Here is a 72089-nt window from a genome sequence, read left to right as displayed (position 1 = left end):
ACTGCCATTATTCTTGCTATTTTTAAAATCTTCAATTTCCTCTTCAATAGATGAGGAATAGCTTTATTGTAGGAATCAAGTAATTGTTGTCTAATGAATTCAGAATGTGGTTCCTTTGCTTCACAAAGAGTTGAAGCAATCTGTTACCAATTTTTTTTTATTTCTACATGGCTACCTAAGAACAAAGAAAGAATCATTTCTCAGCCTTCATATAATACTAACAATCACTCAGGTGCACCATTGAAGATTTTACTTTCATCATCATTTGACTCATCTAACTAATGGGTAAAACCCTTGTGCTTTGACAGTTTCTAAGCTATGTTTTCTCTTTCCTTCATATGTGGCTGATGGCTGTTGACTATTACAACGTACAATATGCATTTTTCTTTTTTGTCTTCTATTCTTTAATAAAGTATTATTTCAGTATCTTTTTTTAGGCAACAGATAGAGCAGTCTGGAATCAAGTTGCCTGGGTTCGAAACCTGGTTCTTAATTACAAGCTCTTGAGCAGGTAACAATCTCTCTGTGCATTAATTTCCTCAATTAATAAAATAAGGAATAAGTGCAATCTATCTTATCAGATATCATGAGTAAATATATGTAAAGTAGTTAGAATAATACCTCACACACCATAAATTATTAGCTATTCATTCATTCAACAAATAACTCATTGGCATCCCAATGTGGGTAAGGTATTGTCCTGGGGGACTTCCCAGGTGGCTCAGTGGTAAAGAATCCGCCTGCCAAGGTAGGAGATGCAGGTGTGATCCCTGGGTCAGGAAGATCCTTGGAGAAGCCAATGGAAACCTACTTCAATATTCTTGCCTGAGAAATCCCACAGGTGAAGGAGGCTGGCGGGCTACACTTTCCATGGGGTCGCAAAAGAGTCAGACATGACTCAGTAACTCAACAACAATTGTCCTGGGACTTGTGAAAATGCAGGATCTTTCATGCCTTCAAGTAGTTAACCATCTAGTATTGGAGATAAGACACAAATGAGAAAAGCAACAATGTAGATAGTATTTTAAAAATACTTAATTATATTACCATGGATGTGAGTCTGAGTGAACTCCAGGAGTTGGTGATGGACAGGGAGGCCTGGCGTGCTGCGATTCACGGGGTCACAAAGAGTCGACACGACTGAGCAACTGAACTGAACTGAAGAACAGGAGAGAAGACAATGCTAGTATTGTTTTTCCCTTGTATTCATGTAATTTTTGTAGTGTTCTGATTTAGCATTTTTCCATTGCTATGTAGATTCTTTGGTCAAAGCTTGCTTGTTTCTTATTGCCTGTTTTCCTATTTATCTACATTGCAAAAGTGGCACAGGGTATTATAGTAGCAAGCAAGGATGCTAAAGAAAATATTAAAACATGTAAAACATATTATGGCCTTCTCCCTGATCACTAATTGAGTAAAACTCCTCTCCTTTGTGACTTATTGTACCTTAGAAATACTAAATCTGAAAGATCATATTCTGTTGCGTTTTGAATCTTCAGGATCTAATAAAACGTCCCTGATTTAAGAGACCAGTCAATTAGAACATTACTTTATCCTGGTCACGGTGATTGGTTCAGAAAAAGGGAAAATTACCCAAATAAGATTCAGAACTTTTCTGCCGGAACAATTGTTGAAAGATTCATTCTGTCTACTCATTTTGCCAAGCTGTTAGACTATGAGATCGACTTGCCGACGACCATCTTGCTGCCACCTGGAGAAACTCAGAAGGAAGCAGAGCAGAGGCAAGAGAGCTGGAGACATACAGAGAGACTGAGAACACTGAAATGCAAAACTTGGCTGCACTTGGCCCACCGGGCCTTCCCAAGTAGAAAGTAAATACACTCTCTCTTTGTTTAAAACCACTTTGGAGAAAGATGCTGTTTGTGCCTGCATAAGACCCAGAGTGTGTGTTGTTCTTATTATTCACATGATTTTTTTTGTAAGTAAATATTTCTAAAACATAGTCTTAGTCTTTGAATAGTTATGGAAATGAAACAATCATCAACATTTCCATCACCCCATCCAAACCACCATTCTCAACATTGTTATTTGCACAGGGCTTTACAGTTTACAAAGAATTTCTTCTGTCACATTGGAACCTAATTGCAATCCAATCATCAAGTAGGAAAGCATTAATACTTTATGTGCAAGAAAACTAAGGCTTAGATCAAGTTAAGTAATTTTCTTAGCTTAGTTCATTTTAGTAGATGAATATCTCTTTTCAAAAGCTTAATTTTCCATCATAAAAATATATATTGACTTAGTCTTGTATACAAGATGAAGCAACAGACCTAGATTTACCCTCTTGTGTTAAACAACTAGAAAACCAGGGTATTGGGAGGACTATACACAGTTGACGCTTGAACAGCCTAAGAGTTACTGGTCTCAACTCCATGCCCAGTCAAAAATCCACATATAAATTTACAGCCTTCCATATCCATAGAGTCGGACACAACTCAGTGACTAAACCACCACCACCACTCCGTATACATGATTGTATCTGCAGATTCAACGGTCCGTGCTTCTGTAGTACTTATTGAAAAAAAAATTCATGTGTAAGGGGCTTCCCAGTTGGCACAGTGGCAAAGAATCTGCCTGACAGTGCAGGAGAAGCAAGAAATGAAGGTTTGATCCCTGGGTCAGGAAGATCCCCTGGAGTAGGAAATGGAAACCCACACCAGTGTTCTTGCCTGGAAAATCCGATGGACAGAGGAGCCTGGTAGGATACATTCCATGGAGTCACAGAGTTGGACATAACTGAGCCACTGAGCACACACACATGTAAGTAGACCCTTGCAGTTCAAACCCATGTTGTTCAAGAGTCAACTACACATATATAAAGTTTCAACAATTTTCAGACAGCACAACACAACCACAGGACTATAATCTCTGGGAGAAGAGAAACAAGGTGAAGCATACAGTCATATCAGCCAAATGTCCAGGGGCAGAGTTTTTAGGCTGCAAATCAGGGAACAAAATTCAAAAATGACTTACAGTCTCTCTATTTCAGAAAACAATTCAGGGAGACCACTGAAACTAAAGTGAAAGTGTTAGTCACTCAGTCATGTCTGACTCTTTGTGACCCCGTGACTGTAGCCTGCCAGGCTCCTCTGTCCATGGAATTTTCCAGGCAAGAACACTGGAGTGGGTAGCCATTCCCTTCTCCAGGGGATCTTTCCAACCTAGGGATCAAACCTGCAGCTCCTGCATCTCTTGCATGATAGATTCTTTATGATCTGAGCCACTGGAAAAGCCACAATTTAAAAGTAGAGTATGCAAAGAAATAGAGGAAAACAACAGAATGGGAAAGACTAGGGATCTCTTCAAGAAAATCACAGATACCAAAGGAACATTTCATGCAAAGATGGGCTTGATAAAGGACAGAAATGGTATGAACCTAACAGAAGCAGAAGATATTAAGAAGAGATGGCAAGAATACACAGAAGAACTGTACAAAAAAGATCTTCACGACCAAGATAATCACAATGGTGTGATCATTTACCTAGAGCCAGACATCCTGGAATGTGAAGTCAAGTGGGCCTTAGAAAACATCACTATGAACAAAGCTAGTGGAGGTGATGGAATTCCAGTTGAGCTATTTCAAATCCTGAAAGATGATGCTGTGAAAGTGCTGCACTCAATATGCCAGCAAATTTGGAAAACTCAGCAGTGGCCACAGGACTGGAAAAGGTCAGTTTTCATTCCAATCCCAAAGAAAGACAATGCCAAAGAATGCTCAAACTACCACACAATTGCACTCATCTCACACATTAGTAAAGTAATACTCAAAATTCTCCAAGCCAGGCTTCAGCAATACGTGAACCGTGAACTTCCTGATGTTCAAGCTGGTTTTAGAAAAGGCAGAGGAACCAGAGATCAAATTGCCAACATCCGCTGGATCATGGAAAAAGCAAGAGAGTTCCAGAAAAGCATTTCTGCTTTATTGACTATGCCAAAGCCTTTGACTGTGTGGATCACAATAAACTGTGGAAATTTTGAAAGAGATGGGAATACCAGACCACCTGATCTGCCTCTTGAGAAATTTGTATGCAGGTCAGGAAGTGACAGTTAGAACTGGACATGGAACAACAGACTGGTTCCAAATAGGAAAAGGAGTTCGTCAAGGCTGTATATTGTCACCCTGTTTATTTAACTTATATGCAGAGTACATCATGAGAAACGCTGGACTGGAAGAAACACAAGCTGGAATCAAGATTGCCGGGAGAAATATCAATCACCTCAGATATGCAGATGACACCACCCTTATGGCAGAAAGTGAAGAGGAACTCAAAAGCCTCTTGATGAAAGTGAAAGTGGAGAGTGAAAAAGTTGGCTTAAAGCTCAACATTCAGAAAACGAAGACCATGGCATCCGGTCCCATCACTTCATGGGAAATAGATGGGGAAACAGTGGAATCAGCATCAGACTTTATTTTTGGGGGCTCCAAATACAGATGGTGACTGCAGCCATGAAATTAAAAGACACTTACTCCTTGGAAGGAAAGTTATGACCAACCTAGATAGCATATTCAAAAGCAGAGACATTACTTTGCCAACAAAGGTTCGTCTAATCAAGGCTATGGTTTTTCCAGTGGTCATGTATGGATGTGAGAGTTGGATTGTGAAGAAGGCTGAGCACTGAAGAATTGATGCTTTTGAAGTGTGGTGTTGGAGAAGACTCTTGAGAGTCCCTTGGACTGCAAGGAGATCCAACCAGTCCATTCTGAAGGAGATCAGCCCTGGGATTTCTTTGAAAGGAATGATGCTAAGGCTGAAACTCCAGTACTTTGGCCACCTCATGCGAAGAGTTGACTCATTGGAAAAGACTCTGATGCTGGGAGGGATTGGGCGCAAGAGGAGAAGGGGACAGCAGAGGATGAGATGGCTGGATGGCATCACTGACTCGATGGACGTGAGTCTCAGTGAACTCCGGGAGATGGTGATGGACAGGGAGGCCTGGCATGCTGCAATTCATGGGGTCGCGAAGAGTGGACACGACTGAGCGACTGATCTGATCTGATCTGATGAGAAAGGAGGGCATTTCAGGGAAAGACTCCTTCCTGCACAGAGAAAAAGTCCAAAGATCTGCAGAGGAAAGCTTCCATTTTTGGCTGAGTACTAACTGGTGCCAGCTGAAAGAAAACAGTCCAAGTTCAGAGAAACAGCCACCAGAAAGAAGCAGGTAGAACAATTCCTGATGCTTACATCAGTCTGAGAGTAGTTTTGAGTTCCTATCAGCCAGAGTAGAAAAAAATTAGATTACAGTAATAGGTTAGAATCCTTGGTAGGGTCATGCACTGGTGGTGGACTGAATCAGCCCTATACCAAAGGACCCTCTAGTTCCCGGACCAGAGATGGAACCCAGGCCCCCTGCCTAGGGTCTTAGCCACTAGACCACCAGCGAAGTCCTGGCTTCCATTCTAGAAAAGTTTAAAAGCAAGTCTCAACATGAGCTAATAAATTTTAAGTAACCTAACTGTACACCAAAACAAAATTTAACTCTATTTAAAGGAATACAATATGGCCCAACTGCCAACAGGGGAGAATTTACAACATCCAGCATACATTAAAAAAAAAAAATTACCAGACATGCAAGTAAGCAGGAAAATACAATTTGTCACCAGAAGAAAATCAATCAGCAAAAACAGTCCTAGAAATGAAAGAGATAGGGAATTACCAGAAAAGCAAACTGAAATAGTGCTTTCACTATTCAACACAGAAAAAAACATCAGTGACCTATGAGACAATATCAAGCAGTCTAGTACATGTGTAATTTTATTTCAGGAGATATGAGAGAAAGGAATAGAAAAAAAGTATTTGAAGAAATAATGTTATTAAAAAAAATTTGATCCAAGTAATCTGCCTACCAATATAAGAAGTATAAAGAATCTCAAGGAAAATAAACATGTGTGATATATACAATGAAATATTACTCAGCCATAAAAAGTGTGAAATCTTATTATTTACAACCACATGGATGGACCTAAAGGGTATTATTCTGAGTGAAATAAGCCAAAGAAAGACAAATTCTATATGATTTCACTTAAATGGGGACCTGAAAACCAAAACCGAAGAACCAACATAACAAAAGAGAAAACAGAATAATAGATACAGAGAACAAATGTAGTTATCAGAGGGGAGGGGGTTTGGAGGAGGGAGATTAAGAGGTACAAACTTGCAGTTGCAGAATAAATGAGTCATGGGTATGAAATGTACAGTGTGCGAAATGTAGCCAATAATTAAGTAATACCTTCATATGGTGACATATTGTAACTAGACTTACTGTGTGATCATTTTGAAATGTATAGAGATTATCTGATCACTATAGTGTATAATAGAAAGTAACGCAGTGTGGTAGGTCAATTATACTTCAAAAACAAACTCACAAAGAAATCAGACTTATGGTTAGTAAAGGTAGAGGTTGGGTGGGGTGAATTGGGTGAAGGCAAAGGGGTACAAACTTCCAGTTATAAGATAAATAGGAATGTAATGTACAACATGACAAATACAATTAAGACTTGTTTGTTATACATGAAAGTTGTTCAGAGAATAAACCGTTAAGAGTTCTCAATACAAGAAAAAAATTTTTTCTCATTTTTTATTTTTCTATCTATATGAGATAATGGATGTTCACTAAACTTATTGTGATAATCACTTCATGATGTATGTAAATCAAACCATTATGCTGTATACCTTAAATTTATACAGTGCTATATGTCAATTATATCTCAATAAAACTGGGAGGAAAATGAGCACTAATTTATGTAAAAAGTTTGTTGATTTTAAGGCAAAAGCCCAAAGATTGGGAATATATTTCTTCCTAATAAAGTGTATTGTCATTGTTGAAAATGTTTGTGCTCTTTTCCTCTGCTAGAAGGTTTTCTTAGGTTCTAAGAGTGTTTAATGACAACCAAGGTGTATGTTAAAGAGTGGTGAGGTAGGAATAGTCAAGGCTAGACATCTATCTGCATATAGTATAAGATGTCTTCTCTAATACCATTAAAAGGCTTCAGTCAATTATATGGTTCCCCTATATACTGTTTGTCATAGTTACTGCCTTTAATATTTAGACCTATGGATATAAGAGAAATATTACTCTCTTCTGTCTGGATCAACACTCGTTAAAATAGCCTTTACCTCTGATCACAATGATAATACATTTCTCATATCTAAAAAGTTCATAGAGATACATGCATAGGACTACATAATTTCTTCCAGAGAAATGAATGAAATTAGGTGAGGCTATAGGGTAATTTTATTTAATTGTTATATTTTGTTCTATCTTTTGTATAGAATATATTAAAATATATGAATAAAAAGGAAATTTAAAATGTGAAAATATGGTAAAGTAGAAAAATTAAATTCTACATATTGGTGTTAATATTGTATGTATTTTCTTCTAGCGACTCTTCTATTTTTCTAAATGTGTAACTATATATATGACTTTGGTTATAGTATTTCAATTCACTTTCTTATGGTTATATCAAATTCATTCCCTGATCATACTTTATTTAACATACTCCTATTCTTAAAATTTTATGGCAGCATAAGCAACTTTACAAAGAACAAAAATGAGCATAAATCTTTTTTGATATATCAAATTGTTTTCTTAGAGTACATTCCTACAAGTGAATTTGTAGGCTCAAATGTGTGAATATTTTTAAGGTTTTTGTTATGCGTATCCATGTGCTCAGCTGCACAGTTGTGTGCGATTGTTTGCAACCCCATGGACTGTAGCCCGCCAGACTCCTCTTATCCATGGAATTTTTCAGGCAAGAATACTAGAGTAGGTTGTCATTTCCTTCTTCAGGGCATCTTCCTGATCTGGGTTTTGAATCCAGGTCTCTTGCACTGCAACAGGATTCTTCTACCAGGAGCACCACCTAGGAAGACCCTATATTGCTCTCTAAAAAGCTGTTATCTGACATTAGTAAAATTAATTTGTAACTATCCTTGTTTTCCACCATCTTTGCTTCCCTTGTGGTTCAGCTGGTAAAGAATCTGCCTGCAATGTGGGAGACCTGGGCTTGATCCTTGGGTTGGGAAGATCCCCTGGAGAAGGGAAAGGCTACCTACTCCAGTATTCTAGACTGGAGAATTCCATGGACTGACTGTATAGTCCATGTCACAGAGTCAGACACAACTGAGAGACTTTCACTTCTGAATATGAGCATTTTTTTCACCTTCTCCAGTGTTACATGTGAAAAATTATTTATTATTTTAATATGCATTTCTTTGATTTTTGTGATGTAGACATTTTCTCATATTGTTCATAATGTGTGGTGAATAACCAGTTATTTTCTTCGATCAATTCTTTAAATAAATTTCTTCATACATAAGAACAGTTCTTTATTTTTAATTATTTTTAAATTTTTACTACTTTACCATTTATGATATTTATGAAAACATTTTTAAATTTTTATGTATTTGAACACATTAACATATTTTATTACTTACTTTGCATATCTACCAAGAATCAGATTTTTTAAAAATTTCTATTTATTATTACTTATTTTTGCCTGCTCTGGGTCTTAGTCGCTGCCTGTGGGCTTTCCCTGGTTGCACAAGCAGGGACTACTCTCTAGCTGCAGTGTTGGGGCTCCTCATTGCCGTGGCTTCTCTCGTTTCAGGGCACAGGCTCCAGAGCCTGCAGGCTCAGAAGCTGCAGCGCACAGACTTAGCTGCCCAGAGGCGTGAGAAATCCTCCCAGGCTAGGGATCAAACCCGTGTCCCCTGAATTGGCAGGCGAATTCTTAACCACTAGACCACCAGGGAAGTCCCCAAATCATATTTATTTTCATCTATATATTATTATTTTATAACTTAAAACTCTTTATATACTCTTTAACATTTTAATCCATCTGCAGTTTTTAAAAATATTATGAGGTAAAATTTTCCAATTATTCAACAAATTATGCCATCCTTTTTCCCATTAAGCCATTCTTTCTCAAACTAATTAAAATCAATTCTTTATGACAGTAGTCACATGGGATTTTGTTAGGTTTTGTTATCCAGGGCTATCTATTTATTCCTCTTACTTGACTTGTATATTCAAAGTAACGCATTTGTGTTCAAATATGGCATGAATTTCAAATTTTCATCACATGATATTCTCTAAGTACCAACAACTTGGTTGAGTAAAGTGATGAATGTGTCTTGAGTCACTTTCTCAGTTTTCTATTCCCTTCCATTAATTTATCTGTCTTTAGACTATACCACACTAGCTATTATTATGCCTTTGATAACATGATATCTATTTCTGAAAGCTCTCCGCATTACTTATTCTTTCATTGCTTTTTTTGTTTGCTTATTTTCACTTCTTTATTCTTCCTTAGGTACTTTAGAATCTATTTTATTGGAATTGCTTTAAATTAGTACATTTATTTGGGGAAACTTACATTGTTATAATACTTGCATTCAAGAACGTGACATATGTCTCAATATGATCAAACCTAATACACTCAGACACTCTCAATATAATTGAGTTTATTCTTATGTATAATTTTATGTCTTTTTAAAATGCATTTTATCATTTTATGATTCTAAATTATTCATTTTACTATTCTAGTATTGGTAATGACCCCAATAAGGTAATCTTTGAAACCTCAAGATAGGTCAGAAATCTTGTCATATAAGCAGGTTCACTAACCCAATCTTATCAGGAAGAGATGACTACCATAAAGGGAATAGAAAGCAGATGAACTTGGGGTGTTGTTCAGTCTAGAGGGGATGGACATTCATGAACTTCAACAAATGTTATTCAGAACTCTGTTTTGGGTTCTGATTTCACAAGAGAAGACAGAAATTTGGTTTTATGTAAAATAAGTTCAGAGTTTCTAAGGACACATGAAAAATGATAAAAGCACACATGAGGAAAGTTAAACATAAGAAAGTAGTAAAATTTAGTAAAAAATGAGAAGTTCTGTATTTGCTTACTCCAAAAGGTTTATTTGAACATCTATTATGTGTAATGGACTTCCCAGGGGCTCCCTGGTAGAAAAACACCTGTCAATGCAGGAGACCGAGAGTTCAATCCTTGGGTCAGGAAGGTTCTCTAGAGAAGAAAATGGCAACCCAGTCCAGGATTCTTGCCTGGGATATCCCATGGGCAGATGAGCCTGGCAGGCTACAGTCACCGAGGTCACAAAAGAGTCAGATTAATGACTAAACAACAACATTATCATTATTATCATTAGTGTCATCTTTTGTGGAGAAAAATGATAACTACATTAGTCAGCTTGAGTTGATATAACAATATCACACATTAGATGGTTATACACTGGACAAACATATATTTCTCATGGTTATGGAGTCAGGAAAGTCCAAAAATAAGACACTAGCAGCTTTGGAATCTAGTGAGCTTTCCTGGTTGGCAATACTCCACATGTTATCAATCCACTGTGTATTGTCAAACATCAATGCCTGGGAAGTAACACATCCATGACACCATAGGAAGAAGACAATGGAAGTTCCACATTTGGTACTTTTCCTGGACTCTACTTCATGCTTTCCTTCCCTTGGTTGGTTTAAATTTGTATCCTTTTCCAGTAATAAACTGTAAGCATGAATACAATCACTTTAAGTGAATTTTGAGAACCTTCTTGCAAATTATCAAATTTGAGGGTAGTCTCTTTTGCAGATGGTTTCCTTTAAATTTTTCAGCTGGCTTAAACTTTCACACAGGTCATTTGTGTTAAAGTTCTAAATAACTTGAGCCTTTACCCCTTCACACACACACACAAACACAGAGGTATCAAATAGAGATTTCCAGTTTTCAGGGACATTGAGAGAAAAGCAATCAGGAAAACATTGGATCTCTACTTGAAGCAATGTTTATAAAGGACATGGAGAAAGCAATTCTCTGAAGGTAGAAATTTTTCCAAGCTGAAAAATATAGAATTGAATTGAATTGATTATGGTTAGATCGAAATGACAATCATGATCATAAGAATATATAGTATTCTGCTGCTGCTGCTGCTGCTAAGTCGCTTCAGTCGTGTCTGACTCTGTGTGACCCCATAGACGGCAGCCCTCCAGGCTCCCCTGTCCCTGGAATTTTCCAGGCAAGAACACTGGAGTGGGTTGCCATCTTCTTCTCCAATGCATGAAAGTGAAAAGTTAAAGGGAAGTCGCTCAGTCGTGTCCGACTCTTCGCAACCCCATGGACTGCAGCCTACCAGGCTCCTCCGTCCATGGGATTTTCCAGGCAAGAGTACTGGAGTCGGGTGCCATTGCCTTCTCCATATAGTATTCTACATTTCCTAAATAAGTCCAGTTCACTGTATTAAAATCACTTACAACTGAGGTGACAGAACCACGTGGTAATCTTGAAAAATTATAGAAAGATGCAAATATCTAGTTTCAAAAATGGATAAGAGAAACAATTTTATAATTCTGCATATATATATATATATATATATAGTAAAGTAAAAAGAGACCAGATTGAGTTTTGATCGATAGTAAACAAACTTCCCTGATTCTTGGGAAGAACTAGGCTATAGTTTAGGTTTACTTTGTTGTTTAGTCACCAAGTCGTGTCTGACTCTTTTGTGACCCCATTGCCTGTAGCCCTCCAGGCTCCTCTTCTATGAGATTTCCCAGAGAAGAATACTGGAATGAGTTGCCATTGCCTTCTCCAGGGGATCTTCCCAACCCAGAGATCAAATTCCAGTCTCCTGCACTGGCAGGCGAATTCTTTACCACTGAGCCACCAGGGGGGCTTCCCTAATGACTCATCTGGTAAATAATCCACCTGCAATGAGGGAGACCTGGGTTCGATCCCTGGGTTGGGAAGATCCCCTGAGAAGGGAATGCCTACCCACTCTAGTATTCTGGCCTGGAGCCACCAGGGAAGCCCCTTTCAGTTCACTAATGATAATCTAATCCAGAATACAAACATCTCTGTTTGAAGTCTAGGGCTACTCTTAAAGAAATCTGATTCTATTCCAAATGACTCAAATAACACCTCTGCACAATAATTCAAAGAGACAAATTTGGTAATACTGAAAAGTTGACAAAAGAAGATGACGTAAAATAGATAGCCATCTTTAACATGGATAAAAAGTGTTTAGGGACAAGACGCGGATGCCTGCTATGTCACATCAGTTGTATCTGACTCTTTGTGACCCTATGGACTGTAGCCTGCCAGGCTCCTCTGTCCATAGAATATCCCAGGCAAGAACACTGGAGTGGGTTGCCATTTCCTTCTCCAGGGGATCTTCCCAACCCAGGGGTCAAAACTGCATCTCTCTCTTTCATCTCCTGCATTGGCAAGCGGGTTCTTTACCACTAGTGTCACATAGGAAGCCAAGGACAAGACAGTATCTTTCAAATATTTGAATGGTCATTACTCGGAAACACCCATTCTTCCACCTACATGGCAATGATGGGTGGAACTAATTCCAGTGCGCAATGAGCTCAATGTGACTAGAACTTTATAATGACCATAGTTGGCCAAGGGTGAGTGAGAGAGTGAAAGTCCCTCATTTGTGCCTGATTCTTTGTGACTCCATGGACTATACAGTCCATGGAATTCTCCAGGCCAGAATTCTGGAGTGGGTAACTATTCCCTTCTCCAGGGGATCTTCCTGACCAAGGTATTGAACTCATGTCTCCCATATCGTGGAAGGATTCTTTACCAGTTGAGCCACCAGTGAAGCCCAAGAATCCTGGAGTGGGTAGCCTATCCCTTCTCCAGCAGATCTTCCTGACCCAGGAATTGAACCAGGGTCTCCTGCATTGCAGGCAGATTCTTTACCAGCAGAGCTACCAGGGGAAGTCTAAGGGAGGAATAAACATATTCCCTTCCTTTAGTGGAGGGTGGGAACGCATTTGTCTAAGCATATGATGGGACCTTTGTTGAGAGACTTAATTTGGTCAAGCAGTTTTTAATTGAGTAAGCTTTTAAATAATCTTTAAAGTTATTTTTTAAACTGAGTCACCTTTAAGTACTATCAAAACTTGAGCTATCATATTTTCAGATTCATTTTTCTAGTCTAGGACAATTTAGAAGTAGTAAATTGAGAGGAAGTGGTTACCAGAAGTGACTTAAACATTAATCAAACTCTTAATTTGTGTTTTACATGTATTATCTAATTTATTCTTTAGAAAAAATATATACCATTAAGCCAATTTTGTCATAAGAGTGATAAGGTCAGGCATTGACATAATCTACCCAAAATCAAAGTTAGTAAACAAGCATACACATCCTGACTAATCCAGATCTCTCTCCTTCTAACAGCCATGTTATTTCTCAAATCATTTCTTTCTAGTGTCAGGAGATGAGAGTCAACATTGTCAGTGAAGGAATGACAGAGATTTCTCGTAAATCAGACCCAATATCTTACAAACCACAGCTGTCTGGGGCCATTAATGTGGGTACCAACAGCTTCTCCTATTTCAGAAAGCTCTTCAGTGTGTTACTGAATTATGTGAATGCAACAATTAAAATTTATTTTCGTATACAGGCTCCATATCATCAAGAAAACATGAAGGTGTGTTCTGTATGCTATGTTTAGGAAGATCAATGCCATTGCCACTTTTAAAGAAACATTTTTGGTAAAATGTTCCTTGGCTTCATAAAACTGCATTGACTGAGGTTTGCATAAAAATCACCTGATCTATTCTATGATCAAGTTCAGAAGTTTGCCTGAATCAGCTGAAGACAACACAAATATGTGATGGTGTGATCAGGATGTTTGGTTTCAAGTGCCAGAAATTCAAATGGAACCAGGTTACACAATAAGGAAAATGTATTGGAAGGCTAACTTTCTCACCTCAGGAAGAACAAAGGTACAACTATGCTTCAGAGATAAGTGAACCAAGCTATCAGTCTTCCCCAGGAGCCCCTCTTTGCATCGTTTGTCTTTCTATTCACTTCATCCTTCCCAGTGTCATCCTCTTACTGTAGACGGCTTCTCCATATTGTGGACAACGGCTTCTGGTAGTACTCTGGCATTACTTCCTGGAGCTCTGATCACTTAAATTCCAGGGAATATCACTTAGCTTCATTTGAAAATTATGGATAAACACCCTATTACTCTGTTTAGCTCAGCTGTCTAACAATGAGTCAATCAGCTCTGTCCATGAGAAAGAGTTTAAGTAAATCAAAATGGTCCCTGTGGGACTAACCTCAATATTAGGGTCATTAGTCCTAAAAGTGAAAGTGAAAGGCACTCAGTCCTGTCTGACACTTTGAGACCCTGTGGACTTGAATTCTCCAGACCAGAACACTGGAGTGGGTAGCCATTCCCTTCTCCAGGGGATCTTCCCAACCCAGGGATCAAACCCAGGTCTCCCACATTGCAGGTGGATTCTTTACTAGCTGAGCCACCAGGGAAGCCCAAGAATACTGGAGTGGGTAGCCTATCCCTTTTGCAGTGGATCTTCCTGACCCAAGAATTGAACTGGGGTCTCCTGCATTGCAGGCAGATTCTCTACCAGCTGGGTTACCAGAGAATTAGCCCTATAGGCAAAGAAATCATAAGCCAGGGAAACACCATCAGTTCAGTTCAGTTCAGTTCAGTTCAGTCACTCAGTCGTGTCTGACTCTTTGAGACCCCATGAATCGCAGCACGCCAGGCCTCCCTGTCCATCACCAACTCCCAGAGTTCACTCAGACTCATGTCCATCGAGTCAGTGATGCCATCCAGCCATCTCATCCTCTGTCGTCCCCTTCTCCTCCTGCCCCCAATCCCTCCCAGCATCAGAGTCTTTTCCAATGAGTCAACTCTTCGCATGAGGTGACCAAAGTATTGGAGTTTCAGCTTCAGCATCATTCCTTCCAAAGAACACCCAGGACTGGTCTCCTTTAGAATGGACTGGTTGGATTTCCTTGCAGTCCAAGGGACTCTCAAGAGTCTTCTCCAACACCACACTTCAAAAGCATCAATTCTTCGGTGCTCAGCTTTCTTCACAGTCCAACTCTCACATCCATACATGACCACTGGAAAAACCATAGCCTTGACTAGACAGACCTTTGTGGGCAAAGTAATGTCTCTGCTTTTGAATATGCTATCTAGGTTGGTCATAACTTTCCTTCCAAGGAGTCAGCGTCTTTTCATTTCATGGTTGCAGTCACCATCTGTAGTGATTTTGGAGCCCCCCAAAATAAAGTCTGACACTGTTTCCGCTGTTTCCCATCTATTTCCCCTGAAGTGATGGGACCAGATGCCATGATCTTCGTTTTCTGAATGTTGAGCTTTAAGCCAACTTTTTCACTGTCCTCTTTCACTTTCATCAAGAGGCTTTTAGTTCCTCTTCACTTTCTGCCATAAGAGTGGTGTCATCTGCATATCTGAGGTTATTGATATTTCTCCCGGCAATCTTGATTCTAGCTTGTGCTTCTTCCAGCCCAGCGTTTCTCATGATGTACTCTGCTTATAAGTTAAATAAACAGGGTGACAATATACAGCCTTGACGTACTCCTTTTCCTATTTGGAACCAGTCTATTGTTCCATGTCCAGTTCTAACTGTTCTTTCCTGACCTGCATACAGGTTTCTCAAGAGGCAGGTCAGGTGGTCTGATATTCCCATCTCTTTCAGAATTTTCCACAATTTATTGTGATCCACACAGTCAAATGGGAGACACCAAATTAGCATCTATTGGTGGCTCAGATGGTAAAGCATCTGTCTACAATGTGGGAGACCCGGGTTCGATCCCTGGGTCGGGAAGATCCTCTGGAGAAGGAAATGACAATCTGCTCCAGTACTATTGCCTGGAAAATCCCATGGACAGAGGAGTCTGGTAGGCTACAGTCCATGGGGTCACAAAGAGTTGGACACGACTGAGTAACTTCACTTTTCACTTATATCTGACCTTCAGGTTAATTAAATACTTTTAAGGAAAATTCTACTAAATCATGAACAAATTTTAAACATAAAATTTTAGATTCTTAAAGAAATGGGGCTTCCCTGGTGGCTCAGTGGTAAAGAATCCACTTGCCAATGCAGGAGATGCAAGTTCCATCTCTGGGTCGGGCAGAACCCTTGGAGAAGAAAATGGTAACCTACTTCAGGATTCTTGCCAGGAAAAATCCCATGGAATGAGGAGCCTGGCAAGTTACAGTTCATCAGATCACAAAATAGTCTTAGCAAACAACAATACTTGATGGAATAAACTTCAATTATCTAGAAAATGTAGTTACTTGGGACACTTCATTGTTTAATGATATAGAACAAAACATCTTTTAGTCAAAGCCTTTTGACAATAATGTCTTAGCAATAACAGCATTAAGTTGCTAAACCGATCAGGTGGCCTAGAAAACAAAATCCTTTCAGATGTGATTGAGGTCCTAGGGAAAAACAGAGTCCTTGTTAAAATGACAATTTTGTAAAAATATTCCAAGGATTGTTTCCTCTTCTAGCTCAATTGTTCTGAAGCATTAGTTTATAAGTTGAGGTGAATGTGGTTATTATTCTCTTATACTAAGATCGAAGTCAAAACTTGGTGAGAGCAGTACATAGAAATGTATGTTAATCATTAGGAGAGGTTTAAAAGTGTATGTTCCAATGACATGGCTATATAGATACAGTTCTCAACTGGAAAACCGTTAATGTGAAAATTCAAGGAGCTGCCACGAAGAAAGAGTTTATGCCGAAGGCAAATTGTCAAATTTGAAATGTAAGGGCTAAAAGCTGGTCTTGGACAGATTAAAAAAAAAACACACAGCAAATAGACTGCATTGTTGTAGGCTGAAGCTCATTTTCAGAAATACATTGCTCAGCACTAAAGTGGACAGTCTAATCAGTTCCTCTGCAGAAACAGCTAAACCTTTGCAAATGAAAGAAAATCAACAGAGATGAAGCTGTGACTGGAAAATTTGATCCACATGGTTGTATTTTTAGATATGTCAAAGACTGACCTCTGTTTGCAGTTTTTCTAGCGATAGTTTAATGTAAAATTAGCCTACATGTAGCATTTCTATGTCTCATGGAGTTATGCTATATATTATACCTTATCTATTATTTCTAGAAAGGTAAATTTTCCCTTTATTCATTTCAAATACTCCTTCTTTTTAAGCTATGCAAATGGTAATTAGCCTACTCTGCAAACATTTGGTGTAAGATTCTGGTTAATTAACCTAAAATCCTTATCTGTGATAAGAAAGTTTGATGGAAATTTACTGAGGATGGAATGTACAGTTTTGTTACCTTCAAAATATCTAAAGGATAAAGAGATGGTGAACATATGGGGAAATTCTCACCACTGGAATCTAAGCAGGAAGATTTCTTACTTTTTCATCAGTATGTGGGAAATTTTTGAGTGTGGAAAAATAGTGACATCTCCATGTTTAAAGCAGACACAACCTGGTTGTTTTCACAGGCATATATTATTATTATTTCAAAGATATGTGAGTATATAAGTACATCAACACGTATATACATGTGCATAGGTAAGTAATATGGGACCAGGGAATAAAGCTCTAGAGTAAAACCATTACCCTATTTTAAACTAAGGCAATTCAGTTGACAATCATATTGCTGTGTGATATTCAAATGTCAAATGCATATCTCATTTTCAACTAAGACCATTACATCATTCCTTGTCAAATGCCCTGCAATATGGATAGGTCTAGCTCTGATTAGATAAGGGACCTCATGCTGGTGTTAGCAAATCCAACCCCAGGGATTGGTTCCCAAGCTGAGGGAAATGGCAAAGTTATTATTGATGATGGTGCCAAAGCTAACAGGTTTCACATGTCCTTCATGAACATATGGCTACAGCCCCAGTAGTGACACTGTTAAGAGCCATTTGTTCAAGTGTCCTAGAATTCTGACTGAAAAAAAGTGAAAAATTCATACATTTTATTAAACACCCACCAATATGGAAGTTTGTTCAACTCATTGCAGTTTACCTGGTTCACTGCACTTACTGGAATCATGAAAAATAATCTTTTATGTATGTGCAGGAGTTTGTCTCACTAAAGGGACCATATAACATGTACATTAGAATCCAAGTCTGGGGGGTTTGAGTCTGGGCTCTCAGGGCAATTCTAGCTATTTGATTTTGGCAATGGTCTTAATATTTTTAAACATCAATTCTTCTACATGGTTGCGATTATTGTGAAAATTAAATGAACTCATGTATGACCAATAAAAGGTAACTCTTCCTGTTATGCTGTTTAACTTCACTCAATTTCATGAAATGTGTAGGGTACACATCATAGTCTTGTTCTAGTTCAAGAAACAGACCCCCCAAAGAAGAGTGGCTTGTCCAAGGTTACAGGGTTAAGAAGAATGAAAGGGAATCAAGTTCAGGTCTCCTTATTTGAAATTCAGTATTCTTAAAGTGTCTGTGGAGGAACAGAAACTCTGTAAATTAGACTATAATTAAGGTACCACTATACTTACAGAGGCAAAGTGAAATAGTGAATTGGTCCAATTACCTCAATAATTCACGCTCAAAAGTACCCAAATAATTTTATGTAGTATGTCTGAATATTTCAGGCCAAATATCTGAATAATTGCCCAATTATTCATATCATTTTGAATATATGTATAAATCTGGTCTTTTGGGTGGTGGAGGGGAGAAGAGTAGGCTCTGAATCATGTCTCTGATCTTTCCAATATAAATAAAAAGTATTAGTTTTCATTTTCCCTTTCTAATTTGTTTCAAAATCCAGTGGCTTTTTTTTGTTGTTGTTAAATTGAAGTTTGTGGATAAATGGGAAAATCTTTACTGAAATATGGTACTTCCAACTGTAATTTTGGTTTGAAATAGGCTGCTTACAAGCACAACTTCACACAAGAATGACAAGCCATGGCCTTTGTGGGTGTGTATTGAGGGTGGGGCAGAGTTCAAAATGCTTTCGGCTTTTATTCAAAGTACTGAATCAAATTCTGATCCTGGAGAAAATGTTTCAACTCTATTAAAGGGAGTTATATCCAAATTAGTCCAAGACAATACTGATATCAGAAGTGGGCCAAAATTACAGTTATTTGAAACTGAAAGAAACCCACTCCCTCTTCTTTTTTCTGACATTTACTAACCATATACCCATTTCAAGGTAGAACTAAATTCTCTGATTATATTTCCTTAGCTACAGCCCTGAAGTGAACATAATATCAGCATTAAAATAGAAATTGGTGTGGTTTAGAAAACAAAAAGTTTTTTTTTTTAGCTATAGAAACATACAATTAAAACAGACTGGGCATGCTTAAAATCTAGTATCTGTACTGGGGGAAAAAAAGGGTCAGCCTACCATCTTTTAGGTTTTGTAATAACTATAGTGCTGAGCAGAATGTGGGAATAACGTTACCATGGATTGACAAGTCTATTATACTTTAAACAGGTACCATGAGAAACTGTCTATTCACCACTAAGTCTGCATTGTACAAGGATCCCTAGAGATGAGGAAGGAAAAGGCTCAGACACAATTAGAGCTCATTTGAAAGGCTACACGCAGTATAATGGTGTGGTTGTAAAGCCCTCTGCAGTGCTGTGCCCACCCTCACTTACTGCCAGTAAGGTCTCTGCCTCTCCGGTCAGCTTCCAGGTCTCTGCTCTAAAACCTGTCCAAACTGAAAGGCAACAAAAATCCCCTCAAGCTAGACAATACAAGTCTGCCCAAAGCAGCTAAGATTGCCACTCTCCTTGCTTTGATTAGTCCTATCTTTGAAATTTTCAACCTGGTTTTAAACATCTCTGAACTCTTATTCCACACATTCATTCTCTTGGGTGTGAAATGAAAGAGGAGGAGCAGTGCCTGTAGGGAAGAGATTGATGAAAGGTGAACCCCACACATAGTAGAACCTCAATAATCCTTTATTGACCAGACATGAAAGAAAGCCTAAAAAGAAGAAAAGAATATGGTAGCCGAAAAGAGAAAAGGGAGTGGTTATACCCACTTCTAACCTTCCCTTGTACCAGGCACAATCTGAGACCACTGTTTTTCTTCACCTTAATCTGAAAAGGCCCATTATGAATCAAATAACTTAGAAGAAAAAGAAACAAAACAAAGCCTTTTGCCAAATTGTAATTGTTAAGATAGTGATAAAAAAAGAATTTTATCTAAATAGCTGTCCTTTCTATATACTTTGGCCTCCAAACTTTACCTCTAAGATTTTTTCCTACTGAAATAATCATAAGTGTGCCCAGAAAAGAATTTCAATGAAAACAGAAATAGGGGACTGGTTAGAAATATCACAATATATGCATATATACAATAGAAAACCTAATAAAGAAGGCTGCTGCTGCTGCTGCGGCTAAGTCGCTTCAGTCGTGTCCAACTCTGTGCAACCTCATAGACCACAGCCCACCAGGCTCCCCTGGTCCCTGGGATTCTCCAGGCAAGAACACTGGAGTGGGTTGCCATTTCCTAAAGAAGGCTGAGCACCAAAGAATTGATGCTTTTGAATTGTGGTGTTGGGGAAGACTGTTGAGAGGCCCTTGGACTACAAGGAGATCAAACCAGTCAATTCTAAAGGAAATCAGTCCTGAATATTCACTGGAGGGACTGATGCTGAAGCTGAATCTCCAGTACTTTGGCCGTCTGATGTGAAGAGCCAACTCATTGGAAAAGACCCTAAGCTGGGAAAGATTGAAGGCGGGAGGAGAAGGGGATGATTCAGGATGAACTGGTTGGATAGTATCACTAACTCAATGGCCATGAGTTTGAACAAGCTCTGGGAGATGGTGAAGGACAGGGAAGCCTGGCGTGCTGCAGTCCATGGAGTCGCAAATAGTCAGACATGACTGTGACAGATCAACAACAACATACAGTGGAAAAACTGCAATCATTAAAACAGAGTCCTTGAAATTTTTAACTTAGTCTGTACATACTTGTTTAGTTCTTACTGCTGACAGATCACTGGATGCCAGATCCTGGTATCTGACATCCAGGGGTATCTGCTTTCAAAGACCTCATATGCTTAACAGTAATGAAAATAATTATTAATTTATATTTGAGATAACTGTGGTTATTCTATATTCATTCAATGAATGTATTTTAATAAAAATATAGAAGACAGTATGCCTTAAACTTTATTAAATATATGTACATATGTGTACATATTACTTCCCTGGTGGCTCAGATGGTAAAGAATTTACCTGCAATGTGGGAGATGTGGGTTTGATTCCTGGGTCAGGAAGGTCCCCCAGAGAAGGGAATGGCTACCCACTCCAGTATTCTTGCCTGGAGAATGCCATAGACAGAGAAGCCTGGCAAGGTACAGTCCATGGGGGTCACAAAGAGACACAACTGAGCCACAACACTGCTCTGTACACATATCCATACCTGTATATACTCATATACACATATATATGCACACTGCATCTCTTAGCCATTGCTGAATAACAAATCACCCAAACAACCATCATGTATTATCACTCACGCATTTGAACATCACAATTTGTGTGTGGATTGACTGGAACAGCTCCATTCCACGTTTTTAATCCTCCTTGGAACAATGTACTAGTCTGAGCATGTTCTCTTTATGGTGTGACAGAGGTAAAGGGAGAAAACAGAAACAAAGGAAGCCTCTTTAAGTCCAGGCTTAAGAATATGCAATGTACATATTCTTGTACATTGTACAAGAATGTACAAAAATCACAAAATATCTTGGCACCAACATTAGTTACCGGAAAGAAAGGATTATGTGATTTTTAATTTCTTCTGTTTTTTCTAAAGTTTCAACAACAAAATGTACTTTTTATAATCAAATCCTAACAAAAACTTATTTTAAATATTTTACCAAACTGAATTTTCACATATTTCCTACTTCTTGTTGTCCTTTTTATAGTTACTCATATAGAAGGGAAGCCAACTGGAAAAAGAAGACTTAGTATTTTGTTATGTCTATCCATATGTCATGATATGAACAGTCTTTAACAGTATGTGAACCATGAACTTCCAGATGTTCAAGCTGGATTTAAAAAAGGCAGAGGAACCAGAGATCAAACTGCCAACATCCATTGGATCATCAAAAAAGCAAAAGAGTTCCAGAAAAACGTCTACTTCTGCTTTTTGACTATGCCAAAGCTTTTAACTGTGTGGATCACAATAAACTGTGGGAAATTCTGAAAGAGATGAAAATACCAGACCACCTGACCTGCCTCCTGAGAAATCTGTATGCAGGTCAAGAAGCAACAGTTAGAACCAGACATGGAAAAACAGACTGGTTCCAAATCGGGAAAAGAGTACTTCAAGGCTGTGTATTGTCACCCAGATTATTTAACTTATATGCAGAGTACATCATGAGAAATGCTGGACTGGAATAAGCACAAGCTGGAATCAAGATTACTGGGAGAAATATCAATAACTTCAGATATGCAGATAACATCACCCTTATGGCAGAAAGTGAAGTGAAGTGAAGTGAAGTTGCTCAGTCGTGTCCGACTCTTTGCGACCCGGTAGACTGTAGCCCAGCAGGCTCCTCCATCCATGAGATTCTCCAGGCAAGAATACTGGAGTGGGTTACCATTAAGTGAAGAAGAACTAAAGAGCCTCTTGATGAAAGTGAAAGAGCAGAGTGAAAAAGTTGGCTTAAAACTCAACTTTTTCAAAAAACTTCAAAAAACTAAGATCATGGCATCTGGTCCCATCACTTCATCACAAACAGATCGGGAAACAGTGGAAACAATGAGAGACTTTATTTTGGGCGGTTCCAAAATCACTGCAGATGGTGACAGCAGCCATGAAATTGAAAGACACTTACTCCTTGAAAGAAAAGTTATGACCAACCTAGACAGCATATTAAAAAGCAGAGACATTATTTGGCCAACAAAGGTCCGTCTAGTCAAAGCTATGGTTTTTCCAGTAGTCATGTATGGATGTGAGAGTCGGACTATAAAGAAAGCTGAGCGCTGAAGAATTACTGTTTTTGAACTGTGGTGCTGAAGAAGACTCTTGCGAGTCCCTTGGACTGCAAGGAGATCCACCCAGTCCATCCTAAAGGAAATCAGTCCTGAATATTCATTGGAAGGACTGATGCTAAAGCTGAAATTCCAATACTTTGGCTACCTGATATAAAGAACTGACTTATTTGGAAAGACCCTGATTCTGGGAAAGATTGAAGGTGGGAGGAGAAGGGAATGACAGAGGATGAGATGGTTGGATGGCATCATCGACATGAGTTTGAGTAAGCTCCGGGAGTTGGTGATGGACTGGGAAGCCTGGTGTGCTGCACTCCATGGGATCAGAAAGAGTCAGACATGATTGAGCAGCTGAACTGATCTATATATCTGTGGATGATAATTACCTAATGTGTTGCCTGGCCTTCCTATTAATGTATACTCTACAACTGATCAACTTAAAGTGATAGAGAAATTGTGACACTAATATCACCTTTGTTTATTTACTTTATTTAAGAAAAAAAAACACACAAAGAATTTCAGTTGCTTCACAAACTGAAATTTAAACTTACTTTTATGTGCATGGGCACAACTAGGTGTTTTGTAATGTCAGAAACTAGATAACACCTTGAGATGCTGTTACTGCTTTTCAAAGGATGTATGATCCTTCATGCACATAAAAGCAATGCTTTATGTCCCATTCCTGTTTTTCACATTGTTTTCTTGGGTAAGTGAGTTTTCTTTTTTTTTTCCCCTTGTCCTATTGACTAGTATAAGAAACCTTTTTTCCCTCTATTTTGGATACAATGATTAGATTGAATGGTTGATGTTTCTAGTGAATCATTCCACCAATTAGGCCAAAATATTAAAAGACAAGTAACTTGAGAAGGAAACTCACATTTCTATAGCACTTTGCAGCAGATGTATCCTATTTACTGCTTTATTTTACTGCTTAATGACTGGATCTGAAGTAATTGCACCTTTGACAGATATTTATTTGTAAAATGTGATTCATTCAGTCAGACACTTTAAGAGTGATTTTCATGCCAAGTGTTAAAATTCTGTAGTCTTGAGTAGCTCTTTCAAAAGATGCAAACATGCATGTAAATTACATGCATCAAGCACATCTACTTTCGGCTCTTTTTTATTATAGAAATATTTCAGTTGACAAAGAGTGCTAGTGAATAGACGGCAGGGACTTCTGGACTTTAATCAACCGCAATCACTGGCAGGTTCAGAATTAATTTCCTAACCATGAATCACCTGCAGACAATGAATCACATTCTAGAGAATTTTGCCAAGCAAAACAAGCCATCATGCCCTGCACAACTTTTTGAGGACTGGGCCATGGAAACTCATTTGACTAGCATAGTTAAATAGTGAAAAGAAAAGAATACTAGAGAATAGTGGAACAGGCTATCAGTGTCTGGTGACTTTTAGCTTCGCCAAGACAAGGGAATCAAGAATTCAGCATGCAAACACTCTTTCTGAAATGGTCTATTCATTCTGTTCCTCAAATTTTAGCTAATGAGAATCAAGGTAAAGGATCCTTTATTAATATTTCCTGACTGTGAAAGGTTCTACACATTACAGCACAGATATCAGAACATTTCCACCCATTTACAAAATATTTATTTATCTATTTATTGGCTGTGTTAGCTCTTCATTGTGGCACATGGACTTTGATGCCCCGTGGCATGTGGGATCTTAGTTCCCCAGCCAGGGATCAGACTTGCGTCTCCTGAATTGGAAGGCAGATTCTTAACCACTGGACCACCAGGGAAGTCCCTCACTCATTCTTTAACCAAAGTATTAGAAACTTCTTTGGTTTCTGATTCAGACACTCTCTCTCTATGGTAAGAGAGGAATGAGGAAATGGCATCATCAACTCAGTAGACATGAGTTTGAGCAAACTCTGGGAGATAGCAAAAGACAGGGAAGCTTGGCTTGCTGCAGTCCATGGGGTTGCAAAGAGTCGGACACATTAAGCGACTGAACAACAACAAACAAATATCCAGATAACACAGATGAAGAAACACTTTTGAAAGAAATAGCCAGGTCATTTATGTACTTAAGTTATGGGTATGATTACCTCCGTTTTCCATGTTCTCTTTCAAGTGTGCAAATGAAAGAACCTATGATTTTTGTTTCTAGACATCATAAAAGAGCTGAGATGAATTTCAGTTGCAAGACATGCAACCAAACATTTAGCACTATAAACAATACTGTCACAATAAAAACTGATCATTGAAATATTTGAATTGTCAAATTTGGATCAAGTTTACTTCAAACTCTATCAAGCAGTAAACAATGCTGCTGCTGCTAAGTCGCTTCAGTCGTGTCCACTCTGTGCAACCCCACAGATGGCAGCCCACCAGACTCCCCCGTCCCTGGGATTCTCCAGGCAAGAACACTGGAGTGGGTTGCCATTTCCTTCTCCAATGCATGAAAGTGAAAAGCGAAAGTGAAGTCGCTCAGTCATGTCTGACTCTTAGCGACCCCATGGACTGCAGCCTACCAGGCTCCTTCATCCATGGGATTTTCTAGGCAAGAGTACTGGAGTGGGGTGCCATAGCCTTCTCCACAGTAAACAATACACAATAGTAAAAAATGAAATAAAGACTGGCTGACTCAGGATATCTGACATTACAGCTCCAAATTATGCATGCCATTACAAAGAAAATAAAAAAACAAGTAGAACATTATCTAGAAAGAATAGTGAATAACAAGAATTTGTGAGCACATTATTTGACAAATACCAGAAGCTCAAAGACTAGACAATACACATTTTCAGAAACTGGCTTGAATTTTTTTTTGATTGATTGATCATTACTGTCAAATAAACTTACCATTAAAGATTCATCCAATTTTGGCATGCAAAAAAAACAAAATAGAAGGAAGATTCAAGTCATATGGCACAGAATGAAATAATTTTCCAGACAAGCAATCAATATTTCATTTTAGACCATGAAAACAAGTAAATCGGGCTATAAAGTACCCATTGTCAGCCACTTTAGCCAGGTGAATGGAACACATTAACCATTATTACTGAGTGACGCTAGCTGGAGTTTTTGTCTTTGACTTGTATACCATCCTCTGTCCTTCAGAGTGTGCTGTCTTCAGATCTAATCACTCCCTTTCACTTACTGATTACCTTGGCACCTGGGTTTACAGTTCTCCTCCCTTCCACAGGCTCTGTTTTCATCCTGAGTGCCTGGAAAGACACATATTCAACTCAAATAAACCCATAGCTCTCAGGATGTTGACCTCACTTCCAGTGACTTACTTTCCTACACAGTGGCCATCAGGCAGCCATCACCAATTTGTAAACTTGGGACCTTAATCTTTATCTGAAACTGGTCTAGCTCTTAAATTGCAAATTCAGACTCCACAGGGGTGTGAGCCAAAAACTTATTCTTTGCTGCTAATTACCTCCAATACTTCTGTCTTTCATCTCAATTTTATGCCATTTAACAAATAGTATTGAGAGCCCTCTTGATACCTTATGTTATTCTAGACACTGGATGTCCTAGAGTGAACCAGGAAGTCAGAGATACCTACTCTCATGGACGTCCTTTCAAAACCATTGATCTTGCTTTTGTCTCTCGATCAACTCTACTGCAACTTCCTTCTCTACACAGCTTACGTCTCATGGTCCATCATTTCAACATCATTTCCACTTTGTTCATTATTTTTCCATCCTCTACTGGCAGAAGTCCAAACCTAGAGAACTCCAGCCACCTCCCTTCTCATCATATTTATCTCAGTGGCTGAATATCGTTTGGAGGAAATAGTGTAACTGTGCAGACTAATACCACAATAAATTTATACTCTCCACAACAGCAATGGGGCCCTCACCCCTCCTGGGAAATCCTTTCTTCTGTGTTTTCTTAACTGTATTTCTAGATCCCCAGGTACTTATTTCAAATAAACAACAAGCTTAATAATGCTATGATCCAGGGCAAACAGTTCCAAGTGGACCGACAAATCAATTCTATCATTCACGTTGTGATAATAGATGATGGTAATTGTTATCAGAGTAGAACATCTGGAAGCATCCTTCTGTAACTAATTAGACTCAGAGACTGAGGCAAACAGGAAAGGTTCTGGGCCTTGCTTGGGGTGGAGCAACTGATTTGCTTTGCCTTGATGTTAAATATTTTGTTGGGTCTCACCATAACTTTCAGCTTATGTCCAGCAAAAATACAGTAGGAAGTTTCCACATTATGCATATACAGAAAACAAGTATATGTAACCTCCCTAAGCTATCTGACCAGGTACTATAGCACAAGGTGATTTCAGATCAGATCAGATCAGTTGTTCAGTCATGTCCGACTCTTTGCGACCCCATGAATCGCAGCACGCCAGGCCTCCCTGTCCATCACCATCTCCTGGAGTTCACTCAGACTCACGTCCATCGAGTCAGTGATGCCATCCAGCAATCTCATCCTCTGTCGTCCCCTTCTCCTCCTGCCCCCAATCAATCCCAGCATCAGAACCTTTTCTAATGAGTAAACTCTTCACATGAGGTGGCCAAAGTACTGGAGTTTCAGCTTTAGCATCATTCCTTCCAAAGAAATCCCAGGGCTGATCTCCTTCAGAATGGACTGGTTGGATCTCCTTGCAGTCCATGGGACTCTCAAGAGTCTTCTCCAACACCACAGTTCAAAAGCATCAATTTCTCGGCTCTCAGCCTTCTTCACAGTCCAACTCTCACATCCATACATGACCACAGGAAAAACCACAGCCTTGACTAGATGGACCTTTGTTGGCAAAGTAATGTCTCTGCTTTTGAATATGCTATCTAGGTTGGTCATAACTTTCCTTCCAAGGAGTAAGCGTCTTTTAATTTCATGGCTGCAATCACCATCTGCAGTCATTTTGGAGCCCAAAAAATAAAGTCTGACACTGTTTCCACTGTTTCCCCATCTATTTCCCATGAAGTGATGGGACCGGATGCCATGATCTTCGTTTTCTGAATGTTGAGCTTTAAGCCAACTTTTTCACTCTCCACTTTCACTTTCATCAAGAGGCTTTTGAGTTCCTCTTCACTTTCTGCCATAAGAGTGGTGTCATCTGCATATCTGAGGTTATTGATATTTCTCCTGGCAATCTTGATTCCAGCTTGTGTTTCTTCCAGTCCAGCATTTCTCATGATGTACTCTGCATATAAGTTAAATAAACAAGGTGACAATATACAGCCTTGACGTACCCCTTTTCCTATTTGGAACCAGTCTGTTGTTCCATGTCCAGTTCTAACTGTTCTTTCCTGACCTGCATACAGGTTTCTAAGAGGCAGGTCAGGTGGTCTGGTATTCCCATCTCTTTCAGAATTTTCCACAGTTTATTGGGATCCACACAGTCTGGTTTTCCATAAAATGAACACAGTAGAACCCTATTAAGTATTGTTGTAAGGACTGAATGAAAAAACATATAAAGTGTTTGAAACATGACCTGGCCCCTCATGAGTATTCAGAAAATATTAACTATTAGTTGCTGATCCTATTTCCATCCATAATTCTGGTTTCATCTCTCTTCTTTCTGCTACACCAAGTTTCTTTAAAATGCAATCTGTGTAAACTCCATTTTTTAACCTCTCTAGATCTCTTCACACCACCACTCTTCCACACCTGTTCTTATGGAGCCACCAATGGCCTCCTTGACACTTAATTCCCTATCCATTTCCCCCTTGGTTCTTATTTTGTTAATCTATTAGCATCATTTGGCCCTAGTGACCATTCTTTTCTTGAAACAATCTTCCCCAAACTTATATGAAGAAACACATCCCTTGATTTCCTCCTGTATTTCAGATTACACCTTCTCATCTCCTTTTTCAAGATTCTTGTTTGCCTACTTTTTCAATGTTGTCAATCTGTAATGTTACTGTTCGGTTGCTCATTCATGTCCGATTCTTTGCGACTCCATATACTGCAGCACACCAGGCTTCCCTGTCATTCACTAAGTCCCGGAGTTCGCTCAAATTCATATCCACTGAATCAGTGATGCTATTTAACCACTTCATTCTCTGCCACCACCTTCTCCTTTTGCTTTCAATCTTTCCAGCATCAGGGTCTTCTCCAATGAGTTGGCTCTTCACATCAGGTGGCCAAAATACTGGAGCTTCAGCTTCAGCATCAATCCTTCCAATGAATATTCAGGGTTGATTTAAGGTCCAATCATTTTGTTCTTATTCCATGTACTTTTCCCCAGTATATCTAATATACTCTAGGTATATCTAATATATGCCATCTCTATTCTTTAGGGTGGAGACTAAGGTACTACGAAAAGAAGAGTGACCTAAAGAATGAGGTTTATGTCTTTCTCACCTAAGAACCAAAGTGCACATGGTCCAAGATGGAAGCAGCCTTGCTCCATGCTGTCAGTCAGCAGCTCAGCTTCTTCTGTCTTGATATTCTGCACCCCTGAATCATCTGCATCATCACTGTCTGCTGTTTGAAGCTGGTTTTCTGTTAAGTTCAGGGGCCTGAGGGAGGCAGAAAGAGATGAAGTTCAGGGGCAGGGACTACCCTTTAAACCAACAACATGGAGGTTACACACATCACATCTACTCACATTGCACTGGCGAGTTGTGGTCAAATGACCACATGAGTTCACAGTGAGAGCTGGGATATGTGGACTTTGGTTGGGCACATCCTCAGAGAGAAGGGGAAGGTGGATTTTAGTGAACACCCAGCAGTCTCTGCCACATGGAAAAGCCATTAGCTAGAAAGTCTGTATCTTCAGCCCCAATACCTTTCCTTAGTTTCCGATTCAAACATCTGCTTACTGGGCAGTTCCACTTTGATCTCCCACTGACAACTTAAATTCAGTGTGTCCCAAATAAAATCTATATAATATTATAATCTCTCACATTCCACGATTCCCCCATACTTCATTTTACCAAAAAATGACTTCTCTTCCTTTGTTTCCTATCACAGCAGTAGAAATATCACACAATTTCCCCAGTTTCGTATAATTCTCCACTCTCTGCCTCCATCCTGCTTGAACTCCTTTCTATAGCAAATCTATTACAATGGCCTATTGACGGCCTATTCTAAATATCTCTTAAATCCTCAGGTCACTGTCAATTTATGACTTTGATTAAGTCTCCATCCTCTATTTTAACCCACTTAAATTTACAAATATTCTTCATTTCCTTCATCTATTTGATTCCTCAGTGTGGATAGCAAGAATTTGATATAATATATATATTATATATATATTATATAATATAATCTTCTGATAACAGAAGAACATTAAATTCTAACTCTACTTGACATAGTGATTAACAAAATTTGGAGACTGAGGGATTTATGTAAAAATTAATGTGAATCTTCTCACTCCTGAACTGAGACACAGAAAGCTGCACTAAAGATCACGTGGGTAGCAAGGGATTCCTGTATCCTTTATATTAATATCCAAGTGCTCTTTCTAAACTGCAAATCTAATCTTACCATATATGCAACTTTTTAATGCTTCCATTCACTTTTGAAGCCCAAATTCTTAATATGGCTTAGAGATCTTACATTTTCTAATTTCTACCTGTTCTTGCCCCTTCTCATCCTGAACTCTTAACCCCAGACGTAGGTAATTGCTTCCTCACATGCACCATCTCTCCCTTGTCTTGAAGCCTTTGCACATGACATTCCATTTGACTGGAACTCACTTCCCTAAACTTGATCCTTTTGCCTGTCTAACTCCTAGTCATCCCTGAGATAGCAACTGAGTTTTCATGCCTTCCAGGAAGTCAAGGGACTCTCTCTTGCAGATGGGATTAAGAACCTTTTGGTATTTGCCCCTGGTGCTTGTCCTCTATAGCACTTATAAACTTTTGTTATGATTGTGTTTGATTGATTACCTATCTCCCCAATAAGAATGTAAACTCTGTGATAACAAAAGTTATTCTGCTCATTGTTGTATCTGCAGATTAGAGTTTAGAATGTAATAAATGCTCAATAAGTATTTATTAAATATTCACTTAATATTTGGATATATGAATAGTTTGGAATGAGAATAAAAGTAACACAAAAATTATTAGTGGAAAGTAAACGTTCTTGACACAATTACACTTAGAATGAACAGATGAATCTTATCTACTGAAACACATTTTTATTTAGAAAAATAATCTAGTAACATGTTGAGAGTAGAATGAATGATGTCAGGACAGATACAGAAATGTGAAGGTCTGCCTAACTTTGGTCTCCGTCCCTTGTCTGACTTCTTGTACAGTCCACGTGCTCAGAGCTCTAGCCTTAGCCCCTCAATCCAGTTCTTTGAGGCTTTCTAGATGAGCGGTATGAAGAGGATGTAAGCACAGAGACATGAACGCATTAGCTGGTCTAGCTCTTTATTCTTTTTTAAAAATTATTTGTTTATTTACTTTTTGGCTGTGCTGGGCTTTAATTCAATGCTGCACGGGCTCTCTCTAGTTGTGGCCAGAGGCGGCTACTCGCTAGTTGTGGTGCGTGGGCTTTTCATTTTGGTGGCTTCTCTTGTTACCAGTCATGGACTCTAGGGTACTTCAGTTTCAGCGGTTGAGGCTTATAGTCTTTAGAGCTCGGGCTCCGTAGTTGTGACTCATGGGCTTAGTTGCTCTGTGGCATGTAGACTTTTCCAAGACCAGGGATCAAACCCACGTCCCATGCATGGACAGGCAATTTCTTAACCACTGGACCACTAGGGAAGTCTGGACTCTCTTCGGGGCACTTGTCTTAGGAAACAAGATTACCATGGTGACAATCAGTTGTAAAGTATGTCACTAGTGATTACTAATATCAAAATACCAATGCTTACAAGTTGTCTTCTTTTTAAATTGAAGCAGATTACTGTCATCTCTACTATAACATCATTCTTACCACTTTCTTACCATTTTTCATTCTGATATTTTCAGAAGTGGGAAAGAAATGACACCGACTATGTAAAACTGACCATGACAGTTGGATAAGCATATGGTACATCACTTATTTGTCTGGCTTTAAAAATTGAAGTGTGGCTTTCTCTTTCACATAAATTCATACAGATTTTATACTGAGTATACAGAATCATCAGGTATGAGTCAAACAGTAGCAAGTTAAATTAAAAACTGCCGGGCATTTCCAGAGCGCGTCTGAGTTCGTCCATCAGGCTGCGACGCGGGAGGCACCGTCTTGACTGCAGCCGGTGCCGCGGCGGAGGAGGGCGGGTCGTGTCCGCCCGAGTGGGTGCCTGATTTAAAAAAATAAATAAATTAATTAATTAATTAAAAACTGCCACACTAGGAGTGGGCAGAAGGAAAATTCTGTAGGCTAAGGAAAGGCAGGGTGTTGTTGCTAAAAGAGGAGGATGGAGCTGTCTTCTGAAAGCCTGTGGGTTTGAAGGATCTGCATTTAACTCCTGCAGCTAGGGAGAAGTAGCAATTTTGCCAGTGGGTTTAAACAGATATAAGTTCCAGGTAAAGTAAACTGTTAGTCGTTCAGTTGTCTCCGACTCTTTGTGACCCCATGGTCTATAGCCCACCAGGCTCCTCTCTTCGCAGAATTCTCCAGGCAAGAATACTGAAGTGGGTACCCATTTTCTTCTCTAGGGGATCTTCCCGATCGAACCTGGGTTTCCTGCATTGCAGGCGGATTCTTTACTGTCAGAGCCACCAGAATCTGGACCAGTAAGCATCTGTTACTTACTTACAAGAAGTACAGATGCTGTCATCTTGGAGCTAACAAGGTGCAATTATGAATTTTTTGGAAGGACATTTAGGGGCCTGACTGCCCATAGACTAGTAAGATACTAATCTTTTAAAATGTTATTTCTAAAACTGATCACATTGTTCTATTTCAAATATAACATCTAGCCCTATGTTCACCTAGTGCTATATTGCAGCATCCTGCTATTAATTTCAGACTTCCAGACTTAAATTAACTTAGTGGACAATCTATGTCCAAGTTGCCAATTGGAATTTGCATGGAGTAAGACACCAAGCTCCAAAAAGTGACTCTCTCAAGGGCCCTTGCTATCACAGCATACGAGAGAGCTGTGAAGAGAGCCATCTTCTGAGCATACGCATATCTAAGAGAAAGAAAAAAGTGAGAGCCATCTTCTGAGCTATTTTCAACTGCATAGAAAACCCACGTTTTACCTTGACTGTCCTACTGCCGGATTCTACTAAGCATCCCTGTGGTTTTGCACTTGGAGATATTGGAGCAAGGTCAGAGAAAGCTGGGTATGGTCTAGAATGAAGAGCCCATGAAATGATGACTACTCTGGAGATGTGATGAAGAAAATCCAAGATAGTTTTATAAATTTCAGGTCCTACAAATCCTAACACAGAAAGGCATTCTTTCTTAACTGCATTATTCTTCTCTTTGGTTCATTTGGTTCATCTACTGTATTCACTGTTTTTACTGCGCTTGTGCATTTGTTTTGTTCATTGGAAAAGTCAATACTTTAAAAAAGTGATATTTTTGAAAACCTGAAGAAAAAGTCTCAGAGGACATTGTGTAACGTCTGAAAGAGCCAAGAGTCTCATTCTTTCTAAAAATTTAAACATTCTCAGACTTGCCCCTGAGGAAGAATCTATAGTTCGTGCAGATATCAATCAGCTGTCTTTCATCTTCCACCACCTCTTGCTCAAATTATGAGTGAAACTCTAGCATTGTAGAACTGGCTGCTCCCCAGTGAATCTGAAGCTGTCCTAAAGATCATTTTCTACCACCCTGAAGGTTTAACTACAACTACACTTAATTGGCACTGGTGGGCAATTCATCAGGGGCGTTGCAGTGTGACTATTCAGGAAATGTCTGCCTGCCCAAGTGCTGGCAAGCCCATTCCTCTCAAATCTCTCAAGATCACTTGTCCAAATGTTTTGCACTGCAGTGTTGATGATATGCCCAGTTCAATCAATCAATCAACAAATATTTATGTGAAATGCCTGTTCTATCACTACCGCTTGTTTGAAACTCCCCCTCTGTTGCCAACATGCTCATGTAAATCGTGGTCAGGGGCAAAGGTCAGGGTGATCCTTATCTGACCTCACTAGATGTATGCTGCAGTTTCTAGCCCTTCCCAAATGGAAAAAGAAAAAAAAAAATCAATTAATCCACCAAAAAAAGTCATTGAACATCTACTATGTGGCCACATTTTTAATAGATTTTTATTTCTTCTTGCCTAATGAAACTCTCAGACCAGGGTCATTCACTCCTCTCCTTCCTTCCCTTTTTTCCAACAACAGCTTATTAGCTCCTAAAGTTTGTATAGAATTGTGTAGTTAACAAAGTATTTTGATTCTTAACCCTACCAGAAATACTGAGAGGAGACTGTTTTTTCCCTCTTTTGCAGCAGAATAACCAGGAAACTTGGATTTTTCTAAAGTCACAGCCAGTAGAGAGCATGGTACACACTCATAGCCGCTAACTTCAGAGTGAATTTCCACAGAATCCTATCGCTCCCCACTCCCTGTAAAAAACTGGAAATAGTGTGAGTTTGGGAATAGGACTGGTAATCAGATGAATAAGATAGTTTTTAAACTTGGAGATTTAATATCAGAGTCAACCCAACGATTTTGCCTCACTTGAAAACAGAACTTAAGAGCTTGGTGCATTTCAGAATCCCTTCCTGATATCCAACTAGAGATGATCCGAATCTCTGGACTCTTCCATAGTTGCCTGACCTCAAAAAAGTCCAACTGTATGACACTGTCTTAAGACGATTCATACTAGATTTCTCAGCACCATAATTCTGGATGGCTGCTCTTCTAGCTGTGTCTAAATGCAGCATTCACTTCCTCTCCCCAGGACCTCTCACTCTACAATTCACTTGAGTGAGGCTGTTGGCCTGGCCCTGTCCTTCCATTCAAAGTCTGTGATAAGATCATGATGGACCTTCATGTCACTCCAGTCAAACACATTTTTCTCTCTCTTTAAGAGGCAGAACAACGGCAGTGGTGAACAAAACAGAACTCTACAGTCAGACTGCCTTGTTTTGAACCCTAACACCTTTATTTACTTGTCGTGTCATCTCAGGCAAGTTACTTAACCTTAACCTCTCCGTGGTTCACTCACAAAATGAGGATGATGATAGTATCTGCATCCTAGCACAGGTAAGAGGATTCAAGGAGTTAATATATGCAAAGCCCTGAGAAATGTCTGACACACAGTAAATGCTTCAGCTGTCGGCTGTTATTGCTGCCTAAGCTGCTCAGCGTGGTAATCATTTTTATCTTCTTTAATCCCAACCTTCCACTGACCTCTGTGGCACCATATTCTCACATCCTCTCCAATACTTTTTCTCACTTTCCTTTGCAGACTCTTTCCCTCTCACTCTCCCTCTCTCTCTCTCCCTCTTTTGTTTAAATTTTCCTATTATTTTTTACAAGGTAGATTATTTGTATCATTTTTCGAGCCCTCAGAAACTCATAAAAGTCACACATTAGAATACCAAGTTCATGCAAATATGGTGTTTCATGACAGACTCTTCCCTTGAATTCTTATCTGACATATCAATCTTCCCTTTTAATATCTTCATGTATATATCTCACATACAACTTAAACCCAATCTTTCTCCCCCAAACTTGTCACCTTCTGGTATTCCTCTTAGTAAATACAACCAGCAGTCAATGTGTTATGGAAGCTAGAAATCAAGGAATAATCCAGAATACTTCTGTCATCTTCAATTCCAGTATCCAATGTACTTACTAAGCCCTGAAGAGTATATCTCCCATATCTTTTTACTACTGTTATCTTTTACCTGGAGCAGTGCAATAGCTCTCAAAGTGCCCTCTTCTCATCACTCTGACCCCAAACATCAAGAAGAATGACCTTTTCAGACACAAGGAGATCTTATCCTTATCTGCTTCAAGAACCCTTATGTCCTTCTTATACTTTTATAATAAAGATAAACTGACTCCTTGACTGAGCCTGCAAAATCACATCTCCACAGCTTTAAATCTTCTCACACTCCCTCTTGCTCTATTATTACCAACTCACTGACACAGTTTTATTTCATTAAAAGTTCCTTGTTCCCTTTCACAGTAGGACCTTTGCACGCTGATCCTTCTAGTCTTTCTCTCCTCTTTTGCCTCATTAGCTCCTGTGCATCTTGACATCTTGGCAGTATCATTACAGCATCAGAAAAGCCTCATCCAGCCTTCCTGGCCAGATAAGCTCCTCATATTCCTTTTCCTCCTAGTATTTATGATGGTTGCAGTTCCACATTCCTTCAGGGCTTCTGTCTATCTCAAAGATTAGACTGTAAACTCCCTGAAGCCATGCCTTCGGTAATGGTGGTTACTATTGTACCAATTGTGCAAAGAAATAGAGGAAAATAACAGAATGGGAAAGACTAGAGATGTCTTCAAGAAAATTAGAGATACCAAGGGAACATTTCATGCAAAGATGGGCTCGATAAATGACAGAAATGGTATGGACCTAACAGAAGCAGAAGATATTAAGAAGAGGTGGCAAGAATACACAGAAGAACTGGACAAAAAAGATCTTCACAACCCAGATAATCACCATGGTGTGATCACTGACCTAGAGCCAGACATCCTGGAATGTGAAGTCAAGTGGGCCTTAGAAAGCATCACTACGAACAAAGCTAGTAGAGATGATGGAATTCCAGTTGAGCTATTTCAAATGCTGAAAGATGATGCTGTGAAAGTGCTGCACTCAATATGCCAGCAAATTTGGAAAACTCAGCAGTGGCCACAGGACTGGAAAAGGCCAGTTTGCATTCCAATCCCAAAGAAAGGCAATGCCAAAAAATGCTCAAACTACCACACAATTGCACTCATCTCACATGCTAGTAAAGTAATGCTCAAAATTCTCCAAGCCAGGCTTCAGGAATATGTGAACCGTGAACTTCCAGATGTTCAAACTGGATTTAGAAAAGGCAGAGGAACCAGAGATCAAATTGCCAACATCTTCTGGATCATCGAAAAGCAAGAGAGTTCCAGAAAAACATCTATTTCTGCTTTATTGACTATGCCAAAGCCTTTGACTGTGTGGATCACAATAAACTGTGGAAAATTCTGAAAGAGATGGGAATAGCAGACCACCTGACCTGCCTCTTGAGAAACCTGTATGCAGGTCAGGAAGTAACAGTTAGAACTGGACATGGAACAACAGACTGGTTCCAAATAGGAAAAGGACTACATCAAGTCTGTATATTGTCACCCTGCTTATTTAACTTATATGCAGAGTACATCATGAGAAATGCTGGGCTGGAAGAAGCACAAGCTGGAATCAAGATTGCTGGGAGAAATATCAATAACCTCAGATATGCAGATGACACCACCCTTATGGCAGAAAGTGAAGAGGAACTCAAAAGCCTCTTGATGAAGGTAAAAGAGGAGAGTGAAAAAGTTGGCTTAAAGCTCAACATTCAGAAAATTAAGATCATGGCTTCTGATCCCATCACTTCATGGGAAATAGATGGGGAAACAGTGGAAACAGTGACAGACTTTATTTTTTTGAGCTCCAAAAGCACTGCCGTTGGTGATTGTAGCCATGAAATTAAGACGCTTACTTCCTGGAAGAAAAGTTATGACCAACCTAGATAGCATATTAAAAAGCAGAGATATTACTTTGCCAACAAAGGTCCATCTAGTCAAGGCTATGGGTTTTCCAGTGATCATTAATGGATGTGAGAGTTGGACTGTGAAGAAAGCTGAGTGCCAAAGAATTCATGCTTTTGAACTGTGGAGTTGGAGAAGACTCTTGAGAGTCCCTTGGACTGCAAGGAGATCCAACCAGTCCATTGTAAAGGAGACCAGTCCTGGGTGTTCCTTGGATGGAATGATGCTGAGGCTGAAACTCCAATACTTTGGCCACCTCATACGAAGAGTTGACTCATTGGAAAAGACCCTGATGCTGGGAGTGGTTGGGGGCAGGAGGAGAAGGGGATGACAGAGCTGAGATGGCTGGATGGCATCACCGATTCAATGCACATGAGTTTGAGTGAACTCTAGGAGTTGGTGATGGACAGGGATGCCTGGTGTGCTGTGATTCATGGGGTCACGAAGAGTTGGACACGACAGAGCAACTGAACTGAACTGAACTGAACTGATTGTACCCCCAGGACTGCATAGAAATGGTGCTCCAATATAGATCTTATAGCGTAACTTAACCCTGGACACTCTGAGCTCAATTCTGTCTCTACAGTTTAATGCCTGGAATGCATTTGACCTCATTTTATGGAAGAATTAGCTCCATGAACGGGGGGGAAAAAAAACACAAAAAACACCCATATATATGCTATTTAAAGTATTTCCCTGTAGCTCAGACAGAAAAGAATCAGCCTGTCATCAAGGAGACCCCAGTTCGATCCCTGGGTAGGGAAGATCCTCTGGAGAAGGGAATGGCAATCCTCTCCAGTATTCTTGCCTGAAGAATCCCATGGACCTAGGAGCCTGGCAGGTTATAGTCCATGGGGTCGCAAAGAACTGGACACGACTGAGCACCTAACATTTTCATTTCACACTTTGAATAGCTGTGTTTATAGGAATTGAAGTCAAATGAATAAGAGGTTTGTTAGAGAACATTATAGTTTGCATGATTGACACTCAGGCTTGGGAGAATAAAGCATTTCAATCTATTCTGACTTCTAAGACTGCTGAGATTTCAGTTCCTAGGTCCCATCTACTCATGGGCAGTATAACATGACACAAATGTACGAGAATGATTTTATTTCTGAGTTTTATCTTATTTGTGCTATAATGCATAGACAGTATTTGAATTGGTTTTCTCTAAAAAGAAACTGTTTTATATTATGATGACTAATCTTAGACCCTACTGATATCCCCAAAATCCCAATAAGGGAAGAAGCTGGGAACAGCATTATTTTACCATCAGAATGGCCAGAACTATTTCAAACTTCAGCATTTTGATGACTTCATAGATGAATAACAATGTGGTTGGTTTTACTAAAAACATCAGAAGAAACAACCTTTTTCCTATTCAACCCCATTGCTGTAAGTACCTCATAAAAAAATTAAAAAATTATTTTGTTAGCCTTGATGTTCAAATGTCAGAGACACTAAATTTACTACACAAACTAAATGTGATGACTCTGGTTGAAAAAAGTTTTCCTGTTAATATTATAAGATTTGTTTTTCAAAAAAGACATCTGGACAGTTCATTTGAATGGCCACAAGAGAGCAGTAAGAAATTAAAGCTTACGAAGATGACTCATGGTCACACTTTCTGTGTATGCGCTCTGCTATTAGGAAGAATCAAAAGACAGACCTATTTCTATTTGTTCTTAAGCTTAGAAATACAGTTTAGAATTTCTTAATTTTTTAAAACCCTTTAAGAAGGACAATATAAATAGCATTTGCTGAAATTTACTGAAAAGAACCTTGAGCTAGGGTTTTTCTGAACCTCAAGTTCAAGAGTGGAAATAGAAGACAGTAATCACTCTGGGCAAAGGGACCTCTTGAGCAGTCATCCAACCCATCCCTTCGGATTATTCAAGCCTGACAGAAAGGTATGTAACTCATTTACAAAGTCCCTCAGAAGGAGATACCAGAATCCTGTTCTAGAACATGGCCATCCCTTTAAAATGTTAGCTATGAGGAACTGTATTTTTACGTGTAATCCTGTTTTCTCATGTTGTAATTTAGCTACTTCTTTAATAATATCTAGGGAGACAGTGGATGTTTGCACAAGGCCTGTCCCTTTTTCTGTATGTATCCTGTCCTTTTCTGCACATACAAACTTTGCCACTTTTTACTTGGAATTTTGAATACTGTGAATTCACAAAATAAATTTAAAAATTAAGAGTTTGCAAAATGACCAACAATAGCCCCAATATACAAGACGCTGTTAAGAATCAGTCTCGGAAAAAGATTAAGAGCCAGTAGAAGAATAGACAAAGGACAGGAATGGGCAATTCACAAAAAGCAGACTCTCAGCTAGTCAGTAAACCATGATCCATGTTTAACAGTAAACAAAGGAATGTAAATTAAAATGGGGTACCTTTTTATTATTAGGTAAGCATAGGTTTAAAAGAATTGTAATGTCCAGTGATAGCAAGAGAGAGAATACTAATAAACACTGGAGCATTTGTTGGAACAACTTTCCTGAGGGCAATTTGGAAATATATATCAAAAACTAAAAAAAAAAAAAAAAAATTTGAATTTTCTCTAACCTAGCAATTTGGCTGAAAGGAATTGAGTCTATAGAAACATTCAAGCAAATACAAGCATAGGGTGTAATAGGAAAAAGAATTGGGAAAATAAAAACTTAAATTGTCTCAGAAGGAGAATTGTTTAAATAAATTAAGGTATAGCCACACAAAGAGACTATTATGCAAATCATTAAAAATACTGCATATATTTATTGATATTGAAAACCATTGTTATATTTTAAATTAAAATAAGATTGAAAACAGCAGGGTATGATTTCACATAAGTAGTAATTGTGAATGACTACATAGAAGAATGTCTGCATGATATACACCAAATAACAATTATCTGCGGGTAATGGGCTCAGATTTCTGTCTTTTTTCTATAGACATTCTTATAGAGTCTGCATTTGTGCTTGTTTTTAATCAATTATATGTTACTTATAAAATTTGTAAACACACAGTCTTCCTTAGCCCATGTCAGTGACATGACATGCAACCTATTTCCTTTTTTTCTGGATGTTCTAAATGATCACGTTGTCATTGATTTTGAAATCCATATTCAACCTACAATTAAGATAATGGAATATCTTTTGAAAGGGATTTTACTGAATTTGGCTTCTATGTAGCTGAAGATCTCTGATAAAAGGAAAATTTTCCACTTACTGCAGATTTGGAAAGGAAGACTAGCTTTCCTACTATAAACCACTGGCAATTCTTCATTTAACTCCCAGTTCAAATTATCTTTTGATTTCTAAAATTATCAACTATTGACTATCTGCTATGAACCTAGTACTAGATTAGACCTCATGACAAGCTGCAAGATAAGTATTAGCCTCAATTTAAGATGGCACACAGGCTCGAAGAGGCTCAGTATATCGCCTGTGAGGCTGAGTGGTATAGTAGAAGAAGGAGGCTCACCCCTACACTCTTTAGGAACCACAACTTTGCACTTTTTTTTTAACATGAAGTAGGCCTTTTTTCCTAATTGCTCACTTTTTTTCTTCGGCATGTTTCCTCAACCATTTGAAGCTCATTTTCCTTCTACCCCTGCCCTGAACTCTTCCAGATTAAAAAAAAGAAAGAAACACAAGAAAGTCTGAGATGCCTTTCAAAGTTTTATAACTTTCTCCCTGCCTTTATTTGCAGAAATTGAGGACTGGGCTGTGAGGGTGGGTACAAGGCAAAGCCCGGTGGGCCCGTTCAGAGTCCCCCTCCTCAACTTAGCACCAATGGTCTGAATCACCCTGAGATAACTGCCCACTTGTTGTACTTTATGGTTTCTGTTTACAAAATAAGAACAGGTTTTGTTGTCATCCTCCTTGGTCAGTTACAACTCCACCCCTCTTAAAAATGTATTTTATCCTTCTTAGAAAAATCTAAAGAATGTATCATGGCGATGTAAAATCAGAAAAGAAAGTAAGTGCCTCTGTTTTATCCATCACATATGAAAATGTCTCTAGCTGCCAGTCAAAGTGTGTCAATAGCCAGTGCTTTTATTTTATTTTATTTTATTTTTTTCATAGCCAGTGCTTTTAAATACTCTCCACTCTGTGGTTCATGGGATGACTTAGCAGCAGGGCATTGAAGTTTGGGCTACACAATGCAGACAGCTTTGCCATCAATGATGAGTAAATGCACTAGTCATTTCCAGTCTCCGTTCTAGCTACCTTTGAAAAGGAATTACTTCACCATGCCCTGACCATTACCGTCTTGGGTAAAGAGGATTTTTGAACTTCAGAGGATGTGCTGATTCTTACCAGTGTCTCCCTACCCCTTTTCTTTCCTATTTCCTGAACACTGTTCTGTTTCCACGCCCAGGCTTTTTGTTTATGCATGCTTTTAAACAATATGTTAAAAACAAGAAAATAAGTTTGAACTTTAAAATAAATCTGAAGGGAACCAAACAGAGCAAAGACATTCAAACAGTGAATGTGCAGCAAGACAGAGACATAGGAGATGAAGGGAAGGGCTGTGGGTAGGGTCGGGGATTAGAAACATGGGTACTTCCTTTCCTATCAGCTCACCAAGTTAGGATGAGTCACCTAACATTAATCTTTTCTGGAAAAGGGGATGTAAGGCTACTTCCTTACAGAAATTCTATGTGAGCAGATACAGTAATATAGCAATACAAAACCTCTTTGAAAAATGTTCCCATAAAAACTCCAACTAGTCTTTGTATCTCTCAGCTTGCTTAGCCTTTACATGTTGGAGATCATGACAAGATACTTCACTGACATTAAAACAGGGGGAATGTTATCACTCAATTTTTTTGAAACTTGGCTTTTTTAGTAGAGTTAATATGTTATACCGGAGAAGGCAATGGCAACCCACTCCAGTACTCTTGCCTGGAAAATCCCATGGATGGAGGAGCCTGGTGGGCTGCAGTCCATGGGGTCACTAAGAGTCGGATACGACTGAGCATCTTCACTTTCACTTTTCACTTTCATGCATTGGAGAAGGAAATTGCAACCCACTCCAGTATTCTTGCCTGGAGAATCCCAGGGACGGGGGAGCCTCGTGGGCTGCCGTCTATGGGGTCACGCAGAGTCAGACACAACTGAGGTGACTTAGCAGCAGCAATATGTTATACAGCAAGTATGAGATTGCTCAACTTAATTAAAATAAAATATCAGATTCCAATTGCACTAACATTCATGAAGTACCTAGCCTGTGTTGGATTCTCTCTCTAGGTACGAATAGAAACTAAATGAATGTAGGGCTCTGGCAAGAATTAAGGTAACTGTAGAATCTAGGGAATGAAAATTAATGGGCCCTCACATAGCTGTAGTAGATTAAGACCAGTCCTGGGCTTTTTCTGGCTAGTGGGCTTAACTATTAATAAATTCAATGATTTGGTCATTCAACCATCCACCCAACACAAAAGAACATCCAGTGACTATTCCAGACCAGGCAATGACCCACCAAAAGTAAGATAAAGTCCCCCTTTTCAGGAAGCACATATTACTGTATAGGGAGACCAAAAATAAACACATAAGCCAATGAAATGATTAGAAAACACTAGAGAATAATGAGTATCCTGAAAGAAAGAAGGTAGTTAAAGGAGTAACCCTAAGAGGGTTCCTTTATTTTTTAGTTTTTTTTTTTTTTTTTTTTTTATTGGAGGATGACTGTGTTACCGTGTTGTGTTGGTTTCTACCGTGCAACACGGTAACACAGTAAGTGCCTATGTATGTATATATCCCCACCATCCCTCCCCCCCACACACCCCACCCCCACATCCCACCCCTCTAGGTCATCACAGGATGCCAATCTTCGCTCCCTGTGTTATACAGCAGCTTCCCACTTGCTATCCATTGAACTCATGGTAGTTTGTGTATATGTCAATGCTACTCTCTCAGTTCATCCCACCCTCTCCTTCCCTTGATGTGTCCACAAGCCCATTCTCTACATCTGCCTCTGTATTCTTGCCCTGACAATAGGTTCATTAGGACCACTTTTCTAGATTTCATACATATGCATTAATTTATGGTATTTTCTATTCTTTTTCTGACTTACTTTATTCTGTAGAACAGGCTCTAGGTTCATCCATCTCATTAAAACTGACTCACACTCGTTCTTTTTAATGGTTGAGTAATATTCCATTGTATAAATGTACCGCAGCTCCTTTATCCATTCATCTGTCAATAGACATCTAGGTTGCTTCCATATTCTAGCTATTGTAAATAGTGCTGCAATGAACATTGTGGTATATGTGTCTCTTTGAATTATGGTTTTCTCAGGGTACATGCCCAATAATGGCATTGCTAGTTTAATTTCTAGTTTTTAAAGGAATCTCCAAGCTGTTCTCCATAGTAGCTGTTCTTTAGATAAGGTGGCTCTGAGAAGAGTTGTTGGAGTTGGTGACATGATGAGTAAGTTGAGATCCAAAAGATGGCTGAGAAATCAGTACTGTGATGAGACAGAAAAAGAGTATTTCAAAAAGAGGGAACAACCAGTTGAAAGTCTTCAAGTTAGAACCAGAAATAAAGTCATTGTGAATAAAATACAGTGCACAAAGAGAAAGTAGTAGTAGCTGAAGTCAGGAAAATGATACAGCCTAGATTATGGCAACTTTTTGATGTCACAAAAAGGAGTCTGGATGTTGATCATCATGTAACAAAAAGTCATTGGAGGATTTTAACAGGAGAAAGGAAAGATCTTACCTGTATTCATTTTTTAAAGAAAATTCAGACTCCTCTGTGAGGAATGGATTATAGGAGAGCACGAATGAAAAGAAGGAGACAAGTTAGGAAGCTTTATCAGTGAGCTTTCAGGTTTATACAGGCATATATAGAAGCTTACATTGATTTATGTAAGAAGCTGTATAATTCATCCTTATAATAAAAAGATGGTGTCATGGACCAGATTCACCATGTAATATTAGGTAGGACTAGGACTTTTTATGGTACACCTAAGTCTTTGACAATGTTCCTTTGAAATATAATAATAATGGTCTCACCAAATGAACTTGGTGGTGACAGAATTAAAGCAGATGAAACCACAGCTCTGCACTAGAAAATTAGTTTCTCTTTGTGTTTGACTCATTTTGATTTTCTCCTCAAACTTAAAAGAGCGTTTTTACCAGAACTGATAATATAGATAATACTCACTCTGTGTTCACCTCCCTAAAGACGACCCCTTGGATTTGCAATCTCCCCAACCATTGCAAGCTAAGAAGAGGAAGGTAGGGTCAATAAGCTGCTGGTGCTAACATGGAAAATGAGAAGTAGAGCTGCTAGCCGAGCATAGGTATATGTCTGGACTTCAATAAGGCTGTAATCAGAACCACATTGCTTTGTAACAGGAAATCTGGGCTTCTAAGAACTGCAAAGTGGAGATTTACCAACTGACCTAATCATGCAAAGAAAACGTCAAACTGCAATAACAGATTTTTGTACTCCTGTCTGCTTAAAGAGCAGAGGTTGGGGCCCCTGCCCAGCACAGATCATGAGGCACACAATTGTCCAGGCTCCGTGTTTCAGTACAGAGTTTTGCTTAAATGTGCCAGATATTGTTAAAAATACAAAGAACCCTGTTCATAAACACCAGGCTTTCTACCGATCCAAAAGCACATGTTTATTTGTGTGGTCAGTGGCCTGCATATTTTAAGAATCATGTAAATAATGAAGTCAAACTACTTTAGTTGGTAAGAGTGAAATTGATGGCCCAGTAATCAGACACATTTGTGGGTTGTTGTATCTGTGCATACACTATTGATGAGAAATAGTGGCCAAAGACTTGTGAGAGACTTTATAAAAATACACTTCAAAATTTACATCTTCCCTAGTGGGAAAGAATGGCCTTTCTTTTTTTTTTTTTGCTTCAGAACACAAGTGGAAAACAGATATAATAATTTTTAAAACTTATAATGACTATTCATTAGCTACACCTTAAGGAAAAAGAAATACAACAGTTTAAGGCTAATCAGACCTGGAATGGAAAGCTATCTAACCGTTAAATATAATCAGAATATTTGAATTACTTCTTCCTTACTTTAGGGAAGAAAAGTAAGAGACCAAAGTTCTGAGACCAAGACAATCGATTGTTGCCCCATTTGAAGCCTAACTAGAAAAAAAATTAAGTCAAGAAAGTCTTCAGTATCACAGAATAAAGTGGCCAATCCTAATTAGCTTTAGCATATGTAGATGCTTCCTTGAAATGCTTTCACATTTGTTTTAGACAAATAGATGTTCTTTTTGAAACCTAAGTTTTGATGGAGTAACCACTTTTATAGTATGCCACCCTACCCTCATCTTCTGTCTATAGGCACCTGTAGCCTCAAAACATGCTCACTGCAGAACTGAGTCCAAGCTAAGGTCATCACCAGTTGACAACCTTTTTTTTTGAAGTGCTAATAGAAAAATTAACATTCATTTTTAAAATTTATATATGTATTTTTACATTGCCTATTTTTACGTATTTATTTTTCTCAGAGCAAGGCAGAGATTAAGTTGTAGTTAGCATATAAATAACTCAAGATGACTTTCTGATTTTTGGCAAAGCATGGCTGGTCATTTGTGATCTTTGCAGCTTCATCTGGATGGTGGACTTGTTACTTTTGCAAAACCAAGAGTTGCCATCTCCATTTTGATCACAGCATACTTTCTCTCTGAGCCTGCCTGAGGCCTCACCACAGAGGGCACTGAGTAGCAGCTACAGAGACATGAAAGCTAGTTGAGGGGACGAAACCTCCTTGCTCTTCCTGAGCTCTGTGCAAGTGGAAGTGAGTTTTCTCATAAAGTAAACATATGAGAATCTGCATCTCTAGAGCCCATTCATGTCACACTTTCTTAATAAACTGCCAAAGAGAGAGCTGAGGGAAAATCGCTAGGACTTCAGACAATCTGGACTTGGTGTTTTTTTTTTTTTTTTTAGAGAGAGAGATGTAAAGGTAGTGCTTTTGTATCACATTCATTTTGTCCAAATAGGCTAACAGATACAGTCAGTAACAAAATGGTCAAGATGGAAAAGCAAAGCGCTCAATGAAATCAGAATCAAATTCCATATCCCCCAGCTCACCATGTTCCGACTGCCAAGCCACGTGGTGTATGATGGCTTTAAAGTGAAGTACAACTTGCATGGGGCAGCAGGGTTGGCCTTGTTTTCAATTGTACTGTTATGGGACAGCTGATTAAGGGGAGTCACAGAGCAGACCAGATATTCAGCTTTTGACTTGAATGTACTGCACAGAGGTTCCTTTTGGGTATAAGAACTAATAACAAGAAAAAGCAGGAAACAATACCTTTAGTAATTAAAAGGAAAAGAAAGAAAACTGCAGCTTTAGGTGTGCATTTAAAGAGTTACTTCTGACTCAAATTCTGCATGATCATAGATTCAGAACAAAATTAAGCCAATATTTGATTGTTAACTAATGATGTGAGTTAAGAAATCTAAACCTTTCTTAGAGATAACTAGTATTTATAAAGATTTCATTTAGCATTCTATAATATAAATTATTTTAGTCTCTTCAGTATCTTTAAAAACACTCAAAATACACTGTTTAAAGCCTCAGGCTTAACAAGGTTAAACACACACTCTGGTAGGAAGAAAAATTGACTTACAAATTTGGAAATTTTCACTGAGTTATATGAAATAAGAAGCTAGTTATTTCCTGCATACTAAAGGTGAACAATATGCTTTTTCCCAAATAATTACAGGGTCAACATCACCATTACCCAAGGAAAACATTTAGGATAAGTAACTTAAAAATATTAATATAAAAGTTAATTTTCAGAATACATGGTTATGATATTACTGAGTTATTTCCTAAATAATGAATAATCCTCATTATTCTATTTGAGATATCAGGGTAATTTAGATTCGTCTAATATCCAAATCCCATAAATATATTAGTAAGTATTACCTTTATGTCAGCCCAGAGAGCTACAACAATAGTTCTTACCATGAAAAGGGAGCTGGAGTAAAAATCAATTTAAATGAATTGAGGAGGAATGGTCCCATTTAAATAATTATCAGTTACCACTTTCCCAAATGAGATTTTGAAGAATATCCTATTTTACTTGAATATTTATTCTCAAACAATTTGGATTACTTTCCTTTTTCTGTTACTGCATTCACATTTCTAACTTAGAGATTCGGAAAAATAAATAATTTGCTTCTATGCCATTGTTCAGTTTTAGAATGATAAATGACCTACCTGGATAATGAGTGATTATTCATTTGTCAAGCATCTCCAGTGAACTTTATTCTAAATCTATGTAAGTATTGAGGGGCATTTGTGAAATAAACAAAGGGAAATAACAGAAAACAATAACTTGTCTTAATCTTGCACTATTTTATGAATGAGGGACTCTCCGGCTTGAGACTCACAGTTTGGATTTACTTTTAAAAGTATTGAATCATGTTTTCATGTATATTCTACAAGTAGAACGGTGTTTCTTACTACTGAGGCATACTGTCTGCAAGAACTAGAAAGGATTCTTTATATTTGCTGTTTGTGTGTTTTAAGACTTCTAAATTTTCTTTCCCAAACCAATGGAAGCATACAAACGTTGCATTGTAAATGCACACAATGGTGTGAGCTAACCTGAAATAATATGACTGTTGTTGACTGTGATTCTTAAAAAAAGAAATTTCCCCCAGCGGCTGCTCCTGACTCCAGTTTTGAAACATTATTTCCATGCATATCCATGAATTATTTAGAATTTCTGACTTTGCAACTCTCTTTTTATGCTGATTTTAACTCTGGTTTTGAACCATTGTCCTTAGAAAGATGAAGAATCTGTAAGACTGAGTTCCACACGAGCCCCCTATTTATGTAAAAAGGTTCTCCATAGGTGCTTTTAATTTCCAGATTGACTTTCTTGTTCAACAAAATGAACACATCATTCACTAGAGTTTTACTATAAACCAATGTAAAATGAGAGTTTATGTAGGTACAGAAACTACAAACATAATGCAAAACAATAAAGAATAATTTTGCATTATGACAATTGTATCTGGAAACAGAAAAGTCTCTAGCATTTATCAAATTATGAGTCATCAAGGATGATTGAGCTCTCAAAAGCTTTCCTACCCATATTTTTCAAGTTAAAAACATTTTATTCTAGTATCTTTTTAAAAAATATCCAAACAGCTAGTTCAGAGAAGTATTCTTTTTGATATATGGCAGTCAATTTCGTCAGCAAAGAAAAAGGATTAAACACTTGCTATGTAAAGGAAAAAATTTTAAATTAATCAACTAACTGTCAGATTATTGCCATGAGGGTGATCACGTACAGGGTACTTTTCTATACAAAGACCAACCATCCTTGTATTTGGAGGAATGGCAATGTCATATGGGTGCAAGAGCACTAAGAAGTCTGTAATGGAATCTGTCTTCAAACCTAGCTTTGTTTTCTCCTTTTACTCTTGCCTTTTCCCTTCTTCCCTCTCTTTTCCTTATGTTCTATTGAAGTTTTGGCGTCTCACTGCTCAACTCAAATAGAGCATCTAGGACCAAGTAGGCTTTTCTATTTGATTTGAATTTTCATCCAGATTATTTGCATCCTGTAGACACAACACCATTTTTCAAAATACGATCTGACATCTGCAGTTGAACTCCACAGTTCAACTGCAGATGCCAAAAATGCAAGGTGCTATGATGGCGTTTTATAGTGTCTAGTGGAAAAACTCGTAAGTGGAATTCTTTCTCCATCAACTTTCTTACATTAAAAGGATCAATTTTTTAAAATAAACTCAGGTTTATGGAAGAATCATCAAACGCAAATGCTTGGTTCCTTAGGGCAAAGCGTCCCAGTTAAGACACATTTTTATAATTTGCCTCTATTCCAAACGTTTGATCATTTTACTATGTTTGAGGGAGTGAAAACTTTCTCTTCTGGTGCTTCTTGTATTCCCCAATAAATGTTGTTTATAAAAATGGTAAACAAATCTGATTGAATACATAAAATGGCCATTTAAGAATATAGCCTAAAATAATCATTTTCAAAAGAATTTTAAGGTAACAATATTGCAGATTTTTAGTAAAAAACAGGTTTTGGAAGTTTGTCTTGATAGTCAAACTATGAAAAAGATATTCTAGTAATATCTTTAAATTTTTAACATTTCAGTAATACTTTAATAATACACCATATTTAATAATTCCTGAAAAATTAATACAACATAATACTATTACATATCTCAGGAATTATTAAAATAATATATGTAGATTTCATTTTTAAATTACTGATAAAGTTTAATTTGCATTGCACTTTAAAGTCAACAAATTTTAAGGAATTCCATGCTTTACAAATGATTGTGGATATAAATATGAATTTTTTAAAGCATACAGACTACTCCAATGGTTTTGAAAATCATCTTAAGTCTAGTTTTAACTTTACTGTTCTGTGTTGTCAATAGTATTAAAATAATTTAAATTGAAACTTGTTATAGAAAAAAATTAACATTGTTACATATTTTAGTAAGTTATCAATTCAAAAATATTTATTTGTAAAAGAAATGTTTATTTATTAGTTCCTTCTATTACAAAATAAAATAATATAATATTCTTAGGGAAACAATGACCTTTTTTTCTCAATAAGGTAGATTTGTGTTCCCTCATTCCATGGTGTAAGCACAAACGGGAAACAAGAAATATATTTTTCTGAACTAGTTTAAAATCTTTTTTCAAGAACTGGAGCATACTTTGGATGTATGTTTCTCAGCTGTTTGTTTATTTTTTAGACAGGATATACCAGTAACTTCCTACAATTTTAACCCTTTTGAAAAACACACTTGTTCAAAAAGTCTTAATGGCAAAAGATAAAAACAAGAATCACTGACACATTTATAGCAGGAAATTTGAAAACTTAAGTTTTGTATTTTCTCTGCAAGGAAATTTTTTTTTTCCCCAAATGCCTTTGCAAATAACATAGAGCTCATGATAAACAAGATGTGTCTTGCAAAAAAGATCACGTGTTAAGTAGCTAACCCAAGGTGCAACATTCCCCACTTTTTCCTAAATTATTAGGAAACACTTTCCAGTGTCAAGGAATAGCTTATTTATTTATATTTATACAATGTTTAAGAAATGATAATGCACTTTTAGTCAAGAAATTACTTAAGTGAAATTATATGACTTGTGACTAACACTGTGTGCTTTTGTTTTTAAAAGGGAAAATAGAGTTAAGTACATTGTTGGGATGTATTTATAGCACATTTTTATTGTTAGGTTATGCTTTCAGAGCTTTAGGAACATTTGAGAACAATAATCAGTGGTGTGTAATGGTATTGTTAGTGGAGTCCTTTCTATTGAATTTTCAAGATGTTGTAAAATGAGATTATGTGAGTAGCACCTCTGGACACTTTTTCCCATCATTGTGTTGGTATCAATCGCTGACTTCCACCATTTCTCCGGGTATTAAATAGAGACACTGTTTCCCACTGCCTTGATTGGAGGGTTTATAATACATGACAGAACTGATAACCCTACTGAGATTAAGCATTGTAACCTTATGAAAGCTAAATGAAACCTTCAGCTACAGAGAGTGTCTCCAAGACAGATCTGAAAAGGTATAAGAAATTTTACTTTCATCACTTATTCTGACAAAGCACTTCTCCACATAAGCATATTTAACCCAGAAAGATAGTGAGAAACCCTGCCTTCTTTAGCTTCAGCCACAGACTAGCAGCCCTGCTACTGCTGAGACAACCTTTGTCAGATGCAGACACTATAATACCTCGTTGCAGAAACCGTGGCATGCCTGCAGGTCCCTTAGTGCACACGGACAGACTGCCAGCACACAGCAGATCAGTTTGCAATTGGGAGGGCTCAGTATGGCTGGAAATTGAAGTATGTATGAAAAACGGTATCTGTTCCTGGCGTTGCCCCTGGAGTCATCTGTAACTATAGAAAAAGCCTTCTCATGAAACTTGCCTGTTTTCCCACCACCACCACCCCCCACACACACAGATACGAAGAAAATGAAATTTAACAATTGGTCATTGACTCTCCTCCATAAGGATCTGTGGAGTCAGATATTAACCTATCATCTAATCTGATACATTGAGGGTCGTATACCAGCTTGCGAGGCCTGGCTGTAGAGACCAATATAGCTACATCCAGTCACTGGCACTGTAAACGGTTTTGTTACATTTATCATTCTCATTGGTTATGGGCAATCCCCATGACCAAAGTACAGAAATTGCATACCCTTTACTCACCCGTCTCCAGACTTTTAAAAAAGCAGCTATCTCAAGAAAGCCTTGGAGAGTGCCTTGTTAGCAGAGAACTGCTACCTAGACCTGAAAGGCTTGTAAATCTTCCCACCTCTCATTTGTTGTCCTTACTTAGGTTGATCCCCCTTTCATATCTACCCAATCCACCTAGTGTTCTCATTGACTTAGAAGCTTAGTCCCCACCCAACTTCCATGAAATGTTGCCTGGATTCTGGCTCAGAACTCCCCTTTTCTCTCTCAATCTGTATGTTTTTCAATTCATTTCAATAGGGAACTATCAACTGACACATTGGAAAGAATATAAGCTAAGGCTTGAGTAGCTGGTGACAATTTAATGTTGTAGAAAGCTTTTTCAGATGATCAGTTGACAGTGCCTTAATCCAAAGGAACTGTTTTTTTCAGTATTTTTTCTAAATGTTTATTTATGTTTTAAAAAATCTCAGATACAGGCATTTTCTGACAGGAGCTTTTAGTTAACTACAAAGTTACAGTGCATTGTGATTGTCTAATGCTATTCTGAGCTCGTCAAATAAATGATACACAAAGCCTTTCATTTAATTCTGGGCTCCTTATTCTAAAATGATTGACAAATCATAAGGTATTCAGATAAGCATGACAGAATAGGAGTTCAGTTCAGTCGCTCAGTCGTGTCTGACTCTTTGTGACCCCATGGACTGCAGCATGCCAGGCCTCCCTGTCCATCACCAACTCCCGGAGCTTACTCAAACTCATGTCCATTGAGTCAGTGATGCCATGCAACCATCTCATGCTCTGTTGTCCCTTTCACCACCCACCTTCAATCCTTCCCAGCATCAGGGTCTTTTCAAATGAGTCAGCTCTTCACATCAGATGGCCAAAGTATTGCAGTTTCAGCTTCAGCATCAGTCCTTCCAATGAACATTCAGGACTGATCTCCTTTAGGATGGACTGGTTGGATCTCCTTGCAGTCCAAGGGACTCTCAAGAGTCTTCTCCAACACCACACTTCAAAAGCATCAATTCTTCGGCATTTAGCTTTCTTTATAGTCCAACTCTCACATCCATACATGACTACTGGAAAAACCACAGCCTTGACTAGACGGACCTTTGTTGACAAAGTAATGTCTCTGCTATTTAACATGCTGTCTAGGTTGGTCATAGCTTTTCTTCCAAGGAGCATGCATCTGTTAAATTTCATGGCTGCAGTCACCATCTGCAGTGATTTTGAGCCCCAAAAGTAAAGCCTGCCACTGTTTCCACTGTTTCTCCATCTATTTGCCATGAAGTGATGGGATCAGATGCCATGATCTTAGTTTGCTGAATGTTGAGGTTTAAGCCAACTTTTTCACTTTTTCACTTTCATCAGGAGGCTCTTCAGTTCTTCTTCACTTTCTGCCATAAGGGTGGTGTCATCTGCCTATCTGAGGTTATTGATATTTCTCCCAGCAATCTTGATTCCAGGTTGTGCTTTATCCAGCCCAGCGTTTCTCATGATGTACTCTGCATATTAGTTAAATAAGCAGAATAGGAGAGAGGTCTGAAAATCAAATCACGTTAAGAACAATGAAAGTAACTATGGATGTTTTATGTTGAGAAATCTTTCAGATGAGACACCCTCATGATCTTCAATGAACAGGGTTATAGCAGGAGGAATTAGACTTATTCAGCATGGTTCCCAAGAACTCCATGTTACAAGAAGAAAGATGCAGCTCTATGTATAGAAGAAAAGTATCCCATAGATCTGTTAAAAATGAGAATCTTCTTTATGAAAATATCTGAGACAAGTATCAAATGACTGCAATTAACAAAATCTTGTTCTCAGTCACTCAGTCGTGTTTGACTCTTTTCAACCTTGTGGACTGTAACCCACAAGCCTCCTCTGTCCATGGGATTTTTTTTTTTAATTTTATTTTATTTTTAAACTTTACATAATTGTATTAGTTTTGCCAAATATCAAAATGAATCTGCCACAAGTATACATGTGTTCCCCATCCTGAACCCTCCTCCCTCCTCCCTCCCCATACCATCCCTCTGGGTCATCCCAGTGCACTAGCCCCAAGCATCCAGCATCGTGCATCGAACCTGGACTGGCAACTCGTTTCATACATGATATTTTACATGTTTCAATGCCATTCTCCCAAATCTTCCCACCCTCTCCCTCTCCCACAGAGTTCATAAGACTGTTCTATACATCAGTGGGATTTTTCAGGCAAGAATGCCAGAGTGTGTTTGCCATTCCTCCTCCAGGGCATCTTCCTGACCCAGAGACCAAACCTGCATTTCCTATGTCTCCTGCATTGGCGGGCAGATTCTTTACTACTGAGCCACTTGGGAAACTCTTAACAAAATATTACTCTAGAATAATTTTTAAATAGATTATTGAGAGGGAAAAAAAAAAGAATTAGGAGACATTTGCAGAATGCAACTGCAGGCAGTGCAGTCAAGTTTCCTAGAAATCTCCTCTCCCTGTCTCTTTCTCTTGGGAATCACACAGACTCCTCTTTCTCTTTTTCTCTTAAATATGCTACATTCTTCTCTCTGCAGAATGAATTGATCCTCAGAAATTCCTGGTTTCTGTGCCTCCACAGTTTCAACTTGCGTGTGGCTCTGATTTGCCATAGCAACAACTCTATTATCATCACCATTTTCCTTAGCGTTCTAGAACCCAACAGCATCTTTCTTCCATTTCTAGGTTTTATGGTTCAAATTCTTCCAACAGGGTTTTGTTGGTTCCTTTTGAGTCCAGTTTCCCACACATGATTCAGTGCTGGGAGAAGGGGCAGATTTCTTTTAGAAGAATATGAGGGAGAGACAGTCACTAGAACTGTTCTAGTCATCTAGAACATGGTAGTGAGTTCTCTCCCTCTGGAAGGGAAGCAGAGACTAAACAATCATCCTTGGCATTAAAATCATCTTGAAAGTGAAAGTATAAGTGTTAGTTGCTCAGTCTTGTCCGACTCTTTAGGACCCCATGGACTGTAAACTGCCAGGCTCATCTGTCAATGGGATTTCCCAGGCAAGAATACTGGAGTGGGTTGCCATTGCCTTGTCCAGGGTATCTTCCTGACCCCAGGATCAAACTTGGGTCTCCTGCACTGCAGGCATGTTCTTTACCTTAGTCCACTATTATGTCCACTATTAACATCACCTTAGTCAAAGTCACCATTGTCTCTCATTAGAAATATTTCAAATGTCCAATTTGTATTCCAAGATGACTCTTAACTCATTTCCACATTGCAGCTATAGCAACTTTTCCAACCAGTTCTAACCATGTCATCATGTTTAAAATAAGACTTATCAGACTCTAAGTTCAAAATCAAATACCCTTTAAGAATCCACATAGTCTGGGTCTTGCCAACCTCTCTGGCCTCATCATATACTTTGCTCCTTGCTCTGTGCTTGGACCACACATTTCACTTTCAAAAATGAAAATTTACCAAGTTTCCTATCACCTCAATACTTTTAAACTTGCGACATCCTGTACCAGGAACACTTGGTTCTATCTTTAGGTTAGCCAATTTCAACTGAGCCTTTACATCTCAAATTAAGTATCGTGTCTTCAGAGAGGTCACCCCTGTGAATGTTTGCTTCCATGGCACACAGTTGTCATTCCTGTAAATTTCAACCCAGTTGAATTCTGTAGTTCAATGTGTGTTTTTCCCACCAGAATTATAAAATCAATGGGGACACCTCCTAATGTCCAGTGAAGTCCATGGTTTACATAAAATATAACTCAATAAATATTGTGGAGAAAATGAATCATTGGAGAGATCTATGTCTAATACGAGGTATTCTGAAGATGTGAAATTATTATTTCCTCACATTTCCAGAGATGATGAAAATTTGATACATCTTAAAAACCTATAGACATAATTAGAAAAAGCAAGACACTTTGTGAAAACTTATGAAATCAAAAGTATACTTTAAAAGGTGGTGTTATTTCTACATGCAGAAGGAAAGGAATAAAAATTTTATGTGGGTTATTGTTTGGTATAAATAAGCTTTGGAGTAAAGAAATTTCAGACAAGCAGGAAAAATACCAGATTTTAATTCTTTCAAGAAATTCTTATTTCAAGTACCTAACATATGCTAGGAACTATTCCAGATATTTTAGAAGCAGGGCGAAAAAAATAGAAAGTAATCCATGCCCTTAGGGAGTTTATATTCTAATAGCACTGTTAATAAGATACAAAAAAATATTTTAAAAAATTAAAATAGCGAGGTGTTCACCCAGACTTGGTTGATATTTTAAAACTTAAATATTTCTGAAGTTGACCTATAAAACATTAGTGTTTTCTCTCCTATCCATTAATCTCCTAGGGAATCCTCTAGATGTTGCATAGATATATAAGGAAAAGACTGTAAATAAATATTGAAACACAGATAGATGTAACTTCTTTGGTAGATTTGCAATTCAGAGATTTATGTCTAAATAAATTATGTAAATATTATTTGAACTTGGATAACTTAAATATTTCAAAGTAACAAAAGGCTGAGATTCTTATGCATCACATACTAAAAATTCTATCCAAAAGATTTACAAAGAATAAGTTAATTTTAGTGACCCTGCCCCTCTTTGCTCCCTTTAACACCCAGCAAAATAACAGGGAGATTATGGAGAGAACAAGATTCCTAATAGTCCCCGGGTCAGATTGGTCATGGGGATGTGTGAGAATCTAGATGCCAAGAGTAGAAAAGAAAACTTGGGGAAAAAATTGATATGGTATCTCTTTTAATCCCTTTTGTTTTAATTCCAAGGGATTCTATGTTGGTGCAAGGTAAACAATACACTCTGTAAGAGCAAAGTTCACGGCACAATAGAGGCTCCAAAATGGATGTCAATGCAAAAGGAAATTGGGCCACTTAGAAAACAGAATGCTGCCTTTCATCTTAAAAATCCAAACCAAATTTAACTCAGAGAAGACAATTCTGAACTTAATAGAGGTCTGTGGCTTCTGTCATTGGTTCACTTAGAACTCACATCTATGTCCAACAGAGATCATCAATGCAATATCTGATAACACTAAGAAGTCATTCATTCATCTGAGAAATATGTATTCACACCTAATGTATATTAGGTACAATTTTAGCTGATAAAGATAAAGAATGAAATAAAACAAACTCTGTCTTTACACAGAGTACAATCTAGAAGATAAACATATAGAAAATAAATAGATACATGTCTAATATAATGTCAGATAGTGATAGCGCTATAAAAGGAAACGTAACAATATAAGGTGATTCTGAATACTTGGAAGTGGTCTTTAAGATAAGATGGACACATACAACTTGTCTGTTAAGGTGACATTTATGCCACAGAGGAGTGAACCAGGAGAAGCAGATCCAAAGAGGACTGTAGAGAGGGAGCTGGGCCACTATGGGCCATAATAGGATACAGTGGTGGCTTGGAGAAGAGTAATAGGAGGTGGTAAAAATAGTCAATTCAGGAGAAAGAGAAAGAGAGGAGATATTATCTACCTACTCAGGCTCACAAATAGAATTTTGGTGCTAGATCACCAGTAAACATTGAAGGTTCCATCAAAGATGATAAAGACAGCATCAGTGATACTTGTAGTACCAGTGCAATTGTTAAAATGCTCTCTGGTAGTGACCATGGAACTGTGTTTCCTGATAACAACATGGGTAATAGGAGCCAAAATAATAATAGAAGCAAGGTAGGAACAGTTATTATAGTAAGTACCAATGTTGGTGAGGCAGGTAAGAGAGCATCTAATATTTATCAACATACTTGCTTTAGACCTTTTGCAAGTGAATGGTGGAACCTCAGGTCTGGAAAAGGCAAAGCATGGATCCTGGAGGATAATAATGGACTATTAAAATCTCAACCTGAAAATCTATTAAAATCTTAATCCTGAAAGATGATGCTGTGAAAGTGCTGCACTCAATATGCCAGCAAATTTGGAAAACTCAGCAGTGGCTACAGGACTGGAAAAGGTCAGTTTTCCTTCCAATCCCAAAGAAAGGCAATGCCAAAGAATGCTCAAACTACCACACAATTGCATTCATCTCACACGCTAGTAAAGTAATGCTCAAAATTCTCCAAGCCAGGCTTTAGCAGTACATGAACCGTGAACTTCCAGATGTTCAAGCTGATTTTAGAAAAGGCAGAGGAACCAGAGATCAAATTGACAACATCCACTGGATCATGGAAAAACCAAGAGAGTTCCAGAAAAACATCTATTTCTGCTTTATTGACTATGCCAAAGCCTTTGACTGTGATGATCACAATAAACTGTGGAAAATTCTGAAAGAGATGGGAATAGCAGACCACCTGACCTGCCTCTTGAGAAACGTATATGCAGGTCAGGAAGTAACAGTTAGAACTGGACATGGAACAACAGACTGGTTCCAAATAGAAAAAGGAGTACATCAAGTCTGTATATTGTCACCCTGCTTATTTAACTTATATGCAGAGTACATCATGAGAAACGCTGGGCTGGAAGAAGCACAAGCTGGAATCAAGATTGCCGGGATAAATATCAATCACCTCAGATATGCAGATGACACCACCCTTATGGCAGAAAGTGAAGAGGAACTAAAAAGCCTCTTGATGAAAGTGAAAGTGGGGAGTCAAAAAGTTAACTTAAAGCTCAACATTCAGAAAACTAAGATCCTGGCATCTGGTCCCATCACTTCATGGGAAATAGATGGGGAAACAGTGGAAACAGTGTCAGACTTTATTTTTTTAGACTCCAAAATCACTGCAGATGGTGATTGCAGCCATGAAATTAAAAGACGCTTACTCCTTGGAAGGAAAGTTATGACCAACCTGGATAGCATATTCAAAAGCAGAGACATTACTTTGCCAACAAAGGTCCATCTGGTCAAGGCTATGGTTTTTCCAGTAGTCATGTATGGATGTAAGAGTTAGACTATAAAGAAAGTTGAGTGCTGAAGAATTGATGCTTTTGAAGTGTGGTGTTGGAGAAGACTCTTGAGAGTCCCTTGGACTGCAAGGAGATCCAACCAGTCCATTATGAAGGAGATCAGTCTTGGGTGTTCTTTGGAAGGAATGATGCTAAAGCTGATACTCCAGTACTTTGGCCACCTCATGCAAAGAGTTGACTCATTGGAAAAGACTCTGATGCTGGGAGGGATTGGGGGCAGGAGGAGAAAGGGACAACAGAGGACGAGATGGCTGGATGGCATCACTGACTCGATGGACATGAGTTTGAGTGAACTCTGGGAGTTGGTGATGGACAGGAAGGCCTAGTGTGCTGTGATTCATGGGGTCACGAAGAGTCGGACATGACTGAGCAACTGAACTGAACTGAACTGAAAATCTCAACCAAATACTAGCCCCTGTTGTAGTTGCCGTGCTTGGTATAATAAATTTGTTAGAGCAGATTAATAAAGACTCAGGTGACTGAATATGATCACCGATTGGGTTAAGTACATTCTTTTCTAATTGTAGCGGAATGGAAGATCAGGAACAGTTCACAATCACTTGAGACAGACAATGGCGTATATGTCTTATCTTGTCCTCGGGGTTCTTTCACTCCCTGTCAAAGGATCATCCAACAACCTACACCACATAGATATTCTGCAGAAAATCAGGTTGGTCCAATATCTTGATGATGTCATGTTAATTAGACAGAATGATCCAGAAGTGGCAAGTATATTGGAGATTTAGAAATAAACCCAAAGAAGATTCAGAGACGAGCCAGTCACTGAAGATCTTTGATATGCAGTGGTCTTGGACTTGTCAGTGCTTCCCATCAGGTGGATTCTTGAATGGATTAACTCAAACTTTATACAGGCCAACAATGAATGACATCTACACTACTGCTTACACATGGGTAGTACTGAAAAAAATCAGTGATAGGAAATTTTCCTAACAAGAAGAGCTTTTGGCTTTAAATTCAGTTATTCAGGCCACCCACTTTGGATAAAATGATTAGTTCAGTTTAGAATATATACAGCCTTGTAATTAATTGGATTGGTTATTCTGAATCCTAATAGAGAAAAGATTGGCAGGTGAGGGGTAGAAAAGTTTAGGAAAAAGGAATGTGTGTGTGCTCAGTTGCTCAGCCATTGTGACCCCATGCACTGTAACCCATCAGGCTCCTCTGTCCATAGGATTATCCTGGCAAGAATACTGGAGTGAATTGCCATTTCCTTCTCTAGGGGATCTTCCTGGTCCATATGGATGGCTTAATATGAGTGGTCATGAAATATGAAGATCTTTGTATCACATAATGTCTCTCACATGACAGCAGTTGCCGGAGAGGAGGCCTTAAATAACAAAATAGAAAAAATGACTCAATAGTTGACATCACCCTTCCTGTCATTGGAAGCCCCCATTCTTGCACAATACATGCAGGAATAGAATAACCTCGTGGGAGGAATGGAAATTCTACACTGGATCTAAAGCACAAGCTAGCTTTCCTTCACTGAAGCATCTAGCTACCACCACTGCCAAATGCCAGAAACAGTCATCACTGAGTCCTCTATATGGTACTTCTTCAAGTAGAACAATTTTGGAGAAGCTGATGATAATATTGGACCACTTCCACCTATTTTCCACATGTATTCTTAGTATAGATTTGCCTTTTTTGCTTGAGGGCTTCAACTAACACCATTAGTGGAGGGTGTGCAGACTTTCACTACTAACACAGCAATACTAACAATACAACACTGCATAAGACTAAGGAATCCTCTACAGCAAAGGAAGTGTGGTGCTGGGCACAAGACCATTGAATCCATTGGGCGTATCTCATGCTGCACCACTTCACTGGCCTGACAGAATAATGGAAGAGTATAGTGAAGCGGCCAGCTAAGAAATTATACATTCAATCCACTGAGTCCAGGACCCAAGAAGTATAAATGAGTGGTGCCACTACCATAATTCTCATTGACTTGAGGAATTTGTACTTCCCATACTTGCCTGTTTAGAGATGCTGATTCCCAGAAGGAAATGCTTTCAGTGGGGAAAAGCACTTATATTAAACTTCAAGTCACGGCTGCTTTCTAGTCACTTTGTTAAGAGACCTACAGCAAGGAAAGAGATGACTATGCTAGCAGGGATGATTAGCCTTGATTATCCAGGAAGGGAGATTTGCCATTACACAAAGGAGGCAAGGAAGAGTGTGTTTGGTACTCATGTGATTTACCTCGGTGTTTCTTGATACTTCCTCACCAATACTGATGGTAAATGGAGAAGTGAAGCAGCACAGACCGAGAAAGGCCTGGTGACCTGATCAGACCTCTGAGAGATGAGAGTCTGGGTTATCCCCAAAAGGTAAGTCACCTCGACCAGCATATGAACTAACCAAGGGAAATTTAAAATCTGTTATAGAGATGGGAGACAATGAATATCTGTTGCAGCCTCAATAGCAGCTACAGCAGTAGCAGCTATGGTTAACTGCTATCTTGTTAGCTGTCTTGCTAACATTTTTCTTTTAAGTTTCTCCAGGTAAATATGCCCATCAGGATCATGAAGGAGCTTCTCCGAGAAAGTAGATCTGAGCTATGCCAAGAGTGGAGCTAAGCCATCCTATCTCTATGGATGCTGGGGTATGCTATGCATATTTTCCTGCTTCAGTGTTAATCATTCAGTCTGTCACCTACTGGAAATTGCCCTCAGATGAAAGGAGTCACCTTGTCCAAGACCATGTTCCCTTTCCAGGATCAGCCCTCCTCCAATGACTGGTTGATGCTCAACACAAAGGACCAGCACCTTGACACAATTTGGGATAATTCTAAAGGCCATCTCAGCTTCAAAGGATTCCACAAAGTGGGTTGAGATCTTCATTGTAACTGCATCATAGTGCCACCTCTCTCTCCCCTCTCCAGTAGTACCTCCTTCACTACCAAAGGTATTGTTTCCAAGAACACTCCTTAATAAATTTCCTACAAACAAATCTCCAGCTCAAAGTCTTTCTTAAAGATCCCAATCTACACCACAGGATGAGGTATTACTTATTATTATTAGGTGCTTAGTCTACTTTAATCTTATTCCTGCCCCCCAAAACCTGCAAAGTTTATATTAAACTTTAAGTTTATATTAAACCCAGGGGATGTGGGTTCGATCCCTGGTCCAGGAAGACTCCACATACTGCAAGTCAGCTAAGCCATTGAGCCTCAGCTACAAGTCCACGTGCCCTAAACCCATGCTCTGCCTCAAGAGAAGTCACTGCACTGCAATGAGAAGCCTATGCACCTCAACTAGAGAGTTGAACCTGCTCACAGCAACTAGAGAAAGCCCAAGTGCAGTGACAAAGACCCAGAGCAGCCAAAAATAAAATTAATTAAATAATTAATTAAAAAATTATAAAGTCAACCCATTACAGTTGAGGAAAGCGAGACTTAGAAAAGTTGAATGCCTTACCCAATATTGCACCATCTATAACTGGTGGAGTCAAGGTCTGAACCTGATAAACAAACTTCTCAAGCCTGTGCAAAATATTATGAATGGTTGAGTATTCCTGTCAGGGGCAATCATGTGAACAAAGATAGAGATAAATAAATAGATGATAAATTATATAGATAAGAATGAAATATAGAGTATTTTATTAAGGGTAGTAGTGAATGGTGGCCAGTGATTGGGGACATGAGGAGCAGTAGGAAGAAATAAGTTAGAAAAAGAAGAGCTCAAATTTAAATAAGCCAAGAATGCCAGAGCAGAAATGGGCTTACCCAATAATTGAAACAGTTTTATGAAATTCTCAAATGAATGCTCTTATCTCCCCAAAGGAAAAAACAAAACAGTTCAGTTCAGTCGCTCAGTTGTGTCTGACTCTTTGTGACCCCATGAACCGTAGCACACCAGGCCTCCCTGTCCATCACCAACTCCCAGAGTCCACCCAAACCCATGTCCATTGAGTCAGTGATGCCATCCAACCATCTCATCCTCTGTCATCCCCTTCTCCTGTCCTCAATCTTTCCCAGCATCAGGGTCTTTTCCAGTGAGTTAGCTCTTTGAATCAGGTGGCCAAAGTATTGGAGTTTCAGCTTCAACATGAGTCCTACCAATGAACACCCAGGACTGATTTCCTTTAGGATGGACTGGTTAGATCTCCTTGCAGTCCATGGGACTCTCAAGAGTCTTCTCCAACACTACAGTTCAAAAGCATCAATTCTTTGGCGCTCAGCTTTCTTTATAGTCCAACTCTCACATCCATACACGACCACTGGAAAAACTATAGCCTTGACTAGATGGACCTTTGTTGACAAAGTAATGTCTCTGCTTTTTAATATGCTATCTAGATTGGTCATAACAACAACAAAAAAAACGATTTGGCTTCTTGACAAGGCGAAAGTTAATGGAAACTTTACATTTGCCCACTTAATTCTGTTCTATCTTTGCCCCATATGAGAAAAGCCAGGAGTGGAGGGAGAAGTGGATGGCAATAGCATAAAAAGAAATCCCAGACGCCCCTCTTCAGGCCTTCTGGGGTGAAGGCGCCGGTCGTGGAATGCTGCACTCCCGCCCTCCTCTGTTTATTCAGCCCTGGGGCTGAGGTTTGCCTTGGAGTTGTAACCTTTATAAGGGGTTTGCTTAATGACAGAATTATTCAGCTGCATACCTCACCCCAATTAGAAAAAGGCTGTTTGGATTCTAATTGGCCTTGACACAAGTCTGCTTAAAGAGATTCCCCAAGAATTATAGAGCTACTTTCAGAGTTTGACTTGGCTGGGAGTATGAAATGTAACACGGTTTTTTGAATTTTCTGCACTTACCATGAAACGACCAAGCCACAGGTATCAAACATGCTTTGTTTTTGTGTTATAATCACATTACAAATTGAACATTTCCACATGTGCAAGTTGGCAAATCTAAAATGAATGATTATGAAGATTGTAATTACATATATCAGGTATATATGGCCTACATATTTTCACTCACACAAAAGTGTATTTTCTTGAGTCCCTAGACATCCAGATATAGTGTGTTTATAGGATGTAAAACCATCATCTTATATATAAACCAAAAATGTATATTTTTAAACAGTTATCACCAGGTCAGGTGATAAGTCGACATAATATTTGGAAGGTGCAAATACCAGGAAGGGATAGAGATTCCTAAGTTAACCATGAGGAAATGACTAACAATAATAGGTTGAAATCAAGAAGAATATAATTTGGACTAAATATCAAGAGGATGAAAAAAAGTCAGCTTCCTGGCTACAATAACTGTAAGGCTATGAAATAATTCCTAAGGGAAGTGGAGACCTCTTCCTTAAAGCTGGACTTTGTAAATGAGGCATGCATTCTTGGAGTCCCTTATAACAAGCCATTTTGCTTTGGGGAGAGGAAGGAGATCCTTTCCGTTTTCATTTTCTGTGACCTGATATTAAGAAAAAAAAATCTCAGAAATAATCATATAATAACCCAATAAATGTTCACCAAACCACCTCTGAGCAAGATCCTGCCTTTACCTCATAGTGAACATTATGTCTCTGGTTCCTTCACAGCCAAGAAAAATCCCACAGTCGTGCAATTTGTATTATAGCAACCCGGATTTTTTTTTTCCCCCCAAACTTAGCTTGGTCTTGACGGCCACTTGGTAGCCTTCCATTCCTCTCTGTGCCCCCTCACTGCTACTGCAGGGAGATTTTCTTTTTTCCCTAAGAAAAGCAACCATATTCATCAGGGTTCCTCTCCCCATCTCAACCTCAACCACTTTCTTTCCATGGAGATGGGTTCCCAGTTGGCCAAGAAAATGAAAGCATAAAGCATGAGTGCTTTCTAACTCCTTCTCCCTCTACGAATTACCCTGGATCCATAACTTTCCTCTCTTCCCGTGGAGGCTGGAGCCTTCCTTTGTCCTTGCTCCGTGTGCCATGCTGACCCCTATCATCTCCTATAGCGACTTGGCTGTCAGTCACTCACTCTTTTCAGGCTCTCAACTACTCCCCCAAGGTTAGTTTCTTCCCCGCGGCATGTAAATATGCCTTTGCTCACCCATTATTTTGGGAAGTGCTTCTCTGGTCAGCTCTCTAGAAGGCAGACCACCCTGTAGCTGGGCACACTCCTAGGGCCAAGGGATAGATATAAGGGGAATGATGACAGGGAAAGAGGTGTGGATGGAATTTGGACTTGTGGGCTGGGTGGCCATACACATGTTACGGGTGAAGGGTTCCTCACTGTATGGAGGTTATGGGGAAGGAGCAAAAAAGGGCTCCTGTAGGCTGGCATTGACCTTTCCAAACTACCACAATCCAGGGCAGAACTCTGAAGAATCAAAGAGCTCAACATTCGAGCCTGGCTTTCCAGATGATTATACAGGTACATTTGTCAAGTTAGAATGGGTAGAACTTCTTCAGCAATTTGTGCTGTTGGTTCGCAGCTTTTAGATATTAGACATACAGTATGTTTGGCTCCACTGATACTCTCTCCTGGACCCTGTTAATATAAAGAGTGTACTCTCTCCCAGACCCTGTTAACATAAAGAGTGTACTCTCTCCCAGACCCTGTTGATATAAAGAGTGTCCTGTCTTGAGCTACTATAAGCTGGCTTCCTGTATTTACCATTCTCTAGCAACACATAGGGCTTGCCTGGTGGCTCAGATGGTAAGGAATCCAGCTGTAGTGCTGGAGGCCCAGGTTCAGTCCCTGGGTCAGGAAGATCCCCTGGAGAAAGCAATGGCAACCCACGCCAGTATTCTTGCCTGGAGAATTCTGTGGTGTGGGGACACTGACAACATGGTACACGTCAGGCTCTCACCCCACGTTCTCACCCCCTCTACCCCCATGTTCTGTAAACAATGACTTGGCACAGTTATGTAACAACTGAGCTAGCTTATGGCAGTGCACATGCGTGTCACAAGGCACTCGCTTGGCCACAGGCTACTTTTGTTCTTTAAGTTTGTATAAGCTTCACCTGGAAAAGCCCTGGGGACAGTGTGCCGTTATGTTGTGTCTGCTGCTATGGCTGCTGCACCAGCCAGGAGAGAATAAACGTGTTTGCATTTCCTACAGTTTGTCAAGTTTTCTTCCAACCTCTTAGCTTGCGCCTTGCCTACCACGGGTTCAGTGAACAGTGTGGACAGTGTGAACAGCAGGACAATGGGCATCACGAACAGGATCATCAATACACACGGACTACAGTACACTGGTTCACAAAGAGTTGGACACAACTAGACGACTACCACTTTCACTTCTTCAGCAGCACTTATTGTTACAGTTTTCAATGATGCTTTTCCCCTTCTCTTCATGTGACATATTGGCAGATCCTTCTCCAGACGGTCCTCCTCCAGCCTCCAGAGCTGGCTCCCAGTTCTCCTCCTTCCTCTCTGTCCTTTATTATTTGTCCATCATCAATCATCCAAATGGCAATATTTCCCAGAATTCTGTCCTTGAGCTTATTTCCTTCTCATTCTACATTTTCCCCTATCGTTTATAGGTTGTTTTTTTTTTTACTTCCAAATTTGTAATTTACTTCAATGGCTCAGCTGAGACCCATTTTCCTATATCCAGATAATTTTTTCCATTAAGCAATGCTGTGTTAATGTTTCACATGCACCTAAGGCTCAAAATGGCCAAAATTAAACTAGTTACTCACTCTCCACTCCCTTTCACACGTGTCCTTCCTATTGCATTCATTTCTACAAATGGCCCTACCTCTATCTAGTTCTGCAGACAGAAATCTTAAACTCTTTTTTGGGGGGGTGGTGCCACATGGCTTGCAGGATATTAGTTCCCTGATCATGGATTGAACACAGGCTGGGCAATTAAATCACTGAGTCCTAACCACTGGACTGCCAGGGAATTCCCTGGAACTTGTTCTTGAGTATGATTTCCTTTCTGTCTCATATCTAATCCTTCACCAACTGCTATTGACACGTCTTCTTAAATCTCCATTGAGTGCCAGTCCCTCCTCTTCATTCTTCCAGATAGTTCTTAAGACATGTTCAGTTTTTAATACACATCCTCCATTTCTTCCATAAATTAATTATAGTACTCCCTAGATTCAGTCTTTATCATGTTATAGGATGAGGTCCATTAGTGGTTATGAAATTCTTGTAATGGATTATGACCAACATTTTTTGTTAAAAAATGAAATAGAATAGAAAATATTGGGGTTAAAAACAAGTACTATTTACTGAAACTTTTGATTCATTTATATTTATGCATACACACATTAATATGTTATTGATATATGGATTGTATGTATTACCTAGTATGGATTCTGACAGCATTTCCAAGGTGTGTGTTTGGGAGTGGGGGAGGTTTCCCTACAATTCAAGCAGTCAACACCAATCCAAACCAGCTGGGTGTCCTACAGTTCAACTTAATTCTGACCTGGAGTTAGCGTCAAGTTTCAGTTTAAAAACTGAACCTCACAAGAGTGCTCCCCACCCCCACTTCAGATGCCAATTGCAAGTTCCGGTTGTTTACTTGGGTTTCACACCAACGGACTATAGGTTTGTGATTCCAATCACTACCTGCTCAGGTTTCATCAATTTGCTAGAACTGCTCTCAGGAGTCAGAGAAACATCTTGCTTACTAGATCATTGGTTTATTATGAAAGGAAAGAACAGGAAGAGTCCGATGGAAGAGATGCATAGGACAAAGTATGATGAGAGGGCACTGAATTCCTATGCCCTCTTCCAGCTAGCCATTCTTCCCAAATCCCCACATGTTGTGTTCACCAACTTGGAAGTTTCCAAACCATGTCCTTATAGGGTTTTATGGAGGCTTCATTCCTTAGGCATGAATGATTAAATCATTGGCCAGTACTGATTGCTTTAACGTCCAGCCCTTCTCCCATCCTCAGAAGACAGGGTTGGGACTAAAATTTCCAACCTTTAATTATGTGGTGGACTCCATTGGCAACAAGCCTCCATCCTCAGGTGCAGTCCAAACTTAGGTTCCTCATGAGCATGACAACATACACTTATTGGCTCTCATCACTTGGGGAAACTCCAAGAGTTTTGAAAGTTTTGTGCCAGAATTAGAGATGAAGATCAAATATATATTTCTTATTATAAATCACAACACCACACTTAGATTGCAAATTACAAATGATTTTACTAGGATAGCAGTTGCAAACATTTGAGAACTATTGAACCAATTTTTCTCTCAGTTTCTAGTCTTGCCCATTGCAGTCTTTTCTCCTAGGGTGAGCTTTCTATGTTCTAAATTTGTTCATATTATGGCTGACCTCTTCCATGGTTCCTCATGGTCACCTGTAGTGTAAATTCAAAGTCATAACATAGTTTTAGGGGTTGAGTCATCTGGATTCTCCAGTCTCATCTGCTACTCCCTCCCCACATGCGCCCTAATCTAAACAGTCCTCTGCAGTTCCTTGAAATCCAGCACACGTTCTCATGACTCTAGGCTCTTACACTGCTATTTCTTTTATCCAGAATGTGTTTCCCTCTGTTGTCTACCTCACTAAACTATTCACCATGTATGCTTCATGCTATTGGAGTCTATGGAATATCCTGAGACTTCCTTGGGTAGAATTCTGTGTTCGTGTCTGTGGATGGCTTCATGGTAGTCAACAAAATTTTGTATTTTTTCCTTAATTCAGGGCAGGGAGATCCACAGATCCTACCATGCCCACCATACAAATTAAAAGTTTGATGTATTTCCTTTCAGTATATATGCTTTTACAAAATTTTTATTACATCATACACTGTTCTGGTTTTAGCATTTTCCTTTATCATGTTATCATAAGAATTTTTCCATGTTATCTCATTGCTTTTTAAACTTGGCATCATAAACATCTTTAAAATATATTATCAGGTTCATGATTTGAAAAATAAAGTTGCTGATGGTATGAAGGCCTGACAGGAATATGAACAGACTAGAACCAGAAAATCAGGCAGAAGTCTACTTGATCAGCCAGGCCAGAGACAAGAGATGATGTGAGCTAAAATACAATGGAATGTTGTGTGTTTGTGTTAAATTGCTCCAGTCAAGTCTGGCTCTTTTGCGACCCTATGGGCTGTAGCCCCCCAGGCTCCTCTGTCCATGAGATTCTCCAAGCTATAAAACTGGAGTGGATTGCCATGCCCTCCTCCAGGGATGTTCCCAACCCAGGGGTCAAACCCATGTCTCTTACATCTCCTGCACTGGCAGGCAGGTTCTTTACCACTAGCACCACTTGGGAAGCCCCAATTGAATATTATTCGGCCAAAAAAAGGAACAAAGTTAGGTCATTTGTAGAGATGTGAATGTTTGTCATACAGAGTGAAATAGGTCAGAAAGAAAAACAAATATTGCATGTTAATGCATATATGTGGAATCTATAAAACTGGTACAGAAGAACCTATTTCCAGGGCAGGAATAGAGACACAGATGCAGAGACTAGACATGTAGACATAGTGGGGAAAGGGGAAAGTAGGATGAATTGGGAGATTAGGATTGACACATATACATTGCCAGGTGTAAAATAGATAGCTAGTGGGAACCTGCTATGACGCCCTGGAAGCTCAGGGTCAGTGCTCTTTGATGAAACAGATAGATGGGATGGAGCGGAGGTGAGAGGGAGGTCCAAGAGGGAAGGAATATATGCTGGCTGCTTGACTTTGTTACACAGTAGAAACTAACACAACATTGTAAAGCAATTATACTTCAGTGAAAATAAACCAAAACAAAATATAATAATTATAGCCAATGAGGAAAAAGGAGTAAGCAGGCTTGCAACAGATATAGGAGAATTTAGTGAGGATGAACTGACAGGCCTCGGTGAAAGAACCCATGTGGCCAGTCAGGTGGTAGCAGGTGTTTCTGTTAGGTGATGCTGTGAACCAGAACACAGAGGAAACATCTTGGAGGGAAGTTCTGCAGAGGATAGTAATGAGTTGCCACAAATAGAACCATTTGAGGAGTCTTCAGCATACAGAAAATAGTTGAATGAGTCAGAGTTTAATAAATTATGGAAAACAAGTTAAAGAAAATGTTTAAAATTAATATATTAATTAGAAATGTTAATGGGAAGAATGCTCAGAACAGATTTCAAAAGTTTAGAGATAATTTAGAGATTTTTAGGGCAAGTCTTACCTCCAGGAAAATAAGAGTTAATACAAAATAAAATGTAATGCATGGGTCAGCTATGAATGATATTTATATAATCAATACAAAATATATTCATTACCATAATTTGTAAACACAATTTGGGGCTATTTATATAACTATGCTGGGAAGATAAGAGGAAGGAGTATGAAGAGATTATGTAAGATAGTTAAATTCTTATTAACCATAGCAGGAATCTGAGGATAGTATCTAAAGCTGAAATCAATGGATAAATAAAATTTATTGCATACAAATATAGTAAATTATAAATATAAGCATTTTATATGTAAGCACATAATCCAATCAATTCTTACAGCAGTATAAAAATGTTATTTATAGATGAATATTTAAATACCTAAAATGCTTGAAATTACATGCCTGTGAAAGCATGAAAAAGGAATCAGACAGTAGGCCAGAGGACTTTTAAAAATATTAATTATGAGGTATTTAACAATTTAATTTTTTAAATTTGATGATAAATAATAAACTGACTAAGGTAAAAGCCTACATCTGCATGTAGATATAAGTATGTATATATATATATATATATATATATATATATAAATATGTGTGTGTGTGTATTTTAATGTACAATTAGAAAGGGGCAAAGATTGTAAGTGTTACCAGAATCAATATCATAAAATGAACACTCCCATGAAACCATCATCCAAGTTAAGAGCCAGGATATATTAGCATCCAGAAGTTCCTTTTTATACTTACCACATCATTAACTCATCCTGACTACTTAATTCACATAATAGTACTACCTAGGTTTTTTTAAATTTAATATAAATAAAGTAACACAGTATGTATTCTTTTGCCTTTAACTTCTTTTACTTGAAATTGTGTTTAGCAAAATTCATCCATGTTGCTTTATGTAGCTGCTGCTGCTGCTGCTAAGTCGCTTCAGTCGTGTCCGACTCTGTGCGACCCCATAGACAGCAGCCCACCAGGGCCCCTCTGTCCATGGGATTTTCCAGCCAAGAGTACTGGAGTGGGTTGCCATTGCCTTCTCCATCATGTAGCTGCAGTATTTCCTTTTTAATGCTATTATCAACTCAATGGACATAAGTTTGAGCAAACTCTAGGAGACAGTGAAGGAGAGGGAAGCCTGGGGCACTGCAGTCCTGGGGTCACAAGGAGTCGGACATGACTTAGTGACTGAACAAGTATTTTCCTATATACAAATACCAGAGTCATTGGTATATCTATCTATGCTACTGCTGATGAATACTTGAATAATTTACAGTTTGGGGGCTGTTATGAATGGTGCTGCTGTGAACACATTTGTACATGAATTATGGTGCAGATGTGTACATATTTCTGTTGAGTAGCTGGTTCTTTGCATAGCATATATTCAGTTTTCATATGTAATGTTTAAACAATTTTCCAAAGTGGTTTTACCAATTTATGCTCCCACCAGCAATGTGTGAGAATTACTGTTGTTCTCTATGTCTTACCAACACTTGGTATAGTCAGTCTTTTAAATTTAATAAGTCTACAGTGTTGGAAGGAGTGTCTCATGAAGGCTTTCTTTAATCGGTACTCCTTGCTTTTTGATGAACTTGAATATTTAGATAACATCTTTTTTGAAGTGTCAAATTTCTTGCCTATTTTTCTACTGAGATTAATGACCTTTTTCTTATTGATTAGGAGGAGTTCATCATGTGTTGATTAGTATGAATTCATTACATATTCAGAAGACAAAATGTTTTAACCAATTATCCTTTTGGTTAGAATTTTTGCATCCCATTTAAGAAAGAAATTTTACATCAAATTCACAAAGATATTCTTACTATATGTTATGTCAATTTTTTCTTGTTTAGCTTTACTTTTAGATATACAATTCAGCAGACATCCCTGGTGGCTCAGTTGGTAAAGAATCTGCCTGGAACCTAGGAGACCCAGGTTTGATCCCTGGGTTAGAAAGATCCCCTGGAGAAGAGAATGACTACCCATTCCAGTATTATTGCCTGGGAAAATGCATAGACATAGGAGTCTGAAGGGCTATAGTCCATGGTGTCACAAAGAGTTGCACACAACTGAGCACACACAATTTAGCTGGAATTAATTTTATTGTTTGGTATGGTGTGAAAGTGAAAGTGAAAGTCATTCAGTCGTGTCTGACTCTTTGTGACCCCATGGACTATACAGTCCATGGAATTCTCCAGGCCAGAATACTGGAGTGGGTAGCCATTCCCTCCTCCAGATCTTCCCAACCCAGGGATTGAACCCAGGTCTCCCACACTGCAGGCAGATTCTTTAATGGCTGAGGCATGAGTAAATGTTAATTCTCCCTAAATTAATTTGTGAACTCAATGGGTCCCAGTTGACAAAAAAGAAAAGTCAATAGGACTTTTTAAGGCTATATAAATTAATTCTAAAATTCCTTTAAAAGATAAATAGCCAGTAATGGACAGCAAATTCTGAAAAAGTTAAACCATTGAATGACACTTACCCATTAGCTGTGTAGGCTGTATACGGAAAAATTCTGACATGGTGGGGGGAGGAGTGTAGGCATCATTATATTCATAGTTTATGCAAAAAATGGTCCTG

At 38.7% G+C, this 72089-nt stretch overlaps 2 long non-coding RNA genes across 2 annotated transcripts in view; both read left to right on the top strand.

Annotated features, from left to right (window-relative positions):
- Positions 1 to 1862, top strand: part of LOC133254625 (uncharacterized) — a 6971-nt gene extending 5109 nt beyond the window's left edge. The window contains exons 3-4 of the long non-coding RNA XR_009738727.1: positions 425 to 511; positions 1666 to 1862. This is a non-coding gene — a long non-coding RNA (uncharacterized LOC133254625). The remainder of the gene's footprint in view (positions 1 to 424; positions 512 to 1665) is intronic.
- A 37116-nt stretch (positions 1863 to 38978) lies between these two features.
- Positions 38979 to 61429, top strand: LOC133247609 (uncharacterized). The gene is made up of 3 exons (XR_009736446.1): positions 38979 to 39246; positions 47523 to 47606; positions 60973 to 61429. It is a non-coding gene; the product is annotated as an uncharacterized LOC133247609 (long non-coding RNA).
- Positions 61430 to 72089: the final 10660 nt, after the last annotated feature.

The sequence above is a fragment of the Bos javanicus genome, chromosome 1, assembly GCF_032452875.1.
Source record: "Bos javanicus breed banteng chromosome 1, ARS-OSU_banteng_1.0, whole genome shotgun sequence".
NCBI classification, from domain to species: Eukaryota; Metazoa; Chordata; class Mammalia; order Artiodactyla; family Bovidae; genus Bos; species Bos javanicus.
This window is presented reverse-complemented; position numbering and strand designations above follow the sequence as displayed.